Below are 72089 nucleotides of genomic sequence, written 5' to 3'. Positions count from 1 at the left end.
CTGGGTTGGGTAGTGTTGACTTTTATACATACAGTGCATCATACTGAGAGAGATTGATTTTAGTTCACTAGTAAAAACACTTCTGACTCAAATCGAGGCTTATGGGTTATAAATGTTCAGGAACTCAAATCCCTGCTCACATTGTATCCATCACCTTGATTGAAGCATGGATAAAATATCCATAAGAGCGTCTGTCTTTGAATAATTGCTGAAGTTTTGTGGATGGCAATGAAGTCATCATTGTGAAGATATGGTAGGAGAACGATTTTTCATTAAATTTCATAGATGGAACTTATTAAGAGTTTTAAAAAAGTAGGCACTATTCTAAGCACACTCTCATTTTCTGTAAGAAGGTAAAATAAAACAACAACAAACCACAGCCCATGGTCCACAAAGAGAGCTGTCAATATCCTACTAGATATCCAAAAGATAAAATCCTGAGCTAACTTCCTTTCTAAGAAAGCTGAATTCTACCTACACCAAAAGCATTGTAAGATTTGGGTATGACTCTTGTATTTCCTTTTAGAAACGTCATGGCTCCAGGCAGGCAAAAATATGCACATGAGAATCAAAAATTCACTAAAAACAAATGGGATCAGCTAGGTTCATGGATGCCATTTATCAAGTCTCCTTGGCCTATTAGATCTGTCTCCAAAATAATACATCAGTTTCGTGTAAAGCAATTTCTTATACTCCTGAAAAAGGCTTTTCCTAGCTATGGTCATCGGTCATAGATGAAAACAGTGCATGGTACGCAGTGAGTGCCGTCCGATACTGGAGCATAAAATGCTTTAAAAATATGATTGGATTTAGCGGTCATAACAATGATGGACTGTGCGTACTGAACCAAATAAACGGGTGTTGCCTTATACTGCTTGGCCAAGACGCCTCGTTGATACTCTGTCTCTTTCTGCCTCAACTCTTGAATTTTCCAGCGAAGCACAGTAAAACTACATGGTGTTAGACGGTAATAGGGCACCTTTGAAACACACACAAGCAGTGAGTGTTAGTAACACCACCATTTGGATACATAACTTGAGCATTAAAGAGTTGTAGTTGTTTCTACAACAATGATATTCCCTTAAAATTTTACCGGAAGGAAAAAAAAAACAACCCAATTTTTGTAGTCTCCTCCTGAAGTTTGCATATGCCCTCAATGTAACAAAAAAGGATCAAATATACATGACAATAATAGTTCACATTCCTACAGAGGTTTGTACTTTCCCAAATGCCTTAGCATTGCTATTTCATCTTGCATTTTAGAATCTCCTAGATAGGTTTTTATTTTTATTTTATTTTTTGTGTGTTTATTCATTTTTGACAGAGAGAGAGAGAGAGAGAGACAGAGCACGAACAGGGAAGGGGCAGAGAGTGAGGGAGACACAGAATCTGATGTAGGCTCCAGGCTGTCAGCCCAGAGCCCAACACGGGAGTCGGACCCATGGACCATGAGATCATGACCTGAGCCGAAGTCAGATGCTCAACCGACTGAGCCACCCAGGCGCCCCTCCTAGATAGGTTTTTAAAAAACAGCTAATGATCTAAGAAGGCTTCGAACCACTCAACTATAAAGGAAAAAATTTTCTTTGATCACTCCCAAACTGTAGGTGTGTACTTAAAGGTGCAAGCTTTCCACTGCCGTCTAATCTTGAAGACTCTCACGGTTAGCATCACTGCTTCTTCTCACAACATGAATAAAATGAGATTATCATCATTTTGTGGAGTGAAGCTACCTGAGGTTCAAGAAGGGCAGGTGACCTGTCTAATGTAACCAGCCAAACTGAGACTGGAACAAAGTCTATGGCATAGTCTTTCCACCATAGCACCTGACCAGATCTAGTCACTGAACGGTTACGGTTTCCATGGTACACTGTGGGTTTCCATGGCAGCCAATTCAGTTAATGGGATAAGTCCCTGAAAAGTGATGGAGTCATTGCCAGTCGTAACAATTGCTGAAATGTTGTTGTTACAATTCAATGCCGACACCCACGTAGACAGAGTGATACGGAAAGTGTTGTGATGATAAACTGGAGAAGTCATTGTTTTCCAATTCATCAAGAAAAATCACTATTAACACTTTCTGGAGAAATGGCCCCAAATTATTCTTGGACATTTTACAGAGAAGGTCTTCTGCTTTGATTTGGCCACAGTACAATTTCCTCTTCGGGGTTCGAGTCCCTTCTCAAGTTTTAGTGAAACAAACAGGGGAAGCAATCCCAACAACAGATGAAAGACAACGGCACTGTATGGTATTACAAAAGCTTTCAATTGGTATTTAATTATCAAAGGCAAAAGCCTCAGTGACATTTATAACATTCTGCTTTCATTTGTGGAAGTAAATTGGATGACTATGATACATTTTAGTAAGTGCGGATCCGTTTATAGTAGATCTAAAATTTCTAGTGTCAGCTTGCCAACTTGCATTTATAGTAAAGAATTCCAAAGGTGGTCACAAAGCCCTTTTTGAAGGATATACAGTGTGTTTGTGATCGGAAGTTGTGTGACAAAGCTTGAGGAAGACAGAGACAGAAACAGAAAGAAAGAGGTAAAAAACCTATTTTACCTGATGACATGGTTGGAAAAAAAAAATAATATGCATTATATCAGAAGAAAAGCTAATATAGATGGGAAATTTTGTATATTAAATCTAATATCAGTGTTTGTGTTTAGCAACCATAAACTTAATTAGAAGACACATTTAAAGCTACATTTTGCTGTTCACTATCAGTCGTAAGAACCTGGGTTTATTATTGTTTAGGAAAAGATAGTTCTATGAAGATATTGTGACTGCATTGGGAGATTGAAAGGTCAGACTAAAATAGACGAGAAAATTCTGTTCTCACTTTTGTATTCCTAATGCAGTCAGATCAATAGATTCAGGTGAATAGTTTGTAGAGACAGTTCAATTAGCAACTGCTATCGGTGACCCATCAGCATTATGTTAGCAATTGAAAGAATGGAGAAAATTGTATCCTGAAACCTGAAACATATCATGTACCATCTAACAGATTAATAAAGGTAATGCTTAGATGAGGGTGTTGCTGTTGGCAATAATGATAAAAACATTCATAAATTGTGCATTATACACAAAAAGCATTTGATTTTAACCTCACCATGGCCAAACCTGGCTGCCCTAGTAAGAAATTATTCCTTCCATCCCCTTCCCTCACCAAATGTACCCCCTTGTCTTTGCATATCAGTTAATAAAAAGATAGTTTCCTAAAAATAATGTATTAATCTTTTTACCTGCTTATAGAAGGTTTTTAGGTTTAACCAACATTTCTGTCAGAGAAGCAACTTACGTCTGAGCAATTTTAATTACTTCCCGATAGAATTTATGCACAAAAAGAAGGTAGCAGCAAAATACAATATACTGACGTCTGAAAACCAAGGAAGTCAGTCTCCAAATGTTAACAACCAAGTCAAAATGTATGGTTTAAATCCCTCCATACACAGGGACTGAGTGAATATAAATATTGTTGAGAGAAACATCTCGTGTTGACGCTCCATATAGTTGGCAACACGCTGGGTACGGAAGGGTCAAGCACCTACAACACCAAGAGCAGGACTCGGTCAAAATGCTTCAGAATGAGTTATCACAGATGTATGTTTCATCTTTTACACGTTGAAGATCCCAGCTTCAACGTCATCAACGGATGGCTGTTAATATCATGGCGATAGAACATGAGTCTCATCATCATTACAGTAATGTTAAGTTCCTAGGTTATTTTCAAAAGTTTGCAGAGCCTCACACACCTAAATGAGGGTCCCAAGAAATGATATAGAAAGGATATTTGTAATTTTAGATAATAAACACAGCAGACATTTCAGCATTGTACAGAGTAAGCACACTTCTGTGCTGTACTGGGAGATTAGCTATACAGCCCAGCATTTTTAATAAAATCATTTTAGAAATAATCATAGTTAGTATTTACTAATGCATTCTTAATGTCAGCCATGCTACACAGTACTTTATATTGATTATTTCATTTTTATACACACATAAAACCTACCTTAAACTATGCATGATTTTATATGTCTATTGTACAAATAGCTTAAATCATTTATGATACTTGTCCAGAGTTACAAAGCTAGACAGTAGAATATCTCACATCTGAATCCATAACTCTTTGCGTATCACAAAAAACAGGCTATATAATCTACTTACTTACCGTAAGTATCTCAAACTATACCTTTTTTCTCCTGTGTTTATCTCAAAAATTGTAGGATCACTTTATTTATTTATTTATTTTTGGACCAGTTTGAATTCCACTTTAGTAGTAATGCCACATAACTTAAACTTTGTGTTCTTTTTATTTTTTTTATTTTTTTAAATAAGGTCCACACCCAATATGGGGCTGGAACTCACGACCCTGAGATTCAGGGTCACATGCTCTACTGACTGAGCCAACCAGCCGCCACCTAGACATGTGTGCTCTCAAGATTATTGTCCAAACCTTACCATCATAAATGCACAGGCTGGAAAGACATCAATTAGTCTAAATTCACTTTCAGTCAGTGAACTTATTTCTACCATCTTCCTTCCAAATAACTGCCTGGCTTATCTTGAACAGAGACAATACATTATCCTCTCTGCAGCCCTTTGTACCTTCAAAAGTTGTTGTAATTCCTGTGGTCATGTAAAATTGAAATATTGGCCTATGAACATCTCATACAGATGCCCTTATCCTATACTTGGAACATCATTAAGAAAATCTTATTTCTTTCACCGTAAGAGTTGAGTAACTGAAAAAGTCTTTTTCCCATTGTAACACACTTAGTCTCTTTAACTCCATTCATCCTATGCTGTTTTATAACCCCTTACCTTACCACTGTGATCACTTTCTTCTATGTCTTTTGCAGAGTGAGTCAACACGGTGCAGAGAAGTGAACAGGGTGTTTGGACCAAGATAGTTCCTTGATCTTAAAATATGACGTCCTATTAAAAAAGGACATGTACTTTATCCCACATGCTGCCAGTCAGCATGGACTGCGAAATGAATAGTTCTGCAGTCAGAAAATCCGATTCAAGTTTTTCTCCACTACATATTAGATGTGTGACCTTACACCAGCCGTAGCTTCTCTGAGTTACAGGACGGTTTCCCTGCATTGATTTGAAATAATCTTACCCATGAAATAGTTCACATTGTGGATATTATTTCCTTTTAAAAGTTATTCATAAATCATATTTAAACGTAATCTCTTACATATTTCTCTTTTGACAAGAGGTTTGGGTGAGAAGCTGTATCAGATTGCAGTTGGCAGAATAATCCTGTAATCTCAATCTGTTTTTCCCTGTTCATATTTTAAAGTTGGAGGCACTAACTCCTGTGAATTTTCTGGAGGAAAATCTCACTGTGGGTTTTCAAGTTTCAACCACTGTCAATGTGTGGCAGCCAATGACTGCCATGAACAGATACGTGGTCAAACACATTTGAGTTTATGGATTTGGTATCATCCAAGTGACTGCACTCTCGGGCAGCTGTGGGGTGACTCAGTTAGAGGGTATTAGAATAACTTTACAGGACTTGGTGATCTAGGAAGTGTTCAAGGATGTGGGGTTTTGTGCTCAGGAATTGGAGTTAATTTTTATGATTGGATGCCTGATTGATTTTATCTTCATGGTCGGAAGAAAGAAAAGGGGATGGCATTTGCCATTGTTAGCAGAACCCACTGTCACTCATATTAGGAAGGGAAAATTCTTATCATCACCTATATTCAAACATGGGTATGGGAATAATCTTGTCTTTATTTTGCTTCATCATGTCTACACAGCAGTCTTATCCGTGCTGATATTCTGTGAGATTGTTGATGTTCGACAGAAGAACACCAAGGTCTAGCTCTGAGTGTGAGGCTAGCTCCTGGATGAATGCCTTTTCCAATGCTTTGTCACCCTTTTGGGTCAAGTGCACACAAAGTTAGACTGGAGCACCTTCATGCACTGTAACATTTTGAAAGATTTGCTAACCAGGATATTGTCCAAAGAGTGCTTCTTAGATTTGGATGAGAGCCAGTCCTTTCTTTTCCTTTTTATTTTTTATAAAGTGAGTCATTAAATCATCTGACATGACAATATCTATGCTAGACCATTTATGATTTTATAAATCAGCCAGTTCCAGCACAGTGATTGCCAGAAACAAAATGGCTATTCATCTTTCAAAGAGACCCCAAAGCTAGGAACTTAGATGACCTAATTCATACAATGAAAACATCCCATTTCCTAGTTGGGTCTTTTTGTTGGTTGGTTGGTTTTTGTTTTGTTTTGTTTTGATTAGCTTGTACATGAGCTTTTCCACTTAACTTACAGTATTTATATAGTTAAAACAAAACAAACAAACAAAAAAAGTATTGCTATCTCTCAAGTTCCCCTTTGGGTAGCTAAGAGGAATTTTTATGAATGTGCAACACCAACTGATCAGCTGGGATTTGGGAGAAGTTGTGTTTTCGTATGAAATAGAGACTTAAAGGGGTACAGAATCCACCAGAAATGGAAGCATAATTGATCTCAACTGAAGTAAATCCCTTAAGGTGAGAAAAATGTTTTGAGTGCAAATAAAGAATTCCTGCATAGAAGGCTGGAGTGCCTTTGAGTAGAACAAACCGTTTACTGCACAAGAAAAGCCCTAATACAGTTCTGCTTTCTGATGAGCTAAATTTTGCTGGCAGTGTTTTAATGACATCTGAAGCCATCGCTTCTGAAATATTTCTAAGAATTCTCAGCTTTCAATCTCTTGATGGAATGGATGTCTAGCAGTCAGGAGAAAATTATATCTTTCTTTTGATGTGGCAAATATGAATCTATAAATCAACTCTGGGAGTTTTGTTCTACCTGATAAGGTCCTTTTCAATGGTGTCCATTGAAGGAGAGTTTCTTTCTGATGTCATTTCTGGAAGTCCAATGTCCCCGTGTCAGGTACGTCTTTAAAAAATGTAACAGAAATGTGTTCGCGATATTGTGGTCCTTATCTCTTGTGGCATTTAGTCATATTAGCCCAAATAAGATAGAACCTAGGATTCAGGGAGTAAAGGTTCTAAATGTGTGGGGTATCCTCTTATTCACTTATGAAAAGATAGCTTGTGGATCCTTAATGGGATTGATCTTAACATAATTTAATTCAATGGCAGTGGTTTAGCCCCAGGAAGCTCAAGGGTTTCTGGAAGTTTTGCACTTCCTTGTAGCTTTATTATTAGCTATCTTTCTTTTTTGTAATGTTTGTGGATGATGAGGTTGGTAGACTTCCTAAAGAAAGAATACAGCTTCAGAGAGCTATTTGAAAATAACACTAGTAAGGTTTGGGTCTCTGTTATTGTGATTTCCTATGTTGCTAATTCAAAAGTAAGCAAATATTTCCCCACCATTATTGCTATAGCTCTCCATAAAGGCAAAGCCTTAACGCATCCTGAAAATAAGCAACTATAACCGTAATATACTCTTGGATCATTTAGTGGGGCCCAATGGTGCCTCAAGTTTTAGATTTCTATCCATATCCTCCTTTTATAGAAGAAATAGCATGAAATTATAGGAAGAAAATTCCATTTGTAAGAGAAAGAGCAAAGCATGGAATATGTCTATCTGTTCTTTATCTCAAGGTATGTTTATTCACAAACTCACCACCAAAATAGGATACTTTTCATATGAGAGATGTTCAGATGCTTACTCCAACTCGAGAATTCTCTGATTTTAGAAAAACATTGATTCTGCCAGGAGTCAAAAAGAGAAATAGGTCATTTGATATTACATTTGATAGGAATGCTTCCAAATGTTTCTATGCAGTTGCTGTAGGCCAGATATTTTTTTACTGAAAATCAGAATAATACATTGGATATTTACAAAATCCTATCGTTTATTCTATTTCATATACTGCTGTTTTGTTTTGTTTTCCCTCTGAGGTTTTTGTGAATACAATAAGCCTATCCTCCAGTGCTTTTGTGAATCAGGGAAAAGAAAACCTTGAGGTAAGTAAGATATTCATTTATACACATCAAATTTAAATTTACTAATAGTCTACTGTAAGGGATGACCTAAAAGCAATTATTACTTTTTACTTCAAATACAAATACATACTCTGTTTTCCTTAGAACACAATGACATGCCGTTTAAACTAGACCTGGTGAATTAGAGAATAAGAAAATTTTAGAGTTGGTACATCCCTCAAACACTAATGTTCTGAATCACAGTGGGTCTTATTAATTGGGCACTAAAAATAAAGTATCTTTTTGCCGAATACAGTAAATCAAATTAACAGGTTTCTTTTCTCCCTAATACCAGCTTGAAGACTATCCCAATTAGTTTTCGTAAATAATTGTATGGACTGAATTTGTCCCCCCGGAAATTCGTATGTTGAAGTTCAGCCCCCAATAGAACTGTACTTGGAGACAGGGCCTTTAAGGAGGTGATTAAGAATAAATAAGGTCATCAGGGTAGGACCTGATGCAATAGCACTTTTGTCCTTATGGCAAGAGGAAGAAACCCCGGAGAGGTGCAGGCGCAGAGGAAAGACCATGTGGGGACGTAGCGGTAAGGTGGCCGTCTGCAAGCCAAGGACAGAAGCCTCAGGAGAAACCAACCGTGCTGACTCCAGATCTAACCAACCCCAGATCTCACGCTCGCAGCCACCACAACTGTGAGAAATGAATTTTGTTGTCTAAGCCACCACTGCTGTACTTTGTTAGGGAAGCCCTCGCAACTCAGATTACAATTTATGAAATTATACAGAAACAATCTATCTGCATTATACGTGATAGAATGGTTTTCTTGCATTTTTAAGTTTTTTTTCTCATTTCGATCTTCTCATTTGTCCATAAGCTCGTGAAGTTTAAAATGATGTAATATGACCATTACCAGACTGCTGCCGGATCAGTATGTATCATTCCCTGACACTAGTCATAGAAATACTTTTGTCAAAATATTAACTATGTACATATCAAGCACGTTTGGAGGTGGAAAACATATTTATTGAATGCTAAAGAACAAAATCATCAAGAAAAATTATTTGGACTATGTTTTTCCTACCTTTGCCCCCCAAGAAAGACCTTCAAATTGTTGTTTTTAAAACAGCAAGGGCCTGCGGTATTCCCATAAATACAGTCTTTGCTCTGGTGCCTGGGTGGTTCAGTCCGTGAAGCATCTGACTTCAGCTCAGGTTGTGATCTCGTAGGTTCGTGAGTCTGAGTCTTGAGTCCTGAGTGGCGTGAGATTGAGCCCTGCATCAGGCGAACACAAGCCCTGCTTTGTGTGAGCCCCCCAACCCCACTCCTGGCTCACCTGCACCCTCTCTTGATCTCAAAAACAAACAAACAAACAAACAAACAATCAAAAACTACAGTCTTTGCTATTGCCAAATGGTTCAGCATTTACTCTAGGCAAAGTTTGCCAGATAGAATCTAAGAAATATCATAGCTATATGGCTTAGCAGAGTAAGTACGATAAGTAGTTAGGAAAGATTACATTCATTACAGGTATGTTATTGTTATGCAGTACAGGTGCATATGTGCACAACATAGAGGCTTCTGGGCACATTTAACACATTGCTCCGTGTTCTAATTTTTGTTTTGTTTTGTTTTGTTTTGTTTTGTTTTGTTTTGTTTTGTTTTACAGTGGCAGGGTATGTGCTCAAAAGAAAAAGTATGGCAACCACATTTGTTGCATATACAGGCTTTGGTCCAAAATAATTGAACATGGGCTTACAGCATATTTTTCAATTATCTTATGAATTTTTTTTTCTTCAAAGCCTCATGTTTCCACAAAAATACACTGGTAAAGGGGCGCCTGGGTGGCTCAGTCGGTTAAGCGTCCGACTTCACCTCAGGTCACTATCTCTCGGTCTGCGAGTTCGAGCTCCGCGTCCGGCTCTGGGCTGATGGTTCAGAGCCTGGAGCCTGCTTCCGATTCTGTGCCTCCCTCTCTCTCTGCCCCTCCCCCGTTCATGCTCTGACTCTCTCTGTCTCAAAAATAAATAAAAATTAAAAAAAAATTAAAAAAATACAATGGTAAGGGCTGCAAAAGAAGACACACACACGCGCTCACACGCGTGTATTGTTATCTTGTGTGTATTAGGTTATACAAAGATTATTCCAAGAAATCAGACATTTTCACCTTTAAAGAGAGTGTGATTTGGGGCCCCTGGGTGTCTCAGTCAGTTGAGCATCTGACTTTGGCTCAGGCCATGATCTATCTCATGGTTCATGGGTTTGAGCCCCATGTTGAGCTCTGTGTTGACAACTCAGAATCTGGAGCCTGTTTTGAATTCTGGGTCTCGCTCTCTCTGCCTCTCCTCTGATTGGTCCTTCTCTCTCTCTCTCTCTCTCTCTCTCTCTCAAAAATAAATAATAAATATTAAACAATAAAAAATAGAGTGTGGCTAGAAATATGAATAAAGTAGAAATGGTTTCAATTCATTATAAAATAATAAGAATAAAGAATTCTTTAGATGAATATTAGAGTAGATGACCATGTTATATATAGAAAGACTGTTTTATTAGTAACTTTTATTACAAAAAAGAGCTGTTAGTATGGTAGTGAATGGAAAAAAACATTCATTTGCATGGATTTTTTAAATGAAAAAATTGGAAAACAGTGACATGCAACTTATTCAAATTTGCACAAAGCTGGATAACCTAACGACCACAAAGAGATGTCAGGAAGAACAAGGTGTCAAATTTTTTAAAAAATGCTAATTCTTTTTTTTTAAAGAATGATGCAATAATTAAACCATTTCCAGGAGAAGGTATTTTTTTCTAGAGTTAACCTTGATATAAAGATAAAGATTCCAGGCTTTACGTTTTAGGCTTCAAAGGAAGAAATTATCTTTAAGTCGTATTTCCAAGCTGTGGCAGGACCTAGTGAAGAATCTTGCCATTATTGTCATCTTTGGGTGCCCAACGCAAGTGCAACTGCCTCTACAAAAGCGCTAAAGGTCTCTGGCACGATTACATTTAGTCATTCCTGCTTCGTGGAAGAGAGAAGTGTTTCTTCCTATTAATCTTAACAACAAGAAAGAACATTCCATGGCATATTTGTCACGTGCTGAAGTGAAACTAGATCCACGTCATTGCTCTCCACCCTTGCCAGGACCCAGCCTTGACAGGTTTGACTGGGCTAGTGCCTCTTCATCAGGCTGCACCTGGCTATGTTGGATCACACACATGAACATGGTCTCCTTTCCTCCGCGGGGCGCTTCAGTGCTTGGCGACTAATGGACTGAATCTGGCGGAGCTAATAGACCAAATGATCGTTCATTGCTTTCTGCTGCTTTATTAATCACTGCTCGTCAAATCTGGCTAAGATCCAGCTCTCTGGTTTGTCAGTATGGATTCCATTTGTATGAAAGGACTGGTCCAAGCTAAATGCTCTCGGTGATGGGAGGGGAGGATGAACTTCCTCTTGGCCTTCTGGAACCATCCCCGTGCCAAATTAGAAGGCCAGAGATTTGGCCCCAAGGTATAAACAGAATGGCAAGGCACAGATTCATAAATGAAACTACAAAAACAGGACATGTTTGCTGGGGGAGCTGTAAAGATATGCCTACTGTAATGATCACACAATGTGCCCTCCACGCCTCTGGTACACCATAGTAATGCATAATAAGCTTGCTTAAAGCAAACATATGCAGAATTCTCTGGAATTCTCTGCAGAGAGCAATTCTTCAACCTGACCATACACTGTGGCATTCATTATACATACTTTCTGCTCCTTGATTTGGATGCATATAAAGTGCTCAATCAGTCATTTAAACATGTGTCCTGAGTCCTTAGTTTGAAATTATTCCTGCCCTCAAGTAGGTCGCAATCTGGTGGGGTAAAAAAAAACATGTAGACACATGTTTATTGTGATGCCTATAAAGATTATAGAATAGGAAAGATTAGGAAGGAAAAGAAGGAACAAGACAGGTGCAGAAAGCTCAAAGTTCTCTGGGTGCCTCAGGCTCCTCTAGGTCACAGATCACAAGTAACTACCTTGTATTAGACTGTGTACAAAGAACAGGTAGGGATGGGGGAAATGCACACAGCTCTGCCTAGGTCTTTAGACTAAAAACTACAGAATTGGATAAGACAGTTCATTCATTCAATGGATCAAAAATGTTTAATTGAGTATCAACTTTATGCTAGAAAATGCAATTTTCCCATGTGCTGTATCTTCTAATAAGGATTTGAAAGGGAGAACAGAGGGCACCTGCCTGGCTCAGTTGGTTGAGCATCCAACTTCCTCTCAGGTCATGGTCTCGCGGTTCACGAGTTCAGGCCCCGGGTGGGGCTCTGTGCTGACAGCTCAGAGCCTGGAGTCTGCTTTAGATTCTGTGTCTCCTTCTCTCTTTCTTCCCCACCACGACTCACACTCCATCTCTCTCTCTCTCTTTCTCTCTCTCTCTCCCTGTCTCTCAAAAATAAATACACATTTTAAAACATTTAAAAAGAAAAAGAAAGGGATGATGGTTGAGGCTCCGCCATCCATCAGGTGCTCCGGGCGCGTGCTGCTGCCCGAAATCCCTTTCTCCACACCCTCTCTTTTGTTTCCACATATACTCTGACTTCGTCTCAGACTGGACATTGTATTTTATACCTTCTTCCTCTGACTCCTACTTACTGAAAATCATAGGCGATTAGGGTTCTTATAAAGAGCCTTGGAGACAAGTCTCTTCATTTTTTAATGAAATTCAAGTTTGAATGTTTTGATAGACAAAAAAACTGCACATATTTAATGTATATGATTTAAATTTGGACATGTGCCTACCCTAGTGGTATCAAAATCACAATTAAGGGCAATAAACGTATCCATCAGCTCTAGAAGTTTCCTGGGGTCCCGTGTGTGTGTGTGTGTGTGTGTGTGTGCGCGCGCGTGTGGTGTTTGTTAATACTTAACATGAGATCTACCCTCTTCAGTTTTTAATATTTTTAAAATTTATTTATTTAAATTCAAGTTAGTTAACACCAGTATAGTATTGGTTTTAAGAGTAGACCCCACTAAATTTTGAAGTGCAAAATACAGTATTGTGAACTATAGGCATGGTGCTGTACAGATTATTCTGCCTTAATAAAGAAGGAAATCCGCTGATCTTGACAACATGGGTGAACCTAGAAGGTTTTCTGCTAAGTGACATAAGTCAGAGAACAAACACTGCATAATTCCACTTTTTTGAGCATCTAAAACAGTTAAACTCATAGAAGCAGAAACTAGAGACAGATTGTTAGTGGGAGGGGGTAAGGATAATGAGTTGTTGTTCGATGGGTATAAAGTTACAGTTATACAAGATTCCTTTCATCTACTACAAGAATTATTTTATTCAGCCTTCTTTAGCATACACTGAAATGAGATTTGACGATACTCCGCAAAATTTCCTAATGAAATGCCTAAGTAAAAAATGAATTAGAAGGCAACTACCTACATTTTAAAAAGCATATTTACTCGAACCGTAAATGTCATGTTGAAATTGAAAGAACTCTAATACCATTTTAATTAAAAGCATAAGCAAAATAAGGATGGCAGTTGATTAAAATACATTCAACAATTTGAATATTTAGTAAAAAAAAAAAAGCAAAATTTCAGAGTAGAAAAACCTGTTACAACCGAGAGCATAATTGAAAAAAAAAAAAGATTTTTTAAAAACCCGAAAACCCGACAAGATTTGATAAAATAACGTGGTGAGAACACTGAATACAAAATAAATATGTAAAAAGTCAATTTTCTCCATAATAATAATAGTGATAGCAACGACAATAACTAACATTCAACTCACAGTAGAAAATAAAAATAAAAGAATAAATCTGGTATTTTATCTCATACCATACATGTTGAAATTCTAATAAATTACAGACAAAAAATTCTACACCATAAAAATAACAAAGTCCTAGATGTAAATTTAAGAAGCCTAACTAAAGTCAGGGGTTGAGAAGATCTCCTTAACCGAGGTTAAATTAAGTTGTTTTTTTTTTTAATTTTTTTTTCAACGTTTTTTATTTATTTTTGGGACAGAGAGAGACAGAGCATGAACGGGGGAGGGGCAGAGAGAGAGGGAGACACAGAATCAGAAACAGGCTCCAGGCTCCGAGCCATCAGCCCAGAGCCCGACGCGGGGCTTGAACTCACGGAGTGCGAGATCGTGACCTGGCTGAAGTCAGACGCTTAACCGACTGCGCCACCCAGGCACCCCAATTAAGTTTTTTTATGTAACAAAAGTAACTCTACAAAGTTCATGGACAAGTAGCTAACTTGGGAGAAAATAATTGATGACTAATATTTTTAATATACAAAGAGCTTCAGAAAACAGAAAAATGTGTAAATAATGTTAATAAAAAATTTCAAAACTCAAATTAAGAGTAAATGTATGGAAATGATCATAGTAATTAATATTCAACAAATGCAAATTAAATAGCCATATTTGCCATCACGTTTTCCCCATCAGATGAACAAAATTATGTGCAATAATATGTCATTGCTTCAGATAAATTTTAGGTATTCGTTGCTGATGAAAATGTGAAATTAAGATATAAATTGTCTTAATATTAAATATATAATCGCCATTTGATTCATTAATTTCCCCTTTCACTTTATTTTTTTTAATTTTTTAACATTTATTTATTTTTGAGACAGAGAGAGAGCATGAACAGGGGAGGGTCAGAGAAAGAGGGAGACACAGAATCTGAAACCGTCTCCAGGCTCTGAGCCGTCAGCACAGAGCCCGACGCGGGGCTTGAATCCCCGGACCGCGAGATCACGACCTGAGCCAAAGTCGGATGCTTAACCGACTGAGCCTCCCAGGTGCCCCTCCACTTTCACTTTAAAATAAAAATGCCAACATGTTAGAACATATATAAAAGGATGCTTATTGAGTATTTGGGGGGGAGGCAAAAATTGGAAACAAATTTAGTATCTATGAACTGTAAAGAGGATAGATTTATATGAAGGTATTCAAAACTAAATGTAATCTCCAAAGTGGTCTTGTAGGGATTTCCATGATGTATGATGGAGTATTGCATTGTAATAATGTGATCTCTATTTTTTTTAAACAATGAAAACAATCATATATATGTTTTCACATTTCTTTTTTTTTTAATTTTTTTTCAACGTTTATTTATTTTTGGGACAGAGAGAGACAGAGCATGAACGGGGGAGGGGCAGAGAGAGAGGGAGACACAGAATCGGAAACAGGCTCCAGGCTCTGAGCCATCAGCCCAGAGCCTGACGCGGGGCTCGAACTCACGGACCGCGAGATTGTGACCTGGCTGAGGTTGGACGCTTAACCGACTGCGCCACCCAGGCGCCCCTGTTTTCACATTTCTATGTTATCCTGGAAAAAATTCAAAAGAATGCTTAATAAAATCTTCAATGATGAGAAGTTTGTGCAAGAGGAGAGGGAAGAAAAGGGGGAAAAAAAGAAATGATATTAAATAAAAAGGATGCTTTATCTCTTTCTTCCTCTCCTGATGTGGAATGCTATGTCAGCCGACTTGGAACATGTAGAAAGTGCCAGGAGAATTAAAGATATGCAACATCACTACTCTCCATTGCCAGCGCCCAGTGTTTTTTATGTGAGGAAAAAATGGCCTTGCCCCCTCTTTCGTTAAACACTCCTAGCTGATACACATCTTAAGTTAAATTACTAGACTCAGTAATGACTTTTAAATATAAATTTATAGCAAATATTAACTTTCAATTTTTTTCTCTAGTGATGTACTTACATGGTTTTGGTATCAGTGTTATGCTGGCCTTAGAAAACTAGCTCGACATTGTACCAGTTTTTTTTTTATTATTTATTTTTATTTTATTTTATTTTTTTATTTTCTTGAAGTGTTTCTAAGATACATACTATTTCTTCTTCCAGTGTTTGGAAAAATTCGTTGAGAAATCCTTTAAGATTTAGATTTTCATGTGAAAGTTTATTAAAGATAGATTCAGTTTCTACAAGATATATCATAATTGTGTCAATTGAATCAAATCTTGAGTTAAATTGGGTATTATATTTTTCAGGGATTTTTTCAGCTCAAACTTTTAAAATATTTTGGCACACACTTGTCAAGACTGTTCTCTTATTACCTGTTACTGCCTCTAGGACTACCACTAATGGCTATTTCTTTATTCATGGTGCTTGCAATTTCTACTTTCCTCTATTTATTTCTCAATCTTAATATTGTACAATTAACTTGATTAATCTGTGAAATTGTCTAATTTCGCTTTGTTGTTCTTTCAGATAATTGCTTTTTATTTCATTAATTTATGCATTCGATTTAAGTTGGTCTTCCTGTTCTGTCTTCCCAAGATTATTGCTCATTTTTGATTTGAAGACTTTCTTTCCCTTCAAACATACGTATTCAAGATTACGTATTTCCTCCTTAGCGTGATGAATACTGTATACCCAACTTTTAATGAGTTATCTGATAACACAGTGTGTAAAAATTTGATTCATTGAAATTTGTTGAGGGTGACAAACTTCTGATCGTCATAAATCATGTATTTTCTTGCTTCTATCAATTTAGGAGATGTATGTGTAATATATCCCAATGGTGATTATGGCTTGGCCATTGATCCTTCTGTCATATCCTTGTTTAATATACTTTAGGGCTATGTCATTAGCCACGTGTGCTTGTAGGATATACTTTCAGCTAATATTTTGGGGGGGAGCTTCTCTATCTGGTGTTCATCATCATTGTAAATGTGCAGTCTTTGAAGGATCCAGGCTTTGAACTGGTACATGACACGGATTTCTCTCTTCTTTACCGGGTCCCAGAGTCAACTGTTATCACTACAGACCCAGGGGTTTGCCAAAAACTGTGGGTAGCTTTTTCAGCCTTCCCTCTACAGTTTTTAGATAACCTAGATTTTTCAATGGGAAAAGCAGCATCAAACATTGTGCGCCCATATCTATTCACTGCCTGCTAAGCTCAGTGCTGCTTCAGAATTTCTTTTCTTGTAATATTTTGTTTGACTTGTCCATTAGGAGGTTTGATTTAAATCACAGTAAGGTATTCTCATAGTAGATTTCTGTCAGAGGTTGATTTTAAGATTGCTTCACAGATTAAAGTGAGAAGTTATCTTTTCTAAAACCTGGAAAAAAATAATATAAAACTGTTCTTTTTAGAACCCCAAAGCGGGGGGAGGGGGGGCATTGAAATTCATTGTGTTTTGCAAAAAAAAAAAGGTACTCTGTTTAGAAACTCAGATTTTCGGGGCGCCTGGGTGGTGCAGTTGGTTAAGCGTCCAACTTCAGCCAGGTCACGATCTCGCGGTCCGTGAGTTCGAGCCCCGTGTCAGGCTCTGGGCTGATGGCTCAGAGCCTGGAGCCTGTTTCCGATTCTGTGTCTCCCTCTCTCTCTGCCCCTCCCCCGTTCATGCTCTGTCTCTCTCTGTCCCAAAAATAAAATAAAAATGTTGAAAAAAAAATAAAAAAAAATAAACTCAGATTTTCTTCTGTATTATTTTATAGGAATCTTGGTGTTTGCTATGTAAGAGTTTCTTCGAGTTATTTGCATGCTTTATTAAAATATTCAGCCAGGGAAAAGTGAAGATTTACTGCATTATATAAGTCTGCTTCAAATTTGCCTTTATCATAAAGTCTGAATTTTTGAGAGTTTGTAAGAATTGCTATGACAGAGACATTCAATCAACAAGAATTGAGATCATTTTTTAAATGAACTCATCTTATCCTGATACATAGGTTTGGGACACCTTATCTGGACATGGTCCTCCCTTCCTGCTAATGCCTTTATTACAGCTGGACAGAAACTGTATTTTCCTCCAATACCTGTTGACTCATATTCTTCTCAGCAATTGAAAACAGCATATGTTGAAGCAATGAGGAATGGAAGCCTCTGGGCTTTCCTTTGCCAGGAAAAAAAAATGAATGTTAATGTCAAAAATAAAGAAACATTAAGAACGCAAATATTTTGGAGTAATATTCCTCACTGCTTCATGGATTAAAGTTGTCATTTTATGTTGTTTATGGAACTCAGGCTTGAATAAGACGTGTGATTTTTGTCTACATTTTTGCAGGAAAATGCAGGCCCAGCTTTGTTAGAAGTATTTGCTTTTTGATTTACACATTCATTTATTCTCCATATAATTTGAGTACCAAGCCTGTGTTAGCATGCCATTGCCAGATCTGGAAACGAGGCAACATTTGGTTAAAAATACTATGCATTTTTAGATTCAAATTCTAAATTAGTTTATTTTACTTAAAATTGCTTTTTAAAGTACATTAGTCATTTATATTTACATCATTCATCACGTATTTGTCACATACACAGTATGAGTTTATGGTGAATGCTCATTGGAATGCAAATTTCTAGAGGCAAAACCTTGAGAACAAGATTCTTATACATATGTAGATATATGTAACTGATGCTATGCCTTGCAGATTTCTCGAAAGTGGGTAATTTCCTTAGGATCAATCAATGGTATAAATGAAGTTTAGACAAAAGTCATTATTGAAGCTATAATTTAATATCTTATTTAAATAATGTGATTAAGGGCACTTGGGTGGCTTAGTCAGTTAAGAGTTGAACTCTTTATTTTGGCTCAGGTCATGATCTCAGAGTCATGGGATCAAGGCCCGTGTTGAGCTCCATGCTGAGCTTGGAGGCTGCTTAAGATTCTCTGTCTCTCTCTCTCTTTCTCTGCCACTCTCTCTCTCTCTCTCTCTCTCTCTCAGTCCCTCTCAGTTTGCACATGCTCTCTCTCTCTCTCAAAACAAACAAATAAATAATACCATACATTAATCATGAAAGAATTGGCACATTTGTGTATTTCAACTGGAAAAAAAATATCCTCAACAAATGGAGATTAATTCACATTCATAGAGTTGAAATAAAACAAAAGAAGCACAATAATTCTCAGAGAAGTTTTTTAAAGATACAGTGAAACTTTTTACAAAGTATACTTGGAATAATAAGCAGCTTTGATAGGTTGCCATCACTTTTTAATTAACAAAATAGTCTCAGACCTATTCCTGAGCCTCTGAACCAAAAGTTTAATTTCATATGAGCAAGGCAGACTAATTCAAGAATCCACACTATGTGTATGAATGTTGGCACTATAGATTTGAGGCTGGAATATACTTAATCCAAATATTTTAGTCATTTGCCTTGAAAAAGAGATAGGTGTTAGACTATTTCCCAGAAATTAAGTGAAGATAGCATGGAAATATATGTTTAAACAGTGACCAAAAAGGACCAGATTCCTAAGAGTCGGAGTTACATTTAGAAGTTTCTCTGCAGTTACCATTTCAGAAAACGTTATCAGTGTGTGTGTGTGTGTGTGTGTGTGTGTGTGTGTGTGCGTGGGTATGTGTGTGTGTATTTGGGTGATAATATTTAATGCTGGTCATTTGACTTTCTCTTTTGACATAGACTCTCTTCTCTGGTTATTTTCTCCTCATTCCAATATTCATATCTGTAATCCGTAGTGATTATTTATAAAATAATTCATTTATAGTGTCTAAAATTACATACTCAGAAATCATAATTTGAATAAAATAAAATATGATTTTTTTCTAAATAAATTACATGAAAATAATTGCCTGGGGTTTTTTTTGCGAGCCACAAAATAGGATGATTTGTTTAAATTTAAGGATTGGTTTAGGGGTGCCTGGGTGGGTCAGTTGGTTAAATATCTGACTCTTGATTTTGGTTCAGGTCATGATCTCTGGCTCTGTGCTAATAGTGTGGAACCTGCTTGGGATTTTCTCTCTCTCTCTCTCTCTCTCTCTCTCTCTATCTCTCAAAAATCAATAAACATTTAAGACTAAATAAATAAATTTAAGGATTGCTTTAGATAATTTCAGTTGCACTATAGCCATGTATATAGTTAAGTAGAATATATGTACATTATTCTACACATTAAAATGTTTCTAGATTTTTGTAGTTATAATTGTTATTATCTGATACTATCTGTACATCACATGAACTGTGCTAGTTCTTTTGTATATTTAAGGAACTGAACAACATTAGAAGATTGTCACTGAGAAAACCTTTTTTTTTTTCTTTTGATTTTCAGTTTGGAAAAATATATTCCTGTTTACTAAAAATAACATGAATTTATTTCTTTATGCTGAATAAATCTTGTTAGCCAAGCTTAGTGTTTCATAATTATTTTTTTTTCATTTTCCCTATCCACTTAGACATCATTAACATTTAATAACATTGGATTTGCTCTGCTTAGATAATCCATAAATCTAGCAGCAATTTATAAGTTCATACCTGTGTAATACACTTACCATGTTTTTACTTAAGATATGAGTCATTAATACGATTACTTTACCATGATGAATTATATAGTATTTGGGGGATTCAGTCATGTTTAAGCTTACTGACGAGGACAATTTCAGATGGTGTTGTCCCACATGTTTCTCCCTATCCATGGTTTCTTAAGAAAAAAAAAACAAAAAAACAAAAGCAAAAAAATACCTTATAAAACTATTGCCATGTAAGTCCCACCACTGAAACAAATTTTGAAAGGTACAGGTTACTTTGCTGAATTTTACTTGCACAGCTTGTAGTCATTTGGGGAAAAATGGGGATTTATTTATTTTTAGGTGCATTTTAGGTATAGACATTGCTTCCCCAATATCTGTTATTGAGAATCTGTATATTAATACCTTTTATTGTGATTAACCATGCATTCTTAAAATTCCCATTTCTCTAAGATTCACATTCTGAAGGCCAGCTTGCAGAACTTCCGTGATTTTAGTCTGACACCCCCTGGTTTTCCAGCCTCATTATACATACTGTCCTTGCCTTAGCCTTTGCTTTTGACATTCCAAATCGCTTTTGATTTCTTTTTTTTTTTTAATTTTTTTTTTTCAACGTTTATTTATTTTTGGGACAGAGAGAGACAGAGCATGAACGGGGGAGGGGCAGAGAGAGAGGGAGACACAGAATCAGAAACAGGCTCCAGGCTCCAAGCCATCAGCTCAGAGCCCGATGCGGGGCTCGAACTCACGGACTGCGAGATCGTGACCTGGCTGAAGTCGGACGCTTAACCGACTGCGCCACCCAGGCGCCCCTCAAATCGCTTTTGATTTCTTAAACATACCATATTTTTATAATGTTCTCTTTGCTTATGCTCATGTTTCAACAGTTAAAATTCTCCTCTATCATCTTCATTACAGTTCAAATACCACTTCCATTCTGATCCTTTCCAAATTAACACATCTCTCCCCCATCCCTTTAAAAAAATAATCAAACTTATATATTTTAGGCATGCTCTGTAACCACACAGATAATAAAACACCCGTTGCACTCCATGTATTCTTTAATTTATATGTCTGTCTAACTGGCACTAAATAATTTCCTCCAAGAGAGGAGACAATGTTATATGTAATAACATAATTAGGGTATAAAATGTAATAAACATAGAGAAAATGTCTTATCAATATGCATGTACACATTTAGATGTATATACACACGGTTCATCAATATAGTATTCCCTCAGTAATACTAAATCAAACATTCCCAGGAAGTCAGTAAGCATAACAACTTTTATACACCAAAGTTGTATCTACTTCACTGCAATATCTTCAGGTTAATGTGCAACCTTTATACCACGGCTGCCGCACTTGAGAAATGTTAACCTCCTTAGTCTATGATGGCAACTTTTTCAGTGCCAGAAATATTCAGAACAGCAAAGACTTACACAGGAGAGTGCATCTTGTATTTAAGTATTCCTGCATAAGGTTACAAATTTCTGTTTTATTTTTTCCCAGTTTTATTGAAATATAACTGACACGTAACATATGCAAGTTTAAGGTGCACCACAAGATTTGATATACATATAGTTTGTGAAATGATGTAGCACACAGCATGGTGACTATAGTAAACAAATACAATATTATAAACTCAAAAGTTTCAAAGAGTAGGTCTTAAATGTTATCACGATGCACACACACGCACACAAAGATAATCATGAGCTGATAGAGGTGTTAACTCACCTTACCATAGTCACCAAACGTATTATTTTCCTTATGCTTTTTGGGGGGGAATGCACCAGCCCTTCCCATTGAAATAAGAAGCTGGCAGAAATATCCAAGATCATCTTTATTATAAGCTTCTTAATTTAGTCCTATTTAGAAACTTAATTTAGTGTCTTTTAATTTCAGAATAAAAGCTTTATTAATTTCTTCTGGAGACACTGGAAATACATTCAATTGTCTCACGCGTCAAAGTCTCACAGATATCATCCCCATCGTTATGGTTTCTCTAACCCAAATAGCCTCAGTTTCTTCTCCTATGTTCTTTTTTTATGTAAGAATTTTGAGTCGTCCCACATGATGATTATTCTCCTCTGGACACAGTGTTGAGTCTCTAATCACCTCTGAAAATGTAGTTCTCTGAACAAAGACAAAATAGAACACTTTACTTTTAGTCTGGAGTGGTCTAGAACTTTTCTGCCTCTCCACTGACTGTAGTCTATCCTCTGCCTTCTGTCACTTCGCTGAAAGTGTTTCTGTTTTCATCATTAATGTCTCCATCTAATACCAAATCTAATGGGCTTTTCTCCAGAACAGCAGTGGTTATGTTACTTCCCTTTCTGTGTCAATGGCAAGGTTAGTCACCCTTACATTTTTGCTTCCCTATCATTCAGATAATGATATCCTCTTCATCTTCCTACCCCTATAATTTCTTTGTGTTTTTCTTTGCAGGCTCCTATTACTTTTCCTGCTCTCTATTTAATAATGCTCTTCAAGGTTTCATTCTATATTCTCTTTGTTTCTTTATCTACACTCCCTTCACACTGTCTTCTAAACGAAATTCCACCACATCAATGGTTTCAATTCAGGTAACGACCCCCATGTACCGGTCCTAGACCAGTCCTTCAAAACCATATTTCCAATCATTTATCAACTATCTCCCACCGATTCTTCAAATAATGTTAAATCATATATGATTTTCTCCTGAATGGTTGTAATTTATTTTCAAACAGAAAATGTGCAGGCTTGGGGAGGAAAGGAATCTGTGCCCTTTGAACTCAGAAATGTAAGGTCAAGAGAAAGAATTTTCCCGGATACGGCATGGGAACAAATATGAATTCCTTAAAAAAAAATTTTTTTTTTAATTTTTTTTTCAACGTTTATTTATTTTTGGGACAGAGAGAGACAGAGCATGAACGGGAGAGGGGCAGAGAGAGAGGGAGAGACAGAATTGGAAACAGGCTCCAGGCTTTGAGCCATCAGCCCAGAGTTGGACGCGGGGCTCGAACTCACGGACCGTGAGATCGTGACCTGGCTGAAGTCGGACGCTTAATCGACTGCGCCACCCAGGCGCCCTTAAAAAAATTTTTTTAATGTTTATTTATTTTTGAGAGAGAGACAGAGTGCAAGAGGGGGAGGGGCAGAGAGAGAGGGAGACACAGAATCTGAAGCAGGCTTCAGGCTCTGAGCTGTTGGCACAGAGCCCGATGCAGGGCTCCAGCCCACAAACCATGAGATCATGACCTGAGCTGAAGTTGGACGCTCAACTGACTGAGCCACCCAGGTGCCCCAATGTGAATTCTTTTAAATACAACCTAGTGTGATGTATCATGGGTGACTATCTGCTGTGGGAAACCTGGCCAACTCAAGAAAGAGAAGACCTGTGAATGGCAGAGACTGAGTCTATGGTGGGTGTATCTTTTGTGGTACTGAAGGAGACCAACTAACTACCAACAATTGATAGAATAGCCTTCCATTCCTGGATGGTTTCTACTTGAGGCATTTCACTTACATAATATTTCACTTGTATACTTTATTTTCTGTGATTTTATTTTAACATTTAAGTTGTTAAACCATATTGAACATTTAAATAAAAACATCTACTTTTTCTAAAACCATTTTCATAAGTTCTATACTAAACCAATTATCAACATAAACTTTGTAATGTAATAAATTTATATATATGTATATTAGAGTATATATAGATTCGTGTGTATTGTACTATAAATGAAGATCTCTCGCTTTTACATTCTGCTTAATTGCTCAGATTTCCATCGATCATGCAATTAAGGACTTATTATTATTACCTTCTTCATTATCCTTTACTGAAATACTTAATCAAATGGGAGCTTTATTCAGAACAGACAAATTGGTTACACTTTACAATTCTAGCAGGCATTAGCTCCTGGAAGTCTGAACTATTAAGTGAGAGATTTGATTTGCTGTGGCTTCTGCTATTCACTGTCATTGTCCTCAACAGTCTAACACTTTCTAGGAGGAGCGATGCTTGCAACATGGGCTCCCAATGCTAAATCTCCTTCTCTTTTTAAAACCTAAGTTGCATCATCTCTTCATAATTTTTCCTAGGCAAACATCAGCCAACAGGGAGCATTCAATCCATATTATCATAGTAAGAACAAATGGCAAATTTTGGACTCAGCTAAATTAGGATCCTATTTTTTACAAGGTAGTATTTAGAAAATATTCCAGTAAAGTATCAGAAATCATTTAATATTTTTTCAGTTTGAAACTCTTCTGGAAATCTAGTTTGTCCATGGCTGTAGACATACTGTTAGATTAGAGTCAAGTTCCCTTCTTACTGAGGCCAATAAACTTTGAACGGATTGGGGCCAGGGTGTTGAGATTAGTACATAGACTGCATTGTTAGTGGTAAAGATAACTGAAGTTTTGGTTATACATAGAAGGCAGAACAGACAACAAAATAAATTTGAAAGATATGATTCTGATACATGACCAACTGAACATTTAAATTGAATTTTGTCCCTTCCTGATGATCTCAATAAAATGAGAACAGTGCGACAAAGAGAAATAAATCAATAGAATCAAACTGGATAAGCTCTGAATCCCTAACAGGCTCAAGTTCTGACATCAGTTAAGAGACCCAAATCAGACATCTATTCACCAAATCGTTTTTGTTTTTTTCCACTCAAAAATTTACAGTGAAAAGAAAAAAAATTGACATATATTGATTTGGTCGAATTTACTTCATGTCATTGTGCTAATAATGGTGTGCTCTTTATATACACATACACTTTCCCTAGAGCAAGGACATTTTTGTCCTTCTGACTAGATATGATTCTGGCAACTGTCCCATAGGATTAGAAGCTACCCTTGCAGAAGGCAGTGGCATTTACGGTGCTGAGACTAAGGCGAGAATGGTAATCGGAATTCAATGTTGTGCTTCAACGTACATCAAAAATTTCTTTCTTCAAGACGCTAAATATATGAGATTAAGAACAATACTAATAGCCCATTTCGTTTTTAACAGAAATATTAAATATAATTTTCATGAAAAAATAAAAATCTAGTGATCCCTTCTAACAGTTTCTATATCCTTTATTCTTTTTAATATTCAGGAACAAAAAAAATATATCCTTGAGAATATACAACCGAAAATGTACTTAATATTAAAGTTGATATAATGGTCATCAGATTTACATTTCCTTTAGTTACCAGACTTAAAATAATGTATTATACCTAGTAGTAAAATGAGGTAGTTGATTAATGTAATTTCATGCTAGATATTAGTTTTACATATTGCACTCTTTTAGCAGAGAATTATGTAGCATGGTGTCATGTAAAATATTGCAATAATTTGATATGGTGTATATTACAGATTATAATTATTTTAACTGCAATCATTTCAATGTTGGCAGTTCACATTTTTATATTATATATTTCACCTCATATTATTAATATTCAAGCTCAGGATAGGCAGTAAATGTTTGTGAAATGAAAGGAAATGAAAGAATATGGAATCAGTTAATACATTCTGCAGGAAAAAAATCTATGAATTTGGATTTACATTTTCTTTTCTTTTCTACTTACTTCTGGAAAGCAGATTCACCCTCTCATAGACAAAACCATGAGCTAGTCTGTGTTTATATCATATTCAGCCATATTTTAATGGAGGCCAAATAAAAAAAATAATCAATGCAGATATTACTAGTATTTTTGAATTAGGAATTGTTAACATTTGTATTTTTCTGCCAATGCTATTTATAAAATACAACTGCAAAAATATTTTCTGGATTTGAGAATGTGGTACTCATCCGTAGTTTAAAAATGTTCTGTACATCGGAAGGCTTAGGTTCCAGCAAAATAACACTTTTTTATAGTTTCTCTTCATCTTTATTTAAAAGAGCACAAGCCAAAAACATTAAAAAATAAATAAGAAAACATAAGCCAGGGTTAAACATGCCATCTCTTTAATCTGTCAGTTCAGATCTTGAAGATGGTAGAACATATGTTTTACGACTAAGCTCTCCGTGGCCAGTAACCTATCAGTCACTGACATGACCGATACAAGTAACACAGGGAATAAGGTCCCTCCTTCCCTCATTTACTTAAATGAGCTTCTCCCAACACTAGCTTATCTGGGCCCATACAAATAAGGCAGTAGGTAGTATGGAATTTGCATACAAACATTTAATGTTGATGAGCCAGTGAATAAGGAATCAGCAATGATAGAACCATAGACCAATTCTGCCATAAATTCTGTGCTTTTTAAATGAAGATTGGCTGAATATTTCTGAAAGGCTTCCACTCCCTTTCAGAAATGACATCTTGTTGAGTGAGTCTGTCTCGTGCAATAATTCAGTTGCCGAATATGGCCATATTTAATGCACCAATGTAAACGCTTGCCAGACATTATCTTCATAGGCCATCATAACAACAAGGTGAGTTAGGGAGGTTTTTTGTCTCTGTTGTTGTTGTTGTGGTTGATGATGATTTTAGAGAGAGAGAGCATGAGTACGGGAGATGGGTAGAGGAGAGGGAGAGAGAGAGAGAGAGAGAGAGAAAGAGAGAGTCTTAAGCAGGTTCCACAGTTAGCCCACTGCAGGGCTGGATCCCACAGATCTTGACCAGACCTGAAATTATGAGTCTGACACTCAATGGCCTGAGTCACCTAGGTTCCCCGAGTTAGGAAGTTCTATTCCCTTATTTTACAATTGAGGAAATTTTAACTAAGGCATTTGAAGTAACTTACAAGTGGTGACACAGGTTTTAGAAGGTCACTCAATCGGATGCCCTGGCTTTTCTACTGTGCTTTTAAATTGTCTTCACAAGGTAACCAATTTCACCCACGAGGAGACACATCACACACATGCACACACGTTTAACCCTGAAGGGTATACATGCGACGTGGCTTCATCAAAGATCAATAAAACAAACAGTAAGTAGATTTTCATTGTGTGTTGAAGTTTGTTTTATTGATCTCATGTCTCAAGCTTCACTGGGCACGCTTGTTGTTGTAGGGCACTGATATTCTCATTCAAGTTGACCAGTAACCCTTGTTCTCCAGGACAATAGGAGGCTGAAGCCCTAAACACTATATGGAGCCTTCTGAGGGAGCGCCTGGGTGGCTCAGCTGGTTAAGCCACCAACTCTTGATTTCAGCTCAGATCATGATCCCAAGGTATGCGCCCCACTTCGGGCTCTGCACTGAGCATGGAACATCCTTAAGATTCTCTCTCTCTCTCTCTCTCTCTCTCTCTCTCTCTCTCTTGTCTGCCCTTTTCCCCCACTTGCACACACATTCTCTCTCTCTCTAAGAAAAATTAAGTTGAGGCTTCTGAGGATATCAGTGGGGTTTAAATGATTTAAAAAATCACTAATAATCACAAAACTATTTCTAGACAAGACAGAGAGGAATACTGTTCTCCATTTCTAGGAACTGAGATAGAAGTTGAGGTGCTGCTTTCATTCGATCCCTTCTAGAACATAGAGGAAAGGGAGCCTGGGTGGCCCAATTGGTTAAGCGAGCAGCTCTTGATCTCGGCTCAGGTCCTGATCTTGCAGTGTGTGAGTTCAAGCACTACCTTTGACTCTGCACTGACCATGCGGAGTCGGCTTGGGATTCTGTCTCTGTCCCTCTCTCCCTCTCTGCCCTTCCCCCATGCTGGCTCACTCTCTTTCTCTCTCTCTCTCTCTCTCTCTCTCAAAATAAATAAATGAACTTTTAAAAAGTCTATGAGGAAATTCAGAACTCAGATTTCCAGATAAAGATCAAACTTGCTTTTATTTCTGTGATGTCTTCTGTATGTCTTTAGATTTAAGAAAAACATATTTGAGGCTGAAACAAACAGTTCAAAATATGTCTTTGCCACGTTAGAACAATGCTCTCTAAAAACAGCAGTAAGTCGGGAGCCGTGGGCAGGACTGGCCAATTACTGAACAGGTGCCCAACAGACAGGGAGCACTGATCACTTCGTGGCGCCCAAGTGAGGCCCGCTCACTAAGACGTCAGAGCTCTGAGATGTGCTAATTATGACTCAGATGGGCCAGATAACATTTTACACTATCCTTTAGGCCTAAAATATATATGTCTTGGTATAAGAGACCGGGAATAGATGTTTTATTCTCCATCCTGTGTTTATTGGCTCTGACTCACTAACTGTACAGTTACCCAAACCTGGCAAGCTGATGAATGTCTTATTTCTTGCTGGTTACATTTAATTCAGATGAATGCGCCCATGAGATTTAATCCAGATATTCTAAATATATGATGCTTCTATAACAGAAAATAAATTATACAAACTAAGTTGGTAAAGCTATTCAAAATTGTACTAATGTGTGTATTGTCTATACTTTTAAAACCCTGAGGTTTCCTTAGTAATAACGGGCAGCCCCCAAGGTAGGAAGTTTAATTCAGCTCAGATTTATCATCTTGAATGATAATGGTTTACTTATTTGTAGTTTTATGAAGCCTCCTAGGTATTCAAGATGTGCTAGAAAGTCTGTCAACAGTAGATCTCAATTCCCTCCTCCTGAATTTCCCACACGAGAACTGTTCTGAAGGAAAGAAAAATATCTATGTCTTCTTATTTTCTATGGTCAACAATGCTTACAACTAAATATTAAGGACTACAAACTCCAATCATAACGTAGCTGCAAAGGAATTAGTTCCCAAAGAGGACTTTATCTTAGTTAACCATCCATTTTGCCCTCTAGAGCAATCACTTGAAAACCTTATACAGCTATAAGAGTCTTTGGTCATAAGGGAGAGAATAAATACTTCTCAGTATGGAAATGATACATATACAGCACATCTCTAGATGTGACTGTAAAACATTTAGCCTGGATACCTCACAGAATTGTGGGGCATGAATGATTCTATATTACCTAACTAAAATTTCAAAAAATTTGGCCATTTAAAAGTTCACTGTAAAGCGTTAATTGTGTTGTCATATTATATAGTTTGTCAATGATAACCCCTGAGTCACAATTGGACATAGGGCCCCTGATTATGTCTGAGGTTTTCCCTCCACACCCCATTTTCTTACCTCCCAGTTTCCTTGGGAAACTATGCCATTTTCACTAGAAAATGAAAAGTAGTTGACAATATTTGCTGCTGTTATGACATCAATGCAAACACTGATTTGAGTAGATAAAGACAACGATGTGAATTTAATAGAAGGAAATTCTACATTTAATTTCAGCCATGTAACCAAAAAACAGGTGAATATACAGCACATTCCCAGCACCACAGAAGGCTAATTTTTGTGCTTTCCCAGTATATATACTCCCCTGAAAGGCATACACTACTCTGTCTGCTATTATAGAGCAGAATCACTTGTTATTGAACATCCTCTTGATAAAATAATAGTGAGTCTTCTACTTTGTACCTGGCTTCTCCAGCTCAATATTGTATCAATGAGATTTATCTATGTTGCTATATATTTCAGTACTTTGTTTTTCATTTCTGTGCAATATTCAAGTATATCTGTTAGTACAAATTGCATTCTCTTTAAATTTCTTTTTCTGGACTTTTTATTTTGGTTATGACCTCCAGTACCATGACAAATAGAAAAGGAGATTGTGATCGTCACAGTTTTCCCAAACAAAGGGAACATAACTATCATTTTAGCATTGAGTATAATTGTAAGCTATATTTTTATGGATATTTTATATCAGTTTAAAAGTTCAACTCCATTTGGTATTAGATAAAAAAAAATTAGCCTAAAAAGTATGAAATCAAAGCAGGAAGGAATATCAAATGGAAAAAAAGACAGTCTCATCAACAAATGGTGTTGGGAAAACTGGATAGCAACAGGCAGAAGAATGAAACTAGACCACTTTCTTACAAAAATAAATTCAAAATGGATGAAATACCTAAATGTGAGACAGGAAATTGTCAAAATCCTAGAGGAGCACACAGGCAGCAATCTCTTTGACCTTGGCCAGAGCCACTTCTTACTAGATATGTCACCAGAAGCAAGGGAAACAAAAGCAAAAATAAACTATTGGGACTTCAATAAAGGAAACAATCAACAAAACTAAAAGGCAGCCTACGGAATGGGAGAAGATACTTGCAAATGACATATCTAATACAGGGTTAGTATCCAAAATCTATAAAGAACTTACCAAACGCAACACCAAAAACCAAATAATACAACTAAGAAATGGGCAGAAGACATGAATAGACACTTTTCCTAAGAAGACATCCAGATATCTAACAGACACATAAAAAGATGCTCAACATCACCATCATCATGGAAATACAAATCAAAACCACAATTACATAACACCTCACACCTGTCAGAATGGCTAAAATTAACAACACAAGAAAGAACAAATGTTGGTGAGGATGTGGAGAAACGGGAACCCTCTTGCACTGCTGGTGGGAATGCAAACTGGTGCAGCCACACTGGACAACAACATGGAGGTTCCCCAAAAAGTTAAAAATAGAGCTACTCTTTGGTCTAACAATTGCACTACTGAGTATCCTTTACTCAAAGGATAAAAAAAATAGCCAAGCTATGAAGACAGCCCATATGTCCATTCACTGATGAACGGATAAAGAAGATGTGATACACACACACACACACACACACACACACACACACACACACAATGGAATATTCCTCAGCTATCAAAAAGAATGAAATCTTGCCATTTGTAATGACATGGATGGAGCTAGCATGTGTTATGCTAAGCGAAATAGGTCAGTCAGAGAAAGACAAATACCACATGACTTCATTTATATGTGGAACTTAAGAAACAAAACAGATGAACATATGGGGCAAGGGGAAGAGAGAGGGAAATAAACCATGAGAGACTCTTAAAGATAGAGAACAGGGGAACCTGGGAGGCTTAAGTGTCCAACTCTTGGTTTCGCTTCAGGTCATGATCTCATGGTTGGTGAATTCGAGCCTCCGTCAAGCTCTGCTGTGACACTGTAGAGCCTGCTTGGGATTCTCTCTCTCTCCCTCTCTCTCTGCCCCTCCTGTGTTCACATTCTTTCTCTCTCTCAAAGTGCATAAGCAGATTTTTGAAAACAAATTTAGAAAGGTAGAGAACAAATTAAGGGTTGATAGAGGGAGTTGGTTGGGGGATGGGCTAAAGGTGTGATGAGTGGGCACTTTTTATGATGAGCCCTGGGTGTTGTATGTAATTACTGACTCACTGAATTCTACTCCTGAAACCAATACTGCACTGTGTGGTAACTAACTAGAATTTAAACAAAAATTGGAAAAAATAATAATATTAAAAGAAGTATTAAATATCAGTAAATTATTCTTTTTTGCTTTTGCTGACAGGATTTTATATCTTCTCCTGTATTCTATTAATTGGTGACTTATAGTGAATATTTTTTTTTCTGTAAAAGTAATATTATGTCCCTGCAACAAACTTAATTGATCATAATAGATTCATTTTATAAACACTAGCTGAAATTTTTTCTAAGGATTTTTGGTTTAAAATTTTTAGAAATATTGACTTAGGTTTCTTTTTTCTTTTTCCCTCTCTTTTTCCCTCAGTTATTTCACCAAGGGCTTTACCTTTATTATTTCACTGAATTTTTACAACTGTACACAGAGGAAGATATTGTTCTTAATAGTGTTCTTTACTGTAATTTCCTTGGCAGATTTTGCTATTAACATTATGATATATTCCTTATAAAATAAATGGGAAAATCCTCTCTCTATTTAAGCCTGAAAATCTGCATTCAAGTTCGGAATTTTTTTTCCTTTAAAATTTTAGAAAAATTCATCAGTGATATCATCCTGACTCAGAGTTCTTTCAAGGGCAAGCAAAGAAGAATTAAATAAATTTATACAATATATTAAGCTACTCATATGTAACACATTTTTCATTTTCTTTGAGTTCAGATCTTTTCCCTTCAGTTTGTTTTCTGTTTGTCCCTTTTGCCCTCTTATTTCTGTTATTTCTCCCTTGAAATACATCTAAACAAATAATTACATATTTTTAGTATTTCGTATTTCTCCTTTATTAGAACCGTAATTATACAGGCTGTGGTTGGCAGAACAATGCCCTCCCTCCAAGATGTTCCCATCCACAGCCCAGAAGCTACGACTATATTATCTTAGATGTCAAAAGAGACTTTCAAGGTGCATGTAAGTTACCAGACTTTGAGAGAAGGAGATCATCTTGAGTTCTCCAGGTGGGCTGCATCGAATCATATAGATTCTTAAAAGCAGTAGAATGAGGCAGTTAAATGTTTCAGAGGCAAATAAATGACTGGAGAAGTTAATCCATAGTTGCAGGGATTGAAGATGGAGGAAGACAGGCATGAGCCAAGTTTTTGGTTTATACCTAAGTATTTTTTTTGCCGGAGGTGCTAATGATATAAATGGTATTGGCTTTTAATTGTAGTAAGTTCCACTTGTTCATTGTTGGTATGCAGGAAAGCAATCGATTGTTGTATATTTACTTTGTATCTTGCAACATTGTTATAATATTTTATTAGTTCCAAGAATTTTCTTGTTGATATCTCATATAGACAATCATGTCATCTGCAAGCAAAGACAGTTTTATGTCTTCCTCTCCAACCAGCATATTTGTATTTCCATTTATTGCTTTTCTGTATTAGCGAGGACTTTCAGTACAGTATTTGGAAGAATGGTAAGCCAAACAATTGCCTTTTATAATCACTGAATGAGGCTTTATAAATATTTTGAGGACGCTTCGTGAAGAAAAATTAATGAAAAGAATAGCTGAAGTTTGGATGGTCTTATGGCTTAAATCCTTTTAGAATAAATTACCATGATTATAGATCTTCATAATCAATGAGATAATTAAAACGAGATGGTTTACCTAAAATTATCATTATTTATATTAATTTGAAAGACTCTGTATCTATATTACACTATTAATTTCCCTGAGTTTACTTCATACTGTATCTGATATTCCTCTATATTCCTCAGTAGAGTACATATTTGATCACATCATTATATCTTATAGATATCATACTCCAAAAAGTTTTCACTTAAAATTTAAATGAATGATTCTGGGAATACACACACACACACACACACACACACATATATATATATATATATATATATATATTCAGGAATTCTTTACCATTATTTTTGAAATTATAAGTAAGTAGTGTTGGAACAGTAAGAATATTTTTAATAAACTAATATTGAACAGGCCAAATCTATTGTTCATTGTTGAGTAAAATAATCCGAAATCTCCAAAGGTAAAAGTGGCTGTGATCATCTTAATATTGTGAACTGCTACAAGATGTGTGCAACATGATACAATTATGAAACAAGTAAAGAAGCATGAAATATTTATGAAATCGGGGTTATTTGAGATATATAGCACCAGTTTTAAGAAGATAGAGTAAAAATTTAATGCAAAATAAAATATACAAGGGGCACCTGTGTGGCTCAGTCGGTTGAGCATCCGACTTCGGCTCAGGTCATGATCTCGCAGTTTGTGAGTTCAAGCCCCGTGTCGGGCTCTGTGATGACAGCTCAGAGCCTGAAGCCTGCTTTGGATTCTGTGTCTCCCTCTCTCTGCCCCTTCCCCGCTCATGCTCTGTCTCTGTCTGTCTGTCAAAGATGAATAAATGTTAATTTTTTTTTAATATACAAGCACACATTTATTGGGGGCAAGTAAACTGAGAGTCACTTATTCTTTATTTTATTTTTTTTTAATTTTCATTTATTTTTGAGAGACAGAGAGAGATAGAGCATGAGCGGGGGAGGTGCAGAGAGTGAGGGAGACACAGAATCTGAAGCAGGCTCCAGGCTCCGAGCTGTCAGTACAGAACCTGACATGGGGCTTCAAATCACGGACCGTGAGATTATGACCTGGGCTGAAGTCAGATGCTTAACTGTCTGAGCCACCCAGGTGCCCCTGAGAGTCCCCTATTTTTAATATCAACATAATTTAAATAGCCATATAAGAGAGACTTAGGACAAAATAACAAATGAGAAATTAACAGCACTGCAGGGAGATGTTTCATGTTATGTAGAAAATGTTATGATATACAAGACTCTACTGAGTGAGGCACGTCCTTTTGAAGGACAGGTTTAACATGAAAGATTCTTTCTTCAAGAAAAGGAGTTGGTAGAAAGTTCTCTGCAGTCCTGCAGTGCAAACAGAATGTGGAGACGGCTGCGCTTCATACAAGGGGAATGGTTATAATCAGAAAGTCACAGGACTGAGCAAACCGAACCATAGATCTCCTGATTTTCTGTGATAGACAGCTAGCATCTAGCTGAGAGCCTTGAAAAAATAATGACCCTACTAAAAAAGAATCGAGAATATCCTGGGATGAATAATAATGCTGACTCAATCTATAAGAAATAAAGCCAAGTAACAAACTCTCCTTAAAATCTCACAAATTACAGAAAGATGAGAGAAAGAGTCAGATACAAAACAAGGCAGACCAGTGGCGATGTCCATAATTGCAGCTCCCTGGGGCCTTTTTTCTTATTAATACTTATGAAATTAGAATTGGAAATTATCCAAACATCATCAATTGCCAGTAATGGGCTGTCACATGCACAATTACCTAAATGAAAAACCTGTATATGTTTTGGATTTCATAGTTTGAGTTAAATCATCCTCCACTAATCCTTTTGTTGATTTCCTAAAGTCCAGACGTGGAAATAAGATCTCCTATTGAGACTCTTTTAGATAAGCTGCACTCAAACTGTGACCCAGTGTTGAAAGGGCCAGCTTCTTGAAAGATGGAGAAAAAGACAAAAACATCATGTGTTCAGGCTTCCACTGCAATTCAGCTAGAGTAGCGCACCTCCAACCGGACGGCAGCTGAAACCTGAGCAAATATTTGGTTCTTCAAAACTTCCAAAATGAAAGAGTAAGTTGAAAACCAGTGTGACACTTCGTATCTGAATTGTGTGAACACTGTAGGCTTCTCATAGTGAGAGTTTGGGTTTCAGACTGGTCATGCCAGGCACATCAGCTAATTTGCTGTACTTTTTTATCTTCCAAGGTGTCAGCCACTCATTTTGAGATGTTGCATAGTATGCAAATGGAACAAACCGACTCAACCTAATTTACGGAGCTGACACTAGATTTGTAAATATAAAAACATATTCCATAATTTACTAATATGTAAGTTGTATATGATTCCAATGCTCACTAAGACAATTTACCCCTACTCTTATGGGCAACATATATATGCACCATTGGGTGTGATCTTTATTCCTTAGGTCAACCTGCGTAAGAATCTACCCGGTGTTGTAGTTACTGATATTGACAGAAAATACTTTTTTACAAATATCTACATTGTTTTCCCAAAATAATATGATATATACGATTTCAAGTGTGCAATTTTTGTATAAAAGTGATACAGATTTACTCTTTAAAAATAACTTAATTAGCATACAGTTTACGTATAATTAACTTACTCATTTTAAGTGTACAGTTTGTTAAAGTTTGGCTTTATATATGTATATGTAATAACAATAGATTTAAAATATAAAACATTCCCATTACTTCATAAAGTTTTATTCACCCATGTCTGGTTTTGTAGACTACCCATTCCCCCATCCACAGCCCACGATAACTGTTGATCTGGTTTCTATCACTCTAGCATTGGCCTTTCCTAAAATATATAATATATATATAGTCCATGAACTCTCTCTATATATTTATATAAGAACTAAATATATATTTATGTATTTAATTATATGTGTGTGTGTGTATGCATATGTATAGTTATATTTAAACAGTACGCCATCTTTGTGCCTGACTTCTTTTCCTTGTTGTTGCATGTATCAGTACTCATTCTGTTTTATTGCTGGGTAGCATTCCATCATATGGAAATGCCATCATTTGTTTATCCACTGATAGAACAGACATCTGGACTATTTCCAGTTTCGGCAGTGACGAATACAGATACTGTGAACATTTGCATGCAAGTTTGGGGGGACATATGCTTTCATTTCTCTTGAGTAAATACATACTTAGGAATACGATTACTGGTATGCATGGTAAGCATATGGTAACTTTATAAGAAACTGCCGGATATGTTCCACCATGGCTATACTGCTTTGCATTCCCATGAGCAATCCATGGTATTTCCGTTTGCTTCACATTCTTGTCTACACTTGGTATTGCCAGGGTATTCAATTTAGCCATTCTGGTGGGTATGTACGGGTATTTGGTGTGGGTTTTATTTACATCCTTGTAATGATTCTTTATGTAAAGCATCATTTCCTGAGCTTAATTGGAACTTGTACATCTTCTTCGACGAAGAATCTGTCCGAACCCTTTATCCAAGCTTTTCATTAGTTGTTTTCTTATTATTGAGTTGTAAGAATTCTTCGCATTCATACTCATCACATACATTGGGCAAAATATGTTTTCTTCCAGGGTGGGGGTTACCTTTATATTTTCAAAATAGAGACTTTCAAAATATTTTTGTAGGTTTGTAATTTTGATGGAGTCTAACTTATTAAGTTTTTAGTTTTATGGTTTGATCTTTCCCTTTTTTTATTGTTTTTTTAGTGTTTATTTTTGGCAGAGAGAGAGAGACAGAGCATGAGCGGGGGAGGGGCAGAGAGAGAGAGAGACACAGAGAATCTGAAACAGGCTCCAGGCTCTGAGCTGTCAGCACAGAGCCCGATGCGGGGCTCGAACTCACAGACCGCAAGATCATGACCTGAGCTGAAGTCGGACGCTCAACCGACTGAGCCACCCAGGCGCCCCATGATATTTTCTTTTTTGAAGAAATTTTTGCTTCACTCAAGCTCACAGATATCTTTTCTCGTGTTTAATTCCAGAATTTTTAAGGTTTTAACTTTAAACTACAAGACAGGATGAAAACTTAACGGTAGTGACAAGAGCAGGAGCTCTAAGTCACCCTGTTTGAGAGAAATCCTCTCCGGCCATTTACATCACCTTGCGTTGTCAGGCACCTGGTCCTGCTCTCTACCTCTCAGTGCTCTCATTTGTGAAATAGGGATGATACTACCTAGAACCGAAAACATCTGATTACTTTTGTGATTATATAACGTTGTACAATGAACTTCTGAGCATGATGACAGAGTCATAACTTAGTACATTTTAACACTGTCCCCAGTTATTATTCTTTTTTTCATTATTAGCATTATTTCCTTAATCTGAAAAATGACTTTTTGAAATATATCTTTGCTGGGACTACTTGACTGGCTCAGGTGGTATAGCATAGGACTTGACCTCGGAGTTGTAAGTTTGAGCCCTACGTTGAGTGGAGAGATTGGTTAAAAAATAAATTTAAAAACAACAACAACAACAACAGCAGCAACAACAAGGTGTTGGACAGCTGGGTGACTCAGTCAATTGAGTGACTCTTGATTTCAGCTCAGGTCATGATCTCACGGCCGTGGGATCGAGCCCCACATTGAGATTCACACTGAGTGCGGAGCCTGCTTGGGATTCTATTTCTCTTCCTCTCCCCTGCTCACTCTCTCTGTCTTGTTCTCTCTCTCTTTCTCTCTCACTCTCTCAAGAAAATACAATTAAGAAAGCAAACAAACAAAAAACAAGGAGTCTTTCCTGGATAGGGAGAAGGAAGGAATTAAGGCTTCACTGAACATGGTATAATGTGTCCATCAATATCATCATCTACCCACCCCCCCCAAAAAAAAGCAAACAACCAAACAAAAATCTTTGTTATACAATAATTGAAGCAGAGAAGGTATTTTTCAAACACTTATAGTACAAATCAGCATTTGGTCCATTCCAATACATATACTGTCTTCTAACTGATAGATTTGTTAGAAACACAGATGTTGCTATAATTAGCGTGTACGTTAACGAAAGACTAGAATTTTTTAGTATGTGATGCTAAAGAACACCCAATAGATACTAGGTGCCCTTCTAAACACTTCACCTGCTTATTGATTTGATGCTCACAACAATTCTATGAGGTAGACAGACATTATTATTCAGTTTTCTAAAGGTGTAGAGCGACGATCTCAACTGATGCAATTCTTCAGTGTGAAACTGGTAGGTGAATCCAAGCAGTCTAGTTTCAGAGCCCATATTGTCAATAACTACATCATGCCAACCAAAATACATGACAACACACTGATCCTGGGCCTGGGCCTCAGAAACCGGTGGGAGTATCGCTCAGGATCCTGGACCCGAAGGGACACTCACTGAGAAACTTTGAGGATCAGATATTAAGTACCTTAAGGAAGACCTGCATTTCCTTTTATAACAGCCTCATACCTGCAATATTTGGGTGGGTTGTGCCGATATGTCAATAATGTATACCTGTTGACCAGGAAGTGCTGGCCTTCCAGGAGGTGGAGGTCCCATTCCTTGCCCTGGTGATGTCAGGCGACATAAGCAAAGTGACAGGTGTCACTTCTGAGCAGGGGCCTTAATCCGAAGATGGGTGTGTGATTTGCCATGTTTAGTTTTGCTCTTTCTTCCGGCTGGAGGCTGCTTTTTCAGGCTGGTTGTGGAATGAATGAGACATGGAGCGTAACCACAGCTGAGGTGTAAAGGGGGCACGGTGTGAGCTAGAAATCAAGTTCTGTCTTTCTAAGCTGCCTCCTAATTTGTCATTTGTTACCACAGCATAACTTAGCCTATCCCAAGGGATGCAGTGTCCCATTTTAACATTTTTAGTAGAAAATAAAACCTAACTCATTAAATGTGTACTTGTCAATATCTCTGAGTCAATATCTCAATACCTCTTTAAGCTGGCCTAGCAGAGAGGACTGGCCGGGAATACAGCCGCATGGTTGGGATGGGGCTGGGAGTTCCAACCTGTGAAAGAACACATAAAGAAAATGTGCATCTAGCGACAATGTTATTTAGCCCTAAAAAGGAAGGGACTGTTGCCATTTGCGACAACACAGATGAATCTAGAAGACATTATGCCAAGGGAATAAAGCCAGTTACAGAAGGGCAAATACTGAATGATATTAGGAACAGATATTTTTCAAGTCTTGTTAGTAGTACTTATAGGGAATAAGCTTTATATTTCAAGTATTTTCTTGCCCTGGTAGTACATCGAAAAGAACTTATACGTTTATGAGAAAACATTTCAAAGAACTCCTTAAATACATTTTTCTTCAATTACGAGAACAAAATCCATGAAAAGTAGAAACAAAATCAAGAATTAATCTTATAAATATTTCCATCTTAGCTCTTACTCACTAAGCAGTTATCATTTCCTATGTAGTGTATTAATGAAAACCACGATCAATATATAAAAATAAAGGAACTCGGGGTTATCATTCCAAAGTGAAGGGCAATCTGATTCATACACTTATCTATTCAGTGACACTTAATAAGCAAAATGAGAAACCATATTGTGCTTATAGTCAATTTACTTCACAGATTACAAGTTTTAAAGCATACATTGAAAGGTCATTTCAGGAGTGTGGCTTTTTGTAATGTTCACTGTTACTATGATGCCAATTTGTAGAGAAAATTGTGGCACAGAGTGAGTTCATCTAGCAATGCACCAATCTATGGTGCTGTAACATTAGCCACAGGCAACACAGCCAGAGGGAGAACGTCCTCACTTTCTCCTGGAAAACGTTTCTAAATATAATTATCAAAGAAAGTCTGAAGAGAGGTGCTGAAGCATGAGCCCTCCGCCAAGTTCAGGTGCTAGTGAGTTATAACGGAGAGTGTGAAAAACTTAGAGGGCTGGTTACATTAAAGGAACCGGTTTCTACCCATGAATATTTCCGTGCCCATGACCTCAGTCTTTAAACTGAAGAAGGACAAGGAAACAACAGTTTTCTTTCCACAGGAACATCAAGTGACACTCAAAAAAGAATTAAGTATAAATTTAATCACAACTTTAAAGTAAAATGTTTTCACTTTTACTACTGGAAAGGTGCATATAGAAATAACTGTGTTTTATATTTGAACTCTTTAACAAGAGGAGTTTTATGTTGTGGCTCTGAATTATGTTCCCTGGCTGTAATACTAACCCTAACTTTAACAATATACGAAACCCAGTTAATTTCATTTTCAAGGAATAAGAACATTATCTATCCCTATTCACTGCACATAACCATTTATAAACTGTGTTTTTGTTTCTAAATATCCACTCTCTCCTAAGTCTCTTACCAATAATTTACATGTGAGGAGGGAGATGTGAGAAAGTACATTTTCATTTCAGTTTACATTAGTATATAGTTTGTTTACTGTTTTCCATTCGCCTTTTATCTCCCCATACAGATTGCAATACCAGTGCTTGAAAAGAATTGTAAAAACCATTTGACTTTATTTTTATACTGTAAACGTTTCATTTGAAATGTATTGGCCCAATGAATTTAACAGTTATATGCCGGCAGGTAGAATGTTTGTTTGAAAATGATTTCCAGTTTCTAATTCTCTGCTCAGCCAGGAGGAGTATGCTCAGTGATGTTCTGAGCCTAAGCAGAAGGAACACTAGGTTTCCTTTTATGAGTCATTTGAAAACACATTCATAGTACTCTCCATTTACACTAAAAATGTTTCCCAGCTAGGTTTTGCAAGGAGACTCAGGTGTATTCTTCTCACCTGGTGTCCTCTAATTGGTGTCTGGGGGCTGCGATTGATAGATAGCTCGGGAACAGGATGCACAAAACTGCTCCAATGAGTCCTTTTCTGCCGGTGGTACACAGGGAGGCTGACTGTGGATCGGACCCTGGTCTCTGTTTGTAGGAAACTATTGGATTTCTTCCCCTCTCCTCATTTCTCCATTATCCACAAATCTTCTAGTCCATGAGCTGCTTTTGCATTTATTTTACAGATGAGGATCTGAAAATATTTTCATGAGCACATCACAAAAATTGTTCATTCTCCATGTGGAATTTATTCTGATTTGACATGTTTTCCTGTGCAGGGCCAAGAATTAGCCTGGAGTGATTAAATTCCAGTCTTGACCACATGGTTTGTATCAGTCTTTATAAGTTAAGTTGAATCCGAATGACAGTACAATGCCTACTGGGGTAGTGGGCATATTTGTAAGAGTACAAAGAATGAGTGGCATTGATCTCTCAGGTTGTGTTGTTAGTTTTAAGTACACTTGGAATTATTTCAAAAGGTAGGGAAGGAATGGGCTTATAATACAGATTCTTTTAATTCAAAAATATTTAGAATCCACACTTCAACTTGAATTCTCTTATGAATTCAGAATCAATTTACTGTTCACAGAAGAATGCACTTAGGGGACAATTCAGAAATGTGGGATGGTAATGGATTTGGGGTACCTCTCACTGACTAGTTATGAGAACTAGTTATGTTTTGAAATATTAGAATATTAGAATCCAGCATTGGTCTTGATTTTCAGATTTTTTTTCCTAAATGTTAAAGTCATAGTGATTTATAAACTTTGGCTACCTCACAATTTATAATAAATTATCCTCACAATTTATAATAAATTATAGTCCCTATATATCATAACACTTAATTCACATCAATAACTGTTTGAGGTAATTTTTTTAAAGAGGGGAAGATTTTTTTTAAAATTTTTTATTTAACGTTTATTCATCTTTGAGAGACAGTGAGAGACAGAGCATGAGCAGTGAAGGGGGAGAAAGAGGGAGACACAGAATCTGAAGCAGGCTCCAGGCTCCAGGCTCCAAGCTGTCGGCACAGAGCCAATGCGGGGCTTGAACTCACAAACTGTGAGATCATGACCTGAGCTGAAGTCGGACGCTCAACTGACTGAGCCACCCAGGTACCCCTTGTTTGATGTAATTTTAACTAAACAAACAAGCAGTCACTTTTGTGAAGACCATCTAAAAGTGAATTACAGAAGAACCTTTATTCTTTTAACATTTACTAATGGCTAAAAATAAAATAATATTTTTTTTAAAATGTATGTTTAATCCAGGCTTAGTGATCACTTTAAAAACCATTTACGTTATTGCTGGAAAAAAAAAATGTCACTGCAATCTTCTAGACAAAACAAAGTCACAGATCAAAAGAGAATAATCTCAACCTGTTGAAAGCTGTACTTTCCAGACAATGGCCCCAAAGAATCATAGTAGGAAAAGTTATGTAAATACAACTTGTTTTCTGAAAGATTGCAAAAGGAAGGAAAACATCAAAGGTATTATTCAGGGACTTCTTTTACCTATTCTATGTGTTGGCAGTTGGTAAAATATATACTATACTGTCTGTCCTATGTCAACACATTTTCGTTTCTTAAAAGTGGAGAAAATGTCCCTGATTTGTATAAAATGACAAAGTTCTTCCATGTCCTTGGGTTGAAGATTTATTAATGTTTTCTTTCTTCAGTAAGTTCAATAAGTACCTGTCACAGTGTGGAGGTTTTCTTTTTTGTTGTTTAATAACATTAATTTACCAGCATGGGAAAAATGTGCTTTGGCTTAAAGGATCAATGACAGATGGATAGGTGAGAGAGAGAGAGAGAGAGAGAGAGAGAGTAAGAGGGAGAGAGGGAAAGGTTATCAACAGGTCAAGAGACATAGGTATATATATTCTATCTTCCAACTGTCAGAATAGTTTGCAACAGACAATACGTTGTAGTCTTAGGCAATATCCAACATTTCCAATATTGAATTAGTTATTTCCTTATTCTTAAGTAAGTTAAGCTTTTGTTAGAGCAACAATATCTTTAAAAGATATGATAGCACTAACTGGTGGTTCATACTCTTTTTTTATAGGGAATTAGAGAACTAGAATGTAATTATTTGTCAAAATATCAAAGCCAGTGTTTTCCCTAAGAAAACTGAGAGCGTGCTGGCAACTTGTTCTGATATTACTTACCCAGTTCTCGTAAATATGGAAGCAAACGTCAGAATTTTTGTCTTTTCTGTCCATCCCTCAAGCCCAGGGTGTGTTTTAGCAGAGTTCATTGAAGAAGTAAGATTCACTACAGTGTTAATTATGGAAACTCTGCTTTTACAAACAAACAAGAAAATACTGCAAAACAGAGTTTAACACTTGTAACATTTTACATTAAAATGTAGAAGATAATCATATTTATTTTTATAACAGTATTTATTTTTCTATATAACTTATAGCTTCTGTTTCTTTTCCTACTTTAGAGTCCAGGTAAGAACATTTTCTTTAAAAATCAACAATAAAACAATACTTTTAGGCCATTTTGCATCCAAACTATGATTGGAAATACACATTCAGTAATTTTTCTCTTATTTCTTTATTGTATCTTGTGCAGATAGCCATCTATAACTGTTAAGAAAAGTAGAGTTTGTGGAGAATAAAATGTTTTAATGCCTGTAGTTCTGTATCTTTATAGATGATATTTAAGTCATATAAAGAATAGAATATATTCTCTCTCAGATGCAGTTCAATGATCTCGTATTGTTAGTATACCAGCATAATTACAATCAGTTTTCGTTCCTAGTAGTTTAATTTAAAACAAATTGAAATTTTAAATCCAATAATTATAGAAAAGATCTAACAAAGACATACCTCTCTCATAAAGTCAGCTATGCCAATGACGTTAATTTTATAAACCTATCAGCAGATTTGCTCTGAAACATGAAATACAGTGTTATCAGTTGTAATCATTGATTCAAAGTGAGCTAGAATTGCAGGTAAGCTATTTTGTACTCACATGGGACAATTTGATTTAAATTCCAGGCAGATAGAAAGATAAATCTAAAACATTACTCTATAGCAAAATTAATTATTATTCCTTTGGGAGATTTTGGTGCCCATATTTCTACATTACATTAATTGAGCTATAAATATAAATATTTCAAACTACTGAAAATTAGATTTAAAATTATGGAATAGCTTAAGGCCAAACCATAAACCAAGAAAAAAAATGAGATAGGCAGATGTTTTATTTTGAAACGTATCCACCCAGTTTCTGCACATCTCTCCCCTCTGCCCATGGTTTCTCCTCTTCCTCCCTCCCTTTCTGCCCTCGCTGCCCAAGCAAAAAGAGTAGAAAACACTACATTCACATGCTGTTTGGGGAAAAAAAAGTGCCCACAAAAATAAACATTTTTTGGATGGCTTTATGTACTGAATTTTAATACATGCTTTGATAAAACAGCCATAATAATCATTTGACTTCACAATATAATATTTTCTGAACACTTGTAAAAAACAAATCACACAGTACCCAAATTGGAAATCACTTTAGAAATCAAAGATATTAATAATTTTCCATAAACAGTGCCATAAATGTATGTTTCATGAAAATAGAAGCTTCAGAGTTATAACTAGTAAAATTATATTATTTGTGCAACCCTGATTAAACCATTCTAAGCATATACACATGTATATGTGCGTATATATGCTTTTGGGATATTTTGCCAAAATTAAAAATAATTCTATTTTTGGGGTTCGGGTGGCCTCAGTCGGTTAGACGTCTGACTTCAGGTCAAGTCATGATCTCATGATTCATGAGTTCAAGCCCTGCATCAGGGTCTGCATTAACAGTGTGGAGCCTGCTTGGGATTCTCTGTCTCTCCCTTTCTCCGCCCCTACCCCACTCACTCTCAGTCTCTCAAAATCAATAAATAAACTTTAAAAAGTAATTCTATTTTTTGATGGAGTTATAAACTTTAATTCATAAAAAAAAATATTTCTGACTTCAAATCCTTATGGTGACTATTTTTTTCCTGAAAAAAATGCTGAATACAATTTCTTTGTGCAGTGGAATAAAACATCATATGAGGTTAAATTTTATTTGCTTTAACTCATTAAATACTTCATAATTCTGGAAGGATTTATTAATCACCTATCTTGTACCAAAAATTGTACTAGGTCCTGGGACTTCAGCAGGAATCAAAACAGTCACAAATCTCCCTGTCCTGGAGGTTATGTTCTAACGTAGGGAGAGAAAATAAACATAGTAAAGAAATCTTATGTTGGCCTAGAAGGTGGCAAGATCTCAGGAGGAGAACATGCCAATGTATTTTGTTTATTTATTTTTATGTGTTTTTTTTTTAATTTTTTAATGTTTATTTATTATTATTGAGAGAGAGAGAGAGAGAGAGAGAGAGAGAGAGAGAGTTTGGGAGGGAGACACAGAATCTGGAGCAGGCTCCAGGCTTTGAGTTGTCAGCACAGAGCCCAATGCGGGGCTTGAACTCACGAACCACAAGATCATGACCTGAGCTGAAGTCAGACACTTAACTGACTGAACCACCCATGTGTCCCTCATGTCAATGTATTTTAAAGAAAGCAGTAGGAGTTCGTCTCCCGGGGCACGTGGTATTTGAACGAGGACTGGAGTGAATGTGTGAGCAAACTATTTGGAGCTGGGGATATAGTTTTCTTGGCAGACAGCCTGACCATGTGCAAATCCTTGAAAAAAGAGCGTGTCTGCTGTGCCCGACACAAGAGATTAGGAAGAGCGGTACAAATGTAAAGTGGGAAGGTGACTCAGCTTTTACCCTGAAAGGGACAGGAAGACGTTGACGGGTTAGAGGGAAAGAGTGACATCATCATCTTTCATTTTAATAAAATCATGCTGGTTTCTGGTTCAAGAAGATTCTGTAGGCCTGATGGTCCACTGGTTGCAAAGAGGTCAGATTCTAAATATGCTGAAGGTTAAGCCAAGAGGATTTATGGATCAAATAGATTTGGATGCAAAGGAGAAAAGCTAGGAATGACCTCACTTAGCTTTTTTCCTTATGAGGAATGGGAAGCGTAGGACCCCATCAGGTCAGAGCAAGAAAGTCAGGAATTTAGCTTTGGATATACAAGGACTGGGTTGCCCATTGGATGAACTGGTGGAGATGTCACCTTGGCAGCAGCTGTAGGAGACTGGAGTTCACGGAACTGACGCCAACTTGGGGTATACTGGAAGTCATGTTCCTAGAGGGGCTCCTCAAGGCGGTACACGTAGATACAGAAGGGAAGCCACCAAAGATGGAGCCTGGGGAGTCTCCCAAAGTTAGCAAATTAGGAGAAAGCGAAAGAAGCAGCGATGGAGAATGAGCAAGGGAGATATGAGAAGGCAGCCGAGAAAGCATGGTCTAGGAAGTGTCCCAAGGAGAAGGAAACGACCACATTTCAATAATGTGTTGATGAGGTTGGGAGAGGAATAAAGAGTTTCTTCTCAGATTCGGTCTTGTGTCCATCATCAGGGGGCTTTGCAAGAAGAGTTGCAGTGCCGGGAGGGCAGCAAAAGCCTGAATAATGTGGTTTAATAGAAAGAGAGTAAAGGGAAGCCTAGAGAACAGGTGCACCTAAAAAAGCGTTGAGGAGAGGCAGCTCCTTTTTACGTGGAAAGATGACGGCGCATTGAAATGCTGATAAAATGATCCAGAAGGGAGAGAAGTGAGGATACAAGAGACGGGGGAGGTGGGAACGGGGAACAGGTGACGTGATGCCATAAGGGGGACAAGGTGGGACCACCTTATCACACACGCGGCACACATGTTTCTTGCAGAAGAAGGTTCCGTCTATATGAATGGATGGAAAAGATGTGTTTAGCTGCTCAGGAAATAAAGATCCCGGAGCCTTTACAAACGTGTGTTTCAATTAGCTCAATAACTGCAGTCTTTTACATTAAAGAATATCGATAGTTATGCCTTGTACTTGCATTTCTGAAGAAGGCACTTCCTCACCATAACAAGAGGCAAGACATTACAGGCGCGCTCATGCAGGGACGAGGGGAGCAGTGGGTCTGGAAGGTTGTGGACGTTTTTGTGTGATCGATGGAATTGCCTGAGTGAAACAAGAAGCAAGGTTATCACCTGTGTGCGAGGAAGGGTGAAGGACTGAGGAGAGAAGAGAATTTGTGACGCAGCCATTTAGGAAATAAAGCAAATACAATCAGGAATCCCAAAGGCCATGCCGGTTCAGCAAATAACACCAGCTTGATATTCATGTTTCTGGGTTTTCTTTTCCTCTAGCCAAGTACGGGTACAGGTGCAGAAAAGCAGAAGAGGCACAGAATTGGAAAATAATGAGGGATTTTTCCCCTAAGAGAGTAAGAGGAAGTTATAGAGGGACAAACCAGTTCACTATTGTTATGCAAGTCAGATGTGCTTATGATGGTCCCTTATTTTGAAAGTTATGGTTGTTATTTGGCTCAACTTTTTAAATAACATGACCCGCAGGAATATCTAAACACATTTTATCTCATAATGTGGAAGAGGGAGTTTTCCAGAACATGTGAATAAAGTTTAAAAAAACACGTTGTTTTTTGGAAAAATATATTATCTTGATTAAAATGGTGTTTTGGGGGGCGCCTGGGTGGCTCAGTGGATTGAGCGTCTGACTTCAGCTCGGGTCACGATCTCGCTGTTTGTGAGTTCAAGCCCCACATCGGGCTCTGTGCTGACAGCTCGGAGCCTGGAGCCTGCTTCAGAGTCTGTGTCTCCCTCTCTCTCAGCTCCCCCCCACCGACTCGTGCTCTCTCTCTCTCTCTCTCTCTCTCTGAAACATAAATAAAACATACAAAAAAAAAAACACGGTGTTTTTTATGAAGATGAAGTTATTTACATTGAATCATCAGTATTTTCATATTTTGTTCTTCCCTACTTGTACACGCTAGAGTATGCAATAAGGTTGTTTCCTCTTTTTTTTTCAGCTGTTGAGAAAATACAAATTTGAATAAGAGTAAATACAGTAAATCCCCCCCTTATAATTACGCCAACATTGTAAGAAGCAGAGTAAATAAATTGTAACAAATGACTCCCACACAGGACGAGTATTTCTGGAACAAGTTTGAGCAAAGCAGAGGTGCTTTGGATTGAAAATCTAAGCATCTTTCCTGAAAATAACTAGTTAGTGTCTGGGGGCACAAGTAAGGAAAGGTGGAGACTGGGTGTCAGAAGAACTGGTCTATTCATTTCCTAGAACCACTTGAGGAAACCATTAACTGGATTTGAATCACAAAATAGTTCCTCTGTACCTTCTATTATTATTGGATATACTTTGCATCCTTCTTGGCCATTCCCATTCGCCTTTCACATTTCACACAGTTCCAATGGTGTCTAGCACATAGGATCGCGTTTTATACAAAGCTAACTACGTCCCCCAACTTCCCTTGATTGACCTGCATACTCTGCATTCGTAGCAAGCAGGAAAGGTGAAGTTACTTTGCTAATAGCCCCGGTATCTGGAATTCTTTAAAAGAAAAAAAGTGTTGTTTTAGTATTACTGAAAAAAAGGAAGACTGAAAAGTCATAACCTTGGAACCTTAAAGAAAATTAATGAAGCATCTGAAATAGAAGTTTAGAGTGGAAGGAACAGTGCCTCTCCCTACCAAATTTCCATCATAAATATCCTGGCCTCAATTTATGTCTTAGATTATGCCTGCACCAAGAAGTATTAGGAGGGGTGCCCGGGTGGCTCAGTCGGTTAAGCGTCCGACTTCAGCTCAGGTCACGATCTCAAAGTTGGTGAGTTCAAGCCCCAAGTCGGGCTCTGTGCTGACAGCTCGGAGCCTGGAGCCTGCTTCGTGGATTCAGTGTGTCCTTCTCTCTCTGCCCCTTCCCCACTCACTCTTTCTCTCTCTCCCTCCCTCTCTCTCTCTCTTTCTCAAAACTAAACATTAAAAAAAATTAAAAAAAGAAATATTAGGATGTTATTTGGGAAAAATTGACATGTCAAATTTCAATGAATATTACTGTAACAAAAAATTTAACCGAATAAATATGCATCTCCTGTTGGTAAACTATTGACATAATGTTTCCACCTAAATGAGTGCACTCACTCCAAGTATTCTAAAATAATAGTAATCTCAAAACACAATGATAGAATCCACTCACGAAGTCATTTCTTCACACATATTTTACTGATAAATACATTGTCCACATGCTATTAATTCAAATATATTTCATGTTTTAGCTTGTTTTTTTATTTATTGGCAGAACCAAATATAGTGTGTGTGTGCATACACACACAGACACATGCACACACACACAGACACACATGCACTTTGAGTAGTATACATACCACATTCATGGAAATTTATTCTCAAGTCTTTCTTTAGTTATTTGCTTTTCTGAACCAAAGTTCGCTGATAACAGTATATTTAAACTATTCAGTTTAAGCTTATTTTTAAAGTTAATAGGCTTGCTGCTTATTTATTATTCATGATTCTCTTTTGGGTTCAGAATAAAATATGACTGTTTTAAGTGTTCAACTAATGTTTCCTCCCACAAAGAAAATTTAAATCACCTTTAATACTCTTAGGAGGAAAAGCTTTTTTTTAAAAACATTTCCTTTTAAAATTGAGATATTTTATAAACTTGCATCTTGTAAACATTTATATGTCTCATATACCAGCATAAACAACTTTTAGAAGATTTATCAATGAAATCAATATACAGCACATATTCTTTCTTCAGGTTATTTTAATACATCTGAGGTATGATATGGAATATTGAAAAGCGAGAACAAGATGAATGAACATTTGCTTTTCTTACAGAGAAAGATACATTATACATCACTATCGTAAGAATGTTTTAAACATGAACTATTTCAGAAGCTGCCAAACTGGTTTTAAGAAAATAAGAGAACATTTCACTGGCTGAGAATAAGTACAGGGTGAAGTTCATCATTATGTAACGATGTACTTAAGGATTTAATAACTAATTAACAAAGTTTACATAAACCATAGGTTTAAATTTCACTGCAGAGCATAAAATCACTGACTGCAAAGACAAATGCCCTTTCTTCTCAGCTCAAATAAAAGATGGGCAGGAATTGTTGGTTTTAAACATAAAGTACTGATTAAAAATATAGACACCATCTGCTATGGTCTGAAAGTTCGCATCCTCCAGAATTCATCAGTCGAAAACCAAAACAAAGTGATGGTATTAAGAGGTGAACCCTTTTGAAGGTGATTAGATCCCAAAGGCAGAACGCTCATGATGAGATTACTGCCCCTATAAAATACACCCAAGAGAGATCCCTTGCTCTTTCCACCTTGTGGACACATCACAAAGTTGAAGTCAGGGGGCTCCTGGGTGGTGCAGTGGGTTAAGCATCTGACTCTTGATTTCAGCTCGGGTGATGATCTCACTGTTCGGTTAGTGAGTTCAACCCCTGCATCTGGCTCCTCACTTAGGATTCTCTTTCCTTCTCTCTCTGCTCCTCCCTTGTTTCTCTCTCTCTCTCTTTCTCTCTCTCTCTCTCACATAAATAAATAACTTAAAAAAAAAAAAAGAGTTGAAGTCAACAGTCTGCAACCCAGAAAAGGGACTTCACTAAAACCTAGCCGTGCTGGCACCTTGATCTTGGATTTCCCAGCCTCCACAACTGTGAGTAACAAGCTTCTGCTGTTTATAAAGCAGGCAGTCTGTGGTATTTTGTTATGGCAGCCCAAATGGACTAAGACACCGACTTTGGTTTTGCTTGTCAGATCTTCTCTAGTCATTAGCATTATCTAGTAAGGATTTTAAATAATTTTAATCTAACACCGGTGTAAACCCATCATTTCTAAAGTACATTTTTTAAAAGTCCATCTCAATATAATTATATTTCAGTAGTCTTGTAAGATTTGTATAGTTGAGATGTTATAAGACTCAGACACCAAAACAATAATGTATTTTCAACCAAATATTCGTAATAACCCAAATGAAAGTATCATGTGCAAATGCTAATAAGGCTTTAATTATATGTAAGTATGTATTACATAATCTAAAACTACATGAATGCATTTTCCATTCTTATTCTTTAAAGAGCACAATCAACTTTATAGCTTTCCAAAATTGTAGATGACAATTTCTACCTCTTCTTCTCATATAAAGTGGGAAGAGAGTCCTTTTTCTTCACAGATATGGAACATCTTTGTAATCTCTTAGGCTGTAGAGCTGAAGAGCATGTAATTGCCACCAGACAAGAGGAGAGACTCTTGAAATTGTGCAGCTCGTGAATTTCTTTGTGTTGCCATCAACATGGGTAGGAGAGGTTATTACACTGAGCACCGGCTGCTGCCCCCTGATTCATACCATGTGTCAGATTTTAAATTCTTTCCTATCCAGCCTTGTAATGCAAGCATTTCCCAGTCACTGGTTTGTGGGATTTTAGGTGAGTTATATTTCTCCGGCGTTCTTTTATCATCGCTCAGAGGCTCCATTCTGTACTTTTTCCTTCTTTTTATAAAGTCTCACAAATAAAACTAAACATTTTTACTTATCATGAAATATTAATCACTGGTGTTTCCAATAAAGCCTTTATCAAAAGTTACGTTCAAGTGAATATGGTTGGAAATATGTTTCTTAATTAGCATTAACTTTTGAAATTACATTTATTGCATTTAAAGAAATAAGCTTTAATTCGTTTTTATCAAACTGAAAAATTCCCATTGACTTTTTGTAGGAGTCAAAAAGAGTTTTCAAGGTAGCTTCTAACATTAGGGCTATTTAGAAACACATATGTCTATTTGAGACTCTAATCCGGATAAGTGGCCAAGGGAGATATGCCACATGCTAGAAGAAATGAACAGCAGAGTTTTGCAGGATGTATTTTAGGGAGATTTATATCTAGTATATTCATTCTTTAACAGCTGGGAAATTCTACAGGAGTGTACTTTAATTCAAAGAGTAAATGCTGTCAAAACAGTAACGAAATTAAATAGTGTTAGGTGTTCTTTGCTTCTTCCTCCTATTACCATATGCAAAGTATGTCCCTGCTCCAGGTCCCTACCCCTCCACTCATACCTGAGAAATCAGTATGATTCCAAGCCAGGTAATTTGTAGGCTGCCTATTCCAAGACTTTAGAAAACATTTCGCTGGAAGACGTAATTCACAGCCTCTCGATTCCACATTTTTATACAAAAGCAGTTCCCATTTTCAAACAAAACAACAGTTCCACTGTGAATGCTTTTGAAAGAACGCATCAGGTGAGCCGAAACCATTCATGAAAAGAGAACAGATTACATGCAGGTCGAAAAGGGAAAAACTTTATAGAATAGCTTTCAAGCTATCTCAATATTTTAGACGTAACAGGGATTAATTGGCAAGAACGTCAACATTATGCAGACTATATGAGACATCGACCTTAGAATTGAATCCTTCCCCTTAGCTACCTGGGAAGGACTGAAACCCACTGGCTTTCTTTTTAGGCTAGAATTCCTCTGTGCTATTATATATTTCCTCTCTGCTGATCTCTTTTTCCTTTTTGATATTTCCTCTGGGTAGCGTTTGTTTGCACCAAGGGTACACCTTGATTTCACAGACCTTTTTTTTATGTCAGCACTATTAAATTATTAAAAATACTGTAAATTTAATTAAAGACTGGATTATTTTTAGAAGTTAGATATGCATTTCCTGACCCTGTCTCTTTCTATCTCTGTTCGCCTCTCTTTCTCTCTGACTCTGTCTTTCATAAATACGTATACGTGTGAATGTATTCCTACAAAAAATGCAAAACGGTATATTTCACACAGTTGATGGTGGGTATTTTGTGGCATTGTGATGGTGCAGAAGTAACGAGCACTCGCGGAATACCTGCAATTCTGAATGTGAATCTTTTTTCAGGCTAGTGATGGGTGGTACAATCCTATTTTGTGATGCTGGGCAGAGGCCACAGCTCCCACTCAGCTAGCAACGATGAGGGTCAACAACCGATACGTTGACAACCATTTGCACCTGTACAGCCATTGCTTTTCACTGTCAGTACAGCATTTGATAAATTACATGAGATGGCCAACACTTCATTATCGAATAGGCTTTGTGTGAGACGATTTGGCCCAACTGTAGGCTACTGTGAGCGTTCTGAGCGTTTTTAAGGTAGGCTAGGCTAAGCTAAGATTTTCGGTAGGTTATATGCACTGAAGAGTTTTCGATTTAGCTATTTTCAACTTATGATGGGTTTATCCAGACACAATCCCACCGTAAGTCAAGGAAGGTCTTTACCACAAAATGGGCAGCTGAAAACAACAGAAATGTATTTTTTCACAGCTCTGGAGGCCAGATATTCAAAATCAATGAGGCAGCAGGGCCATATTCCCTAGGAAGGTTCTAGGGGAGAATCCCTTCTTGCCTCTTCTCCTTGTGGTGGCTCCTGCCATGTATAGGCTCATAGCAGTGTAACTCCTTTCTGTGTCTGCATCTCTGCATGGCTTCCTTTCTGTGTCTCTGTGTCCTCTCCTCTTATAGGGACAACAGCAATCAGATTTAAGTCCCACTCTACTCCACGATGATTTTATCTAGAGATCATTGCCTTAATTTTACCTACAATGGCCCTATCTCCTAATAAGATGGCATCCTGAGGATTTTGGTGGGTTTGAATGTGGAGAGGTGGACGTTCCTCAACCCACTATGGTGAGATTACTGCTGACTTTAGTTTTCTTCTTTGTGTGCTAAGGTATTTCTTTTTTCTATGTATATGCATTGTTTTTATCATCAGAAATGTGAAGATTTGTAGTTTATTTTGGAAAAACTTGGAATCAGTCATAAGCATTAAAAGAATGTATGGATGTAGATGGACATTGGAACTAGAAAGTCCAGTTAGTGTGGGTTTTTTTTGAATTTTTTTAATGTTTATTTATTATTGAGAGACAGGGAGAGACAGAGTGTGAGCAGGGGAAGCGCAGAGGGAGAGGGAGACAGAATCTGAAGCAGGCTCCAGGCTCCGAGCTGTCAGCACAGACCCCGACGCGGGGCTCGCACTCACGAACCACCGGATCATGACCTGAGCCGAAGTCGGATGCTCAACCGACTGAGCCACCCAGGCGCCCCCAGTTAGTGTTATATGGAGTTCTGGATGGCTGAGCCATCTTTGTGGATCTTATTTTCCTTTTTACAGCCTGCTGCTTCTTAGGACATTTAGTCCAGCTTATTACTGATCTTGAACAGTGATACCCGTCCAAATTGCTTGCTCCTAGAAATCCTCCAGATGGTAAAATCTCTGAAGTCAAGGATGATATTTGAATAGTTCCTGACTCCGTTTAGTACCAAGGACAACAGATGTACTTGAGACATATTTAGTAAACAACTCAATGAATAAATGCCTCTGAAAGGCCACTTTGTCTAAACTTTTCTATAGTTTCCTAACTCATTTTGACAATTTCAAATGTTCTTTGTGCATATTTCAGTTACTCGCCTTCTTCCTGCCCGCCTTCTGCCATTTTGTATTTCTGACTTCTCCACTAATAGTTCATCCTCTTTTGATGGTACTTAGCAATTCAATATAGCAATTTGTCCTAGTTTCCTGTTCACACAGATTTACGTTTAATGTGTGTTGACTATAATTAATGACTTCTGTGTCTTAACTTGTAGCCTGTTCTAGGATGTGCTGAAAAGTTTCAAAACTTTAACGGGTTAACCAAGGGTGATTTTAGAAGGATAAATACAAAAGACTGGAACAACATGGATGGTTGTCTTAAAATACAACATATAGCCATGACAGGACTCTACAATATTTAATCAAAGGAAATTTAACAAGATAGAATATTTTTTATAATTTTTTTTAACGTTTATTTATTTTTGAGACAGAGAGAGACGGAGCATGAACAGGGGAGGGTCAGAGAGAGAGGGAGACACAGAATCCGAAACGGGCTCCAGGCTCTGAGCTGTCAGCACAGAGCCCGACACGGGGCTCGAACTCACAGACCGTGAGATCATGACCTGAGCCGAAGTCGGATGCTTAACCGACTGAGCCACCCAGGCACCCCAACAAGATAGAATTTTGACACCAAGTATACTGACCAACTGTGGTCTGACCATTAAATTTGAGTTATATTTCATCTTATAAAAATCCCCACTATGATAATCTCTGTGAGTATTTAAAAAATTACAGGGAAAAAAAATATTTCCATCGTTTCAAAGAAACCAAAGGGCCTGGAGAGTAAGGTACACAAGGAATAAGTGCAGAAATTAACCAGAAATTATTACCCTTGTCCAAAATTTGATATTAACCTACAATCACTTTCTGAAGCATAATCCTTTTGCGTTACCATGGATTCAACGCTTAAGTTAATATTTGACTCCTCCTTCTTTTTCCTTCCCATATTTTAAAGTGCCAAGACTCATGAAGACCTTAAGAACTAGGACCATCAAAGCAGGCCTCTTGGAAGCTAATCTCAAAAGACATTAACATATTTCAGCAGTGTGCATTAGGTTGGATTGGTTCGAGTTCTTCAGATTGTATCTCCTCGCTTCTCCTCCCCCTCCCCCTCCTCCCCCTCCTGCTCCCGCTCCGCTCCTGCTTCTCGTTCCCTCTTGCTTCTGCTTCTTTCATTTTAACAACGTTGCCAAGTTTGGGTATGAGGCTTAATATAGTCTCATAAAACAAATGAGACACTTCTTCCCCCTTCTCCATCCCCTGAAAGAGGAGTTGTCTTTCTGGGAAGAATTTGGAAAAAAAAAAAAATATATATATATATATATATATATATATATACACACACACACACACACACACATATACATATATATTTACAATATAAGGTTACTCATATTTTCTGTTTTATGCTGTGTCAAATTAAAAAAAAAATTTTCAAGGGTTGCTTGGGTGGCTCAGTAGGTTGAGCTTCTGACTTGAGCTCACATCATGATCTTGTGGTTCACGGGTTCGAATCTCGGGTTGGGCTCCCTGTTGACAGGGTGGAGCCTGCTTTGGATCCTTTGTCTCCCTCTCCCTCTGATCCTTTCCCCCCTACAGCTCAAAAATAAATAAAGATTAAAAATATTCCTTTCCCCCCTCCAAGAAATTGTCTATTTAATCTAAAGCATCCATTTTGTCTAATATTTGGTGGCATAAAGTTTTTCATAATATTCCTTTTCATCTCTTTATCACCACTCTTTCATGCCTGCTATTTTCTGTGTTCAGCATATAACTGATCTTGTTTGTTCATTTATAATGACAATATTTAATTGGAATGTTTGATACTTGATGCCATCATCAACATCGTTAGATTTCTATCTACCATTTAACAATTTATGTTCCTTTTGTTCATCTGTTTTCTGTTCCTTTTTTTGTGCCTCATTTCAGATTAATTAAATGTTTAAAATGCTATTTAATTTATGTATTGACTTCAGCGGTACATTTTTGTATTATATCCTGGTGGTTCCTCTACAGATTAAAATACATCCTTCATTTTGCATAATCTACAATTTACATAATTTGCAAATCAACAATTTGCATAATTTGCAGTTAACATTGTGTCAGCTAATGCGAAATGTAGAAACCTTATCACCAGAAAAGGTTATCGACTCATTTTTCTGATAATTTTCATACATACTACATCTGTATACTTTATCGTTATTAGACTATGCTACAATTTTTGTCTTAAAACAATTTTCAGAAACTTGAGGTCCATAAAACCTGGTAAAACCAAATGGTCTCCTTGGTAGCACCAGATAATCTTAAATAGGTGATTGTAAAATCTGTCGTACAACATCTAGCAAAAGTTGATTGTAGTTCTGAGTGGTTGGGAGACTTTTCTTAGCTAACATTGTTATCACTGTTGCATGCTTTTTTCTTTAAAAAAAGTTTTTTATGTTTTATTTATTTTGAGAGAGAGAGAGAGAGAGAGAGAGAGAGAGAACACATGTGAGCAGGGGAAGGACAGAGAGAGGTGGGGAGAGAGAATCCCGAGTAGGTTCCACACTGTCAGCACACAGCCCGATGAGGAGCTCCATCCCATGAACCGTGAGATCATGACCTTAGCTGAAACCAAGAGTCAGACGCTTTCCTGAGTGAGCCACCCAGGTGCCCCTGTAGCTTGCCCTTTTTTTAAAAAAAAGGGAATCTCGGGAAGTCTATAAAGGTGAGGTCAGAGAACCCATGAGCACCTCCCAATGGATTTTTAGCAATTGTTTCACAATACGGATTTTGTTATGTACTAGTAACAGTATGTTTATTTTTGCTGGTTTGAAGTATTCAACAAACAGAATGTTATGGCATTTGCAGAGTCTAAAAACCATTATTTTTTATTTTCTCTGACTGGGGCATTCCAATATATCTGGTGATAGGGAAACCCAATTTACTGGGGAAATTTTTCATGAATTATGCATATACCAGGTTTTGATCCTTACTCAGAGACTGTACTCTCCTTATTACCCCCTCCCCCAAACTCTGATAGGTCAGTATGGTTGTGTTTTGTTTATTTGTTTTCAGCCATGTTCAGCTACCAGCGCAGATGTCGTGTGGAGAGCTGGATTTCTCTTCATGATGGTTTTTTTTATGGCAAGAATTACAATGAAAGACAGAGAGAGAGAGAGAAGAGAAGGGAGAGAGAGAGGGAGATTCAAGAACAGAACAATTTATAGAAAACTTAGAAAATGACACATTACATTTAGTAAATTATTTTGTGATAAATGGCATACATATTTGGAGCATGAAACATTAACCCACCCACAATCCGAAAGTCAAATTGGATCTTTTTGCAAATCATTTGGGATGTCATTTTGGGTTTCTGCCTATTTTAAGGCAATAGGATGTAAACATACAAGCTCACATCGTTACCACGTAGGAGCGCAAACAAAACCTAGCTTTCTGTTTATTCCTTAGCTTAGCTTATCTTTTCCATTCTAGCAGAGTTTTGTTTTGTTTTGTTATTCCGTGACATAGTCCACAAAATCTTACCGGGCGTTACAGGAGTATTTTCTTAGAAAGGCCACCTCTGGAAATCGACTTCTTTATGATTCTGAGCTCTGTTTAGTCATGAGGCAAAACCTTTGCTAAGACAGCAACACCACCCTCTGTTTACTTCCTCTGTAACCAGCTGACCTTTACCAGCCCTATGAAAATAAGCTGTTTAGAACACCAGTGCATTTATTATTGTTCTAACAGAAGAGAAATTGTAAATGAGACTATTCCTATTACATGGAGAATATTGCTAAATGGCTTCATTTTACAGCAGGTTGGTTCAAATTGTATCCACTCAATTAGCATATGCAGAAACTTAGCAAACAAGAAGACATAAACGTGATTGCCTTTTAAGTCTTTAGATAATTGTCCTTATATTTTAAATAATCTACAAAAAAGATAAGCCACAGCATGCAGAGGATTTTCTAAGAGAAAAACAAATCTCAATAAAAAAAATTACTCGTTGTTGCCTTTCAACGTTGACAAAGTGTTCACATGTTTCCTCAGACTCTTATTCAGTATTTATTGACTTAATTCAATTCTAAAAGAGGTTTGAAAGCGGCTTAATTATTCAATAATGCTTTCAGCCAATAAATATTAGCTGTGCAACTTGTCTACGGAGGCACCTCCCTTGTGCTCAGGATGTAACGGTGAACGAAACCCATATCCCTTCTGATACCAGTGGGTTATGCAAACGACAGAGCGAACCAAAATAAATACGCTGTGAAAGATAAGAAAAGGCCACAAATCAAATGATTATGACGAGTTCGAGAGTAAATGGAACATCTACAGATGAATGACATAAATTCGACACATTTACTAGACAACAGGGTCTCGTAGACACCAAAGAGGAGATGTTTCATCAGTAATCAATTTGAAAATGTCTGTAAAGGAAAAATAAAATCAATATATTTATATAAATCGCGACTAACACTCATAAGGCGGCAAGAGAGGTACGATACATTATTTCAATAAAACACTGATACTTAGGCCTACGGCTAATATTTGTAAGTAACAATGTGTTCTTATGACATACAACAAAGAAAAAATCAATAGAAACATCGATGTAACTGGGCTGCACCCGAGAATCCAGAGAGGGTCCCCCAGGAGCAGCCAAGCAGGCCCCTGGTTTCACGCAGGATAAAAATCAAACTGGGAGCCAGAGAAAGTGAAACAGAGTTTGTCGAATAGTGTGAGTGACAGACAGATAGTAGAAGATCAAGGGTCTGGGAGACTCAGGAAGGAGAGAAGACTGAATCCCCTTCGTGGCCTGGGGCTGGGGTTTATATTAGAGAAGGGTCTAGGGTAGTGTTCCTCCAGGAATCCAGGGTAAGCTTCAGTCAAGGGAGACTGTCAGGTTAACAATACGTGTTTTTCCCTAAATCACCGAAGGTAAGGGCACGCATGCCAGCCTCAGCTGAGCCTTGCTTGAAGCTCACGTCCTGTCACATGTTTGAGATCTGGCTCTTAGGTGTCATTGGGTGTTTGGGGTCTAGAACCAAACTCAGAGAATGACTGACTTTCCTATTTCCCCCTCGAAAGAGCATCTGGTTTATTCAGAGGCAAAATACAGATCATGAGGAAACGGGGCCTAACAGAGATGGGGCCTTACTACAATACAGTCCCTTCAGCTTCCCGGCCTCAGTAGCACTTGGGGTATGTCTTCCTGTATGGTAGCTATCAGCCATAGGTGGTTATTTAAATTTAAGTTAATTAATTAAAACTAAAAGTAGATAGAAACGCGTTTCCTCAATTGTGTTAAACACATTTCAAGAGTTTAGGTAAACATTTCCTTTATCTCAGAATGTTCTATTGCACTGTTCTGATCCAGGCACTCTACAACAGGCATTTAAAATACCAAAATATGTGGAACACATTAAAAATTCTATAAGTGAGACATTTTGGAAATTCCTGTGACTGCTGTTCCATCTATTTCTATTCCAATGTGATTATTTCTTTTCCCTATGGTCTATGTATTCATTTACAGTTTTTCTTCACTTAATATTCATCTTTAGTTTCCCTCTTCTTTGAATCAAATCCTCAGTTACTTACTGTAATGAGATTTTACATTTCTGCACATAATAATATCACACCTAGACACATACATAATCAAGGTAATCAAATGTGATAATATGTTGTCAAATAATAATGTATCAATAGCAGTTAATTGGTAATTGTAATAAAGGATTATATAATGTAAAGCTGTTAATAATAGGGGGGAAATAGGTATGGAACACAAGGAAAATCTCTGTGCCATCTTTCTGTAAATTAAAAGTGTTTTAAGTTAAACAGTTTATTTAAAAAAATAGCAGAGATGGAGAGATTATGACATTATTTTGGGAGGGGTTGAAAGGGATAAAATGCAGTGATTGTATCCTCTTCTGGGTTGTTGTCATTTCATAATTAAGTAATAAGTTCTAACTGGCATTAGAAGGCGTCCGATGAAAGTCTCTATTGCACATGATTGACTCCAAGGATGTCTCTCTATTGTCAGACATGTAAAAGTCAACATTTGCCATAGCTTCACATAGCACTAAGATAAATATTGAAATCACACACACTCTCAAGACAAATTAGGGAAAGGATTTTAGCCCTGCATAAACTGTACTTCAGTCTCAAAAAAATCTTATAAAAAATGTTTTAGGGAAAACAAAAGGGATTTAACCCTGTGATCCTGCAATTGTACTACTGTTGTAAATACGCACAAGAAATAAATGAATATACTCACCTAAAGTTTTATACAAGAATATTTATGACAGTATTAATTCTCAAGAGTTCAAAATGAATCACAACTCAAATCTTATCAATAGTGAAATGCATGTTGAAAGCAAAGTACATTCAGGGACACCTGGGTGGCTCAGTCGGTTAATCCTCTGGCTCTTGATCTCAGCTCAGGTCTTTATCTCAGGGTGGTGAGTTCAAGCCCCACATTGGGCTCCGTGCTGGTCAGGGAGCCTACTTAAAACAAAACAAAACAAAACAAAACAAAACAAAACAAAACAAAACAACAACAAAAACAAAAACATTGTACATTCATACAACAAGGCACTACAGCAGGAAAATCCTACAACTAGATGCAAAAATAGAACTAAACTTAATCATAGTGATGATTGAAAGAAATCATCCATTAAAAATGCCTGCCAAATCAAACAGAATGCAACCTTGCCATTTGCAACTATGTGGATGGAGCTGGAGGGTATTATGCTAAGCAAAATTAGTCAGTCAGAGAAAGACAAATATCATATGACTTCACTTATAGGAGGAATTTAAGATAAAAAACAGATGAACATAAGGGAAGGGAAACAAAAATAATATAAAAACAGGGAGGGGGACAAAGCAGAAAAGACTCTTAAATATAGATAACAGAGGGTTGCTGGAGGGGTTGTGGGAGGGGGAATGGGCTAAATGGGTAAGGGGCATTAAGGAATCTACTCCTGAAATTATTGTTGCACCATATGCTAACTAACTTGGATGTAAATTAAACGATACATAAGTTTAAAAAAATAAAATAAAAATGAAATAAATAAAAATGCCTGCCAAAGCACTCATATAGATTCAGAACAGGAAGAGCTAATCTCTGTATTATGAGTCCAGATAACGGTCACCTTTAGAAGGCTGGAGAAAGAGAATGAATGGGACAAATACAAGAAAGACTTGGAATGTCTTTGGGCTTGTGAGTAGTTACTAAGATGTATTCGTGTTGAAATAACTCAATGCCACATATATTTCAATTTATTCATAATCTTTCAAGTAAAGCAGAATTGAAAGGGGATGGAAAAGGTGCTCTGCCATTAGACTGAAGAAACCAGAGACATTCAGTAGATTGAAGCAACCACAGACCTGTAAATGAAAGACTTTTGTTTCTGTTCATCGTAGAAACTTCCTCTACAAAGTGAAAAAAAAATCATAATTAAACATATTAACCTTATGGAATTTGTTGAGACTTTGGTTATCTATGTGTGAATTGAATAAATGAAGATGACTAAAACTTGCAATGCCGTTCTCTGGAGGGAGATTGGGGAGAATATTGAAAACTGAATACATACTAATGTAAGACTCTTCCCATAATCCCATAGGGTATTCTGATTCATTTGGGGGAAAGGCCACCTTTGCAAATCCTCTTTAGCATGTTAAAGAAGGCAGTTATCTTGTCTTAAAAATTAATAGAAAACAATGGCATTTAGTCTTGCAGTTGAAGCAAAAGAAAAAGGCAAAAGGGGTGCCTGGGGGGCTCAGTCGGTTGAGCGTCCGACTTCGGCTCAGGTCATGATCTCAAGGCTCATGAGTTCGAGCCCCGCGTCGGGCTCTGTGCTGACAGCTCAGAGCCTGGGGCCTGCTTCAGATTCTGCGTCTCCCTCTCTCTCTGCCCCTCCCCCACTCATGCTCTCTCTCTCTCTCTCTCTCTCTCTCTCTGTCTGTCAAAAATAAACACTTAAAAAAAAAGAAAGAAAAACACAAAAGAGGCTGGGCAGTCAGAAAAGAATGAGCTAATGTAGAGTCAAGAGAACTTGAAGTTATTTGCTGTAAAGCCATGCCCCTGATAGTTAGACAAGAACTATCTGAGACTGAAGCTGGAAATGGATTGAGGCTTTGGTTGAGTGTAGTAAAGTAAATTTAGAGGCGCCTGTGTGGCTCAGTCAGTTAAGCATCCAACTCTTGGTTTCAGCTCAGGTCATGATTTCAGGTTCTTGAGTTCAAGCTCCCGCCTGGGGGGACCGACCCTGACTGTGCGGAGCCTGGTTGGGATTCCCTCTCTCTCTGCCTCTCCTGCACCTCTCTGTCTTTCAAAACAAATAAATAACTTGAAAAAGAGGAAAGAAAGAAAGAAAGAAAGAAAGAAAGAAAGAAAGAAAAAACTTAGTCTAAGTTGTGAAGTGCCATTCATCTCATGCTAAAATGTGTATAATCTACTCCATTTTCTCATGCCTGTGTTTTAGAAAGTTAATTTTGGTAACAGAAATTCATTGCTGATCTGAGATAGTGCAATATAGAAGGTGCTTCTGACTGGTTCTCCTTTAAATAGCCAAACAAATTGATTTAAACCTCTTCCCAACCACTGATTTTTTAGAGAAACAAACAATATATTGGGAAGAAGATCTCTAAATTACGTCTACTAATTGTTGCTTAATTGGTGGAAAGAAAGGGTTTGCAAATCCTCTCCTGAAAAAAAAAAAAAAAGAGACGAGTCATTTCTGTTGTTCCACGTGCCCAGTGACATTTCTGCAAATATGTCATAACCCAAAGATCCAAAACCACTTAGCTCAAATCCACAAAGGGAATAGTCATACCAGTCCAAAGACAGAATCCATTACCAAAGAATATCAGGAAAATTATAAGGTATTTAGCAAAGAGATAACACTTAAATCTATGCATGAGGGGTTTTGTAGTGGAAAAAAATGCTAAGCTATTTGAATATATTCATTGAAAAGTATTAGCTTACTAGGTTCAAAGCAGTGAGCCAGGAACAGAGGATACTTACTATAAAGGACATTTAAGATAGTAGGAAATATCAAATGACAAAACTAAAACAATTTAATAATGACTTTGATATCTTTTAGCCACAGGAAACAATGTGTGACTCAGGGGAGTGCAGTGTTTCATAAGCAATGGAATACTCTTCCAAGGGATTTTGGACAAGAGTGAGTTTTATGAAGTCTTAGAAGAGGCAATGGGGAAGCACGGCATGATTGCCTGGGAAGTGTACGATGTCCTTGTAAGGCCAGCAGGTCCTGCTGAATAGAGTAAGTTAGCTAAAGATGAGTGGGAACATTAGGTTAGGTTTCCATGACAGGTATTTCCCATACGTGCAGGCTGACTTGAATTTAGACGTGACACGTGTGACGTGTGCCAGGCCGCTGGGGCAGCCTCCATTTTGTGAATCTTGATACACAAACTAACTTTATTAGAAATAAAAACATGTGCCCAAAGGGCCAAGTAACCAAAGTTCAGACATGCAGTTATGCCATTTTGCAGATGCTGTTTTGCACCCGTAAGCCTGATGTGGTTAACTAGATACTGGCAGGCTGAAAGGCAGGATGAGTTTTCTTTCCTTTCTTTCTTTCTTTCTTTCTTTCTTTTTTTTTTTTTTTAATATATGGGGATGAGTTTTCTGAAACACTTTCCTTCTCACTCTGACAGGTGTTTCCTATTTTAAGCATAAGACTATCTTTGTACAGTTCCCTGATAAGGAATGAATGTCTGGCATTGCATAGTTAAAATACGTAATGTTTGATTCTAACACTATTTAGATGGTTTCGCTGTACAATCTTATTTCTACTAAAGTGGGTCTTCCTACCTCTACTGTAAATGAACTACATTCATCTAAGCAATGTAAACTGCCTGATAATTTATGCCCTAAGATGACAATTTCTAACACATCACTTCCTAACATTTCTATATTTATCTTGCTTCTTTTTGGTTTTCCTCTGTTTCCTGCTCACAGAAATGAAAGGTTATTTGATTACTAATGTTTACATGAATTGCATATTATACTATTCCAGGATATGATTGTGTTTTCTCCAATGATTTTGTGTCTCCGTTTCAATGGAGATTAAGTCGGGTTTTATAAAACTCTCTAGCTTAATTTATTCTCTGAATCTGATTCTGATGGAAAATTCTAACAAAACAAAATACTTACATTTCAATGGTCACTTCTAATTTTATTATGTGCTATTTTCAAGTGAATACAATTTACGTTTTAGTTCATACTAGTTATTAGAAAGGTTTTGTTTTTCTATTATGGGGTAAAATTGTACTTTAACAATTTCTTCTTGATGCCTGTGTAAATTACCTAAAATGCCTATGGAGAAATAAATAAAGGCTCTTTGATTCTGAGAAAGAACAACAAGAAGGCAAGAAGAGGAAAGTTTGAATGACTATTTTATCTTTATGGAAGTTAATTTCAAATACATAGTGTGTTTTCTCCACAGTTTTCAACAATGCCTTGTATAAACTAAACTTCAGTCAATCCGTCATGTTTTGGTACATTAGCAAAAATCTCTTTCAAAATTTTAAGCAAATTAATTGAAAAAAATACAAAACAATCTTAACCAAGAGTCTTCTCAGACATGAACTGATATAAAATTAAATCAAATTAATAGTAAGGAGGGGCGCCTGGGTGGCTCAGTCGGTTGAGCGTCCAACTTCGGCTCAGATCATGATCTCACAGTCTGTGAGTTCGAGCCCCGCGTCGGGCTCTGGGCTGATGGCTCGGAGCCCGGAGCCTGCTTCTGATTCTGTGTCTCCCTCTCTCTCTGACCCTCCCCCGTTCATGCTCTGTCTCTCTCTGTCCCAAAAATAAATAAACGTTGAAAAAAAAAATTAATAGTAAGGAAAAAAAAAATTGGTTCATGGCCCTCGTTGGTATCCAGCCAAGATCTTAGAACTCAAAGGCATAGCATATAGACAGTCTCTTTCATCCTGTGTCTCTGATTTTCCTGGACTGGGTTCATTCAGGGTGGTTATCAGCGACTTTAGTCTTTACATAATTTTAGTCTTTAGTCTTACATTACTTTATAGTTAAGAATCTTAGAATAAAGGGCTAGTCCAATTCTGTGTAACTCCAGTGAACTTTCTGGAGTTGATTCTAAATGGCCTAGGAGTGATTATGTGAGCACATGTAAAGCGTTGAAATAAATGGAATAATTGGGTTAGCATGCGATAACATGATATTTTAGTTTTTAAATATTATTGGTAGATGGGTGCAGTAAGTACAGAGAAGAGTTTGGATGGTCCTCCGATTATTAAAAGTAGACCTACCATACGATCCAGCATATCTCAGGAAAATGAAAACAGGATATCAAAAAGAGATCTGTATTCGCATCTACTTAGGATATTACGTGAAGCGAAATAAGTAAGACAGAGAAGACAAATACTGTGTGGTATCACTTACTTGCAGAATCTACAAAACAAAACCAAAACGTCGACCTCATAGAAACAGACTGGAAGCTGAGAAGGGGGGGGGGGGGGGGGTTGGTAAAAGGGAAAAAACTCTCTGCCATAAGATGAACAGGGTCTGAGAATCTAAGGTAAAACAAGCTGACTATAGTTGACAACACTGTATTAGATAATTGAAAGATGCTAAGAGAGTAGAAACGAATGTTCTCTCACACGCACAGAGGGAGGTGATGGATGTGTTAAGTAACTGGATGGGAGGTGGGGGGGACATGTATACCATTACTACTCCTCTGCCTGAGCATCTAGGGTCCGACCCACATTACAGAGGCCGAGAAAAGGCAAGGCGTCATTACCCAAAGACACAAAAAGTATTTTTGTGACTAGGGTAAGAGGTCCAGAATGCCAAGCCACAACCGCGCTTCAATCTTATTATCTAGAAATATCCTTCAGGTGTTACAATAAGTCAAAACCAGTTAGGTTAGTGGTGAGTCCTGTTCCTTGGCCTCGCTTCTTGAGTTCCGCCGAGAAAAATAGCTGGGCCGAACTCCGAAGCAGGCAAGCGAGTGACAGTGGTCGGAGCGGAAGTGCCCCCTCCGGGCGGGCGGGCGAGGGGACAGGCCGCAGGTGGCTGCAGGATCCCTGTATCCTTTTGTCTTTCGTGGGCCACGGGCCACGGCGAGGACGGTCTCCGACGGATGTGGCTTCCCATCCTCCCAGGGACCCCTCCGACTGGTCGGGAGAGGGAGTTTTGCGCCCTACCTGGTCCTCGTCAGAACGATCCAGGCATTCTTGCCCAGCAGTGGGGGCTCAGACCGCAGTGTTTCAAAGTATTCTGATGTGAGCCCCTGGGTAGTTCAGCATCCGACTTCGGCTCAGGTCATGATCTCAGGGTTTGCGAGCTGGGCCCCGAATCCGGCTCTGCGCTGGCAGTGTGTGCAGCCTGCTGTGGATTCTGCCTCCCTCTCTCTGCCCCTCCCGCCCCTTCAAAACCTAAAGGGGATCAAAATGAACCTATAGATAGGTAGCCTTAGGGAAGCCCTTCCAGTGTCGAACGCATTTACGTCCCCGGAGGTCTTTCCTAGTTGTTGGGAACGTGTCTTCTACACTTTTTATCCCTTGGAAAGCACTTGTTCCCGGCTCATATCTAACGAGCCGCCTACTCTATCAATTACACGTGAGCACACGTGTTCAGAAACAGAAGCGAGGGAGGCTGTGATATTTATCCTTTTTGTTCCTTAGGCAGAGAGGACATTTTATCTTTAAAACCACCAGCGCCCTTTACAATGGCCATTTGTGTTTAAAGAGCTCCACATCAATACACCTCCCAGAACTGCAGTAGCAATTTTCACAGTGATGTTCCGTTTTGAGAATTACAGTTATAATTCATACAGGCCACTGTCTTCGCTCAGCTAGATAGCTTGACCAGTGGTCGTAGATGATCCCTGACCTCTGTCAACAGCCATCTACGCGTGACTGCCTCTAAGTTAAAGTTTACAAGCTAGCGTGTTGGCCAGCAGCCCACAGCCACTACAGGCAGGTGAGGTTGAGTACCAAAGTTACATGCGGATGACGTCTTATTAGCACTTCCAGAAATAATGTCGGAAAATGCACGTGTGGAAAATAGAGAAGCGATTGAAAGCCCATTCACCGAGCTAACGTGTATTGATAAACGGTGTGCTAAGAATGTTAGGTATAATTCTGTGCGTCCTTTGTCATTTTCAGAAGAATGTGGGCTTCTGTTTTGATGAGAAATGTTAATGCAATTAAGACTTATTTTAAACACAGTTGAAAAACTACCTTATGACTAGAACACCTAATCACTTACACTCATCCGTTACGATGTCTAAGGAACCCAGGGGAAATTATCAATGGAATAATGAGGCAATATTTTTTGTTATTTGTACAATTAAGATCATATGAAATCAATGATGCTCTAAATAAAGGTGTACAAAATCATATTGGAGTGCTAATAAGTTTTCAAGCAAACAGAATGATGTATTCTGTGAAAATTACACTTCAAAAATCATTTGCCCCGAGGGAAGTAAATTCTAGATGCAATAATATTGCAGCATGCAGTATATAACAGAAAACACTGCAATAAATGTAAAAGCTGAATGAAACTTAACAAAAATACTAATAGTGTTGTTTTTTTTCTGAAGACAGAGCATATGGGTGTGCACACATACACGCCAGGAGTGAACGCGATGAATGTGTAAGCTAGGAAGCCTGCAAACTCTGAAGCAGGACCATTCGGTTGAAAATAAGAATATCTAATGTTTTTGGAAATTGTAGGGCGAAGAATGTTTGTAATAGAAATCAAGGCACGTTGAAGATCAAGGTCAAAATAGGGGTGTGGTTGTCCCCTTGGGGATAGTTACTATGAATTTGAAATGATAGTACTAATATGACTATGAGTTTCTCTCCAGGTGCTTCCAGCTGCAAAAGTGCAGGCATAAAACAGAATTCACGCAAGATATTTGTGTGTATAGTTTAAGGAATCACGTTAAACACATACTGTGGGATGGTTGTGACTCACCAAAACAAATATATCAATTAATTACGGGAGAAATCTCACCTTCAATGACAAGAATACAGGCAAAGAAATAGAGGTTTCCCCTCGTTATCTGAAAGTAGTATGTTTTTCAGAAACCGGGTGTGAACCCCAAATGGCATAAAGCAAAGAGGAAATTACCATTGAGTTACGTGGATTATTTTTTTTAGCATTTCGGTTCCCCAAAATAACCTCTCTTAGGCTTTTCTGATGCATGTGAATGGATGCATACAATACATCCAGGAGGTAAAGCCCAGACGCTCACAAGAAGTTCAAAGCTCTGGCGACTTGATGTTGAAATGCTGAGTGTGGTTCCTGGAGAAGGAGGCGCAGAAGCTCTCACTGTGCGGGGGGCAGGGTGGGGGGAGCACAGCCTCCAAACTGGCTGGCTGCAAAACAAACACTGAACATATTTTTGCTTTACACCTCTTGTCGGTAAAAGCAAAAGTCCTCGAGTTTCTTGGGGCGCCTGGGTGGCTCAGCGGGTGGAGCATCAGACTCTATTTCTGCTCAGGTCATGATCTCGCAGCTTGTGAAATCAAGCCTCAAGTAGCCTGCTTGGGAGTCCCTCTTTCCCTCTCTCTCTGACCCCTTCTCTCTCTCTCTCTCTCTCTCTCAAAATAAATAAGTAAACGTTAATTTTTTTTAAAAAAGTCCTTGAGTTACTTTTTGAGAGCGGAAACAGGTACACAGTACACTGATGTAGACCTTTCATAAACGTGATGTGACATAAGGCAAACTGTTGGAATGCGAGGGATAGCTGTATCCAAAAACTAATGTGGAAGGTAGTTGGATAGTCTCATTTTTCAGATTTACTGGAAACACAGAGGATAATATATAGCGTTCAATGTGTGTGCTATCTCTCTCCACTTACTCTTCTCTCTTTTGGGGGTTGATATCTGATGTACCTATTTAGCAATCATTTTTCTGTGTATGTAGAAAGTTTCTTAAGATGTAAAAAATCAGCGAAAGGTTTTCTCTAAAGTAGCAACGTGATGCGAAACTTGCTTAAATCAAGCAATTCTTACTTTTAACCTGAATTATCTTATTAGTGAGTTATCCTAACTCATTGTTCACTAAATACTACAATAGTTTTTACCTCTAAACAGAAAAATCCTTTGTAGAGATATCAACACATTGCTATTAATTCATAAATGTAATTGTAAAATACGCTTTTAAGTAGCATCTTCAATAACGTATATTTGAATAATTATTTTTGGGAAAATGCAATCTGAGACCTAATATTTGATTGTTCAAACTATAATTGCATAAAAGATGTAAGTGTAGCCTTTGGGGTTCGTGCGACTCATGTTATAGGCTTGCCTTATTCACACACATGAAATCTGTAAAGTGCAGAATTAATCCCTAAGGCATGTTAATACGCTTCTTTGACAACTCTTATTAACTATAACAAGACATTTAAATTGCAGATACCCTACTGAGTGAATATTCAAAAGACCCTTCACAGCTCTACACCAGAGTGCCAGATGCTTCCTAACACAGCATTACTTGGTTTATTTGTGATTTATAAAAGGCTAATTTAGTTTCATATTTTTCTGACACTAGAGAGAGGAAAAAGAGGAAGAGGAAAAGAAGGAGGGAAGGAAGGGAGGAAGAAAGGAAGAAAGGAGGAAAGGAAATCATTTATATTTCAAGACACAAATAGTAGCCCCAATTGTAGCTATGTGCAGCTGAAAAATCTACAGACCGATATTTACCTTAAATATTTAGTGGCGATTACTTACAATAATGAATATTGTTTAAAAGGCGATTGAAAGTAGTTTTGCATGATACATATCACTTAATGACCGGCATCTGTCACCCAAAAGTCAGGAAGAGATTAAAGAAATAATAAAGTTTCTACATGTGACGATTATGATTTCTATTGCTCCCAAATACAGCATAAAAATATACAATGGAAGCACTTCTGAATAGGAAAACCATTTCCTGGAAGATTAAGCAATAGCTTCCTAAGGTAGTTTCCTTGCGTTGAAATGAATGTGGAGATCAGACATTACCAATATTGTGTCTCCTGACTGCAAAGGAGATAAAGGTCATTCTAGACTTGACCTTGCTGTTTACAGACATTAGAATCACAAAGAATTAAACATTAGGCTATTTTGCATTTTTATCTCATTTTTGTTTCATGTTTATACCTGCATTTTCAATGTCAATTTTCACGGCACTACAGGACAGTGTAGATATTATAGGTTTTTTTTTTTTGTTTTTAAATACAGCATATCATAGAAACACATCTAACTCTCAATAGCCTGATTGTTTACAAGTGTTTCAAAAATAACTCACTCTCAAATTATAAACTATATTTCACATAAACCTCACAAGCGTTATCCTCAATAAGTGGCTTGTCAGAATTGGCATGAAGCATAGATGTTGCTTGAAAATGCATGGAGTGAAAAAAAAAAGAAAAAAGAAAAGAAAATCAGGAAATCCGGGTCAAGGACAAGCTGGGTGGTCACTGCGTGCAGTGAGTGGGAGTATGAAAGGAATAGCTCTAGTTTATCCGTCGAAGTATCACTCTGAAACAAACTCTAAGTTGAATTGACCATGAACGAGTAAATTGCAATGATCATTTTCATTTTTACTCTCATTTCATTGTTGAATCTTGTCGTATTTAAGGGGAAAAGTATGAACGCAGGGAAGCTCAAGGTTGCCTTTCTAAAATGTTGGTTTAGTTTTATTCCTTAATTTTGCAAGTGTCTACTAAGTGCTTGCCTTGTGCCTGGTGCTAATCAAGGCAAACAAACAAACAAACAAAAAACAGTGGGGGAAAAAAGTAGAAGAGAACAGCCATCATTGAGCCCAATTCTAATTGCGAATGATGTTTCCCTTCATGGATAACAAGAAACAACTTTGAAACGCATACAATTTGTTGTCAGAGGACAGAGGTCTGTCACTTATAAGATGTTAGAGTTTATCTAAGTGTTGTAGTTGTGTTGTTTGTTTTTTACGTAATCGATCTAAACTTCCTCATGAACTATCCTCCTTCATCGTAATGGGATTGAGAAAAGGAAGCTGTACAAATATTACAAATATCTATAATTTGATCTCAGTGTCTTTCTGTTCAATATTACCTCTTTTGGATAATCCTACTCCTGGGAAAATGTCCCATCTCGTATTCATCTCCACCATCTGTAAGATGGTATTTCTCTCTATCAAGGAGATTATTTGCTGTAATAGAGGAGGGCTGTGGGGTTTTGGTCATGTAGTGGAATCCGGATTCCGTATAATGCATCCTTGAATGGTAACTTCACAAATAGAGTGTATGCCCTCTGAGATCCTCTTGACAAAGCCAGCAGCCATGCTGAAACCCTTGTACCCTGTAGCATCTCTATGCCAAGTCTCATCTCTTGGAGCATCTATATTTCCTCACAAGCACATGCAAGAACCCTTGGATGGTTGATACAGCTGAACGGACCAATTTAAGCTCTTGTATTCACCCAGGCCACTGCAAAGTTAGCTTAAGTCCATACCCCCAATATTGGAACAGGCTCCAATTCACTTTCCAGAATTCCAAATTCAGAAGGGGCAAACCTTTCTGAATTAAAACATGTCCTTCTCTCTCCTCAATATGGCCTCCACAGGGTCACTCAAGAAATGATACACACCTGATGTCTGTCTTTATCTCATTGCCCCATCCTAGGCTTTCCCACAGTCCCCTGGGGGAAGGATCATACTTTGTAAAAGAGCAAATCAGGAAGGATGAATGTTAAAAAAGGAAATAGATCCCGTTTATGTAATTTAATCAATCTATGCCTAAGTCTATGTGTCTAAAGAAAGTAGGATTGTAATAATACCTGCATCAGATGGTTGTTATGAGAATTAAATGCAAAGGTATGTTTAAAGCAAGAACACGTTTTTTGTTTTTGTTTTTGTTTTTTAACTTTAATGTTCTGCTCACTAGTACTTTGTTTTGATGCCTTTAAAGGGGAGAGAGATAATGGCTTCTGCATAATTCTGTGCTAGATTCATCTGATATTATTATCAAATATGTATAGGATACATCTTAAGTGATTTCATTGATTACTTT

The sequence above is a fragment of the Prionailurus viverrinus genome, chromosome D3 (genome assembly GCF_022837055.1).
Source record: "Prionailurus viverrinus isolate Anna chromosome D3, UM_Priviv_1.0, whole genome shotgun sequence".
Taxonomy (NCBI): Eukaryota; Metazoa; Chordata; class Mammalia; order Carnivora; family Felidae; genus Prionailurus; species Prionailurus viverrinus.
Note: the sequence above shows the minus strand (reverse complement) of the source record.